This window comes from Lucilia cuprina, chromosome 4 (assembly GCF_022045245.1).
Source record: "Lucilia cuprina isolate Lc7/37 chromosome 4, ASM2204524v1, whole genome shotgun sequence".
NCBI classification, from domain to species: Eukaryota; Metazoa; Arthropoda; class Insecta; order Diptera; family Calliphoridae; genus Lucilia; species Lucilia cuprina.
Window position 1 is genome coordinate 90,965,339 of NC_060952.1, and position 60,731 is coordinate 91,026,069.

General features: G+C 31.1%; 13 protein-coding genes across 17 annotated transcripts in view; 5 read left to right on the top strand and 8 right to left on the bottom strand.

Annotated features, from left to right (window-relative positions):
* Window positions 1-1,614, bottom strand: part of LOC111679107 (signal peptide peptidase-like 3) — a 12,109-nt gene extending 10,495 nt beyond the window's left edge. For both annotated transcript variants that reach the window (XM_046949372.1, XM_046949371.1), the window contains exon 1: window positions 1,108-1,614. The gene's annotated coding sequence lies outside the window, so the exon portion shown is untranslated. The remainder of the gene's footprint in view (window positions 1-1,107) is intronic.
* Window positions 1,615-4,388: 2,774 nt separating this feature from the next.
* Window positions 4,389-6,133, top strand: LOC111681801 (short-chain specific acyl-CoA dehydrogenase, mitochondrial). The gene is made up of 3 exons (XM_023443699.2): window positions 4,389-4,545; window positions 4,644-4,865; window positions 4,931-6,133. The coding sequence occupies exons 1-3, from the start codon at window positions 4,512-4,514 to the stop codon at window positions 5,902-5,904; spliced, it is 1,230 nt and encodes a 409-aa protein (XP_023299467.2). The 5' UTR covers window positions 4,389-4,511; the 3' UTR covers window positions 5,905-6,133.
* A 500-nt stretch (window positions 6,134-6,633) lies between these two features.
* Window positions 6,634-14,989, top strand: LOC111681790 (TBC1 domain family member whacked). Its single transcript, XM_046949132.1, has 4 exons — window positions 6,634-6,937; window positions 12,361-12,573; window positions 12,637-13,001; window positions 13,666-14,989. The coding sequence occupies exons 2-4, from the start codon at window positions 12,367-12,369 to the stop codon at window positions 14,420-14,422; spliced, it is 1,329 nt and encodes a 442-aa protein (XP_046805088.1). The 5' UTR covers window positions 6,634-6,937; window positions 12,361-12,366; the 3' UTR covers window positions 14,423-14,989.
* Window positions 14,990-17,070: 2,081 nt separating this feature from the next.
* On the bottom strand, window positions 17,071-18,977 carry LOC111681789 (WD repeat-containing protein 55 homolog). Its single transcript, XM_023443682.2, has 2 exons — window positions 18,823-18,977; window positions 17,071-18,752 (listed from the first exon to the last, which is right to left on the bottom strand). Exons 1-2 carry the CDS (start codon window positions 18,828-18,830, stop codon window positions 17,276-17,278), a joined length of 1,485 nt encoding a protein of 494 aa, XP_023299450.2. The 5' UTR covers window positions 18,831-18,977; the 3' UTR covers window positions 17,071-17,275.
* A 6,234-nt stretch (window positions 18,978-25,211) lies between these two features.
* Window positions 25,212-26,144, bottom strand: LOC111681791 (cell cycle checkpoint protein RAD1). The gene has a single exon (XM_023443684.2). The coding sequence runs from the start codon at window positions 26,142-26,144 to the stop codon at window positions 25,272-25,274; it is 873 nt and encodes a 290-aa protein (XP_023299452.2). The 3' UTR covers window positions 25,212-25,271.
* A 44-nt stretch (window positions 26,145-26,188) lies between these two features.
* On the bottom strand, window positions 26,189-26,856 carry LOC111681792. The gene is made up of 2 exons (XM_023443686.2): window positions 26,636-26,856; window positions 26,189-26,571 (listed from the first exon to the last, which is right to left on the bottom strand). The coding sequence occupies exons 1-2, from the start codon at window positions 26,733-26,735 to the stop codon at window positions 26,189-26,191; spliced, it is 483 nt and encodes a 160-aa protein (XP_023299454.2). The 5' UTR covers window positions 26,736-26,856.
* A 43-nt stretch (window positions 26,857-26,899) lies between these two features.
* On the top strand, window positions 26,900-29,212 carry LOC111681796 (kelch-like protein 18). The gene is made up of 6 exons (XM_023443693.2): window positions 26,900-27,168; window positions 27,228-27,928; window positions 27,993-28,136; window positions 28,193-28,336; window positions 28,398-28,512; window positions 28,574-29,212. The coding sequence occupies exons 1-6, from the start codon at window positions 27,037-27,039 to the stop codon at window positions 29,054-29,056; spliced, it is 1,719 nt and encodes a 572-aa protein (XP_023299461.2). The 5' UTR covers window positions 26,900-27,036; the 3' UTR covers window positions 29,057-29,212.
* A 1,232-nt stretch (window positions 29,213-30,444) lies between these two features.
* On the top strand, window positions 30,445-41,656 carry LOC111681812 (Bloom syndrome protein homolog). 2 transcript variants are annotated; one of them, XM_046948733.1, is made up of 10 exons: window positions 30,445-30,696; window positions 35,652-35,781; window positions 35,836-36,815; window positions 36,943-37,893; window positions 38,057-38,608; window positions 38,671-39,493; window positions 39,566-39,762; window positions 39,830-39,920; window positions 40,376-41,377; window positions 41,439-41,656. In XM_046948733.1, exons 1-10 carry the CDS (start codon window positions 30,685-30,687, stop codon window positions 41,483-41,485), a joined length of 4,785 nt encoding a protein of 1,594 aa, XP_046804689.1. In that variant the 5' UTR covers window positions 30,445-30,684; the 3' UTR covers window positions 41,486-41,656. The 2 variants fall into 2 exon arrangements, with proteins under 2 accessions (XP_046804689.1, XP_046804690.1); XM_046948734.1 differs by having other exon boundaries at window positions 30,445-30,640.
* Window positions 31,247-32,542, bottom strand: LOC111681805 (thiamin pyrophosphokinase 1). Its single transcript, XM_023443703.2, has 3 exons — window positions 32,258-32,542; window positions 31,668-32,177; window positions 31,247-31,609 (listed from the first exon to the last, which is right to left on the bottom strand). Exons 1-3 carry the CDS (start codon window positions 32,499-32,501, stop codon window positions 31,482-31,484), a joined length of 882 nt encoding a protein of 293 aa, XP_023299471.2. The 5' UTR covers window positions 32,502-32,542; the 3' UTR covers window positions 31,247-31,481.
* On the bottom strand, window positions 34,057-35,272 carry LOC111681804 (methylglutaconyl-CoA hydratase, mitochondrial). The gene is made up of 2 exons (XM_023443702.2): window positions 35,132-35,272; window positions 34,057-35,069 (listed from the first exon to the last, which is right to left on the bottom strand). Exon 2 carries the CDS (start codon window positions 35,056-35,058, stop codon window positions 34,150-34,152), a length of 909 nt encoding a protein of 302 aa, XP_023299470.2. The 5' UTR covers window positions 35,059-35,069; window positions 35,132-35,272; the 3' UTR covers window positions 34,057-34,149.
* Window positions 41,657-42,028: 372 nt separating the features above from the next.
* Window positions 42,029-47,585, top strand: LOC111681798. 2 transcript variants are annotated; one of them, XM_046950200.1, is made up of 3 exons: window positions 42,029-42,328; window positions 42,394-43,726; window positions 44,172-47,585. In XM_046950200.1, exons 2-3 carry the CDS (start codon window positions 42,443-42,445, stop codon window positions 47,037-47,039), a joined length of 4,152 nt encoding a protein of 1,383 aa, XP_046806156.1. In that variant the 5' UTR covers window positions 42,029-42,328; window positions 42,394-42,442; the 3' UTR covers window positions 47,040-47,585. The 2 variants fall into 2 exon arrangements, with proteins under 2 accessions (XP_046806156.1, XP_023299463.2); XM_023443695.2 differs by having other exon boundaries at window positions 42,414-43,726.
* Window positions 47,586-47,992: 407 nt separating this feature from the next.
* Window positions 47,993-57,401, bottom strand: LOC111681787 (importin-5). 2 transcript variants are annotated; one of them, XM_023443681.2, is made up of 6 exons: window positions 57,110-57,401; window positions 55,941-56,090; window positions 51,513-52,073; window positions 49,568-51,452; window positions 49,124-49,436; window positions 47,993-49,058 (listed from the first exon to the last, which is right to left on the bottom strand). In XM_023443681.2, exons 1-6 carry the CDS (start codon window positions 57,182-57,184, stop codon window positions 48,728-48,730), a joined length of 3,315 nt encoding a protein of 1,104 aa, XP_023299449.1. In that variant the 5' UTR covers window positions 57,185-57,401; the 3' UTR covers window positions 47,993-48,727. The 2 variants fall into 2 exon arrangements, with proteins under 2 accessions (XP_023299449.1, XP_046806157.1); XM_046950201.1 differs by lacking the exon at window positions 57,110-57,401 and adding an exon at window positions 56,250-56,467.
* Window positions 57,402-58,586: 1,185 nt separating this feature from the next.
* LOC111681802 (pickpocket protein 28) lies at window positions 58,587-60,519 on the bottom strand. The gene is made up of 2 exons (XM_023443700.2): window positions 60,000-60,519; window positions 58,587-59,936 (listed from the first exon to the last, which is right to left on the bottom strand). The coding sequence occupies exons 1-2, from the start codon at window positions 60,406-60,408 to the stop codon at window positions 58,639-58,641; spliced, it is 1,707 nt and encodes a 568-aa protein (XP_023299468.2). The 5' UTR covers window positions 60,409-60,519; the 3' UTR covers window positions 58,587-58,638.
* Between the last annotated feature and the right edge of the window lie 212 nt (window positions 60,520-60,731).

Sequence of the window (60,731 nt, forward strand, 5' to 3'; positions counted from 1 at the left end):
CTATCTATCTATCTATCTATCTATCTATCTATCTATCTATCTAACTATCTATCTATCTATCTATCTATCTATCTATCTATCTATCTATCTATCTATCTATCTATCTTTTTTAGTAAAATTACCTTCTACTTCTTTTCTAATGCTGTAGTAAAAGCCTTCTATTTACTTACATACATTTTTAAAGTTAATACATTTGACTTGAACGCAAAAAAGTTTTTAAAATACACTTATAAAACCACATATATAATTATTAAATATATAAAATTGTGTACTGAGTATACATATGTTTTTAAGTATTTAATGAAAAGAAACGAAATATGACTTATCTTGAGGGCGTACTTTCTTTTAGTCTACAACAATAAGATAGGGTAGGTCAAGGGTTAATCAAATAAAGCCATCTATTAACTTCAAAAAACACTATATACACATAACAACAACCAAATACAAAATCATTTATATATAAGTATGTAGGTATGTACAAATATGTATATTTTCTTGCATTTCACTTGACATTTTTATGATTGTTCTTTAGATTTTCTTCCATAATGCTCTCTCAAAACTTTTATATAAAAAAAAAACAAACACACATACTCTCATACACCTCCTACTTACAAATACAAAACGTTTATAATAAAACCAATAAAAACTTTAATAAAAGGATTACAAAATACAAGTAATTAAGAAATATTTTAACACATAATAAAAGAAAAAATGATATAATTGTGGAAAATCAAGTTTAAAAAAAACTAACCAAATATGTATGTAGAAAAAAGAGCTTTACATAAAAAACAAACACACAATAAACTAAAGCAACAAGAGTAACAAAAATGTTCATACAATGGACGACGGTGCGGTTGGTTAACTTAGAAAATTATCGTAATCCTCCAATGGTTCATGGAATTAACCAAAAACAACAATCAACTTGTAAGTTAAAGAAGAAAATTTGTTTTAAAGAAAATACCAATAGAAAAAGAAATATTACACTCAGGTTTATTAAACTTTTCCAACATCTACTAATAAAGCTGTCCGTCTTTCTTTAACCATTTGTTTATAATAAAAAAAAACTTAAAATAGTATGAAAATTTTTCTTATTTTTTTATAGTTTACCTTTTTCCTAAGTTAAGTTTAAGTTGTTGTTGTTGCCTTTCTTCATTTGCCGCTCTATTAGTAAAAAATAAAAACACTTTTAAACACTATTAAACCAAACAACAAAATAAAACTTTTTTACTAATGTTGTTATTTCTACACTGTTATTTTACTTTATTTTTTTATATTTCTCTTCTTTCATTCATATTCTTTGCCTATACACTTCTTTACAATACTTTTATTTGATAGGTTGTTTTTTATTTTATTTTCCTGTATTTGCTTTTGTTGTCTTTCTTTTTTTTGGTTTTTTTCTTATGAGAAAATTTTTTTCCCAACCATTTTTAATGGTTTATTTTGTGTTAATTAATAGAATTATCATAAAACCACAATTGAATTTAAGTTAAACTTTAACTTATTTATATATTTATCACATTTTCGTTGATATTTTCTTTGTTTTTAATAGTATTAAATTAAAATTTGATTTTTTTATATGAAAGGACAATTAACTTTTGATGTTTATTTGATGGAGTACGAAAATTCAATGATATATTCGCTACATATGGCAATGCTGTTAAAATAATAAAGAAAAGAAAATAATAATAAAAAGAAATGCAAAAATATTGACAGGGTTGTATTTGTTACATATATAATTGGTGTTGGAATAAAATGAAAATGAAACATATTGGTATTTATTGGAAATGGTAAAAGAAAAGTATACAGAGATTTGAAAAAGTCTAAAATCAGCTTTTGTTTGATTTTGAAATTGTTTGATGAGATGATGATCATTGAAATCGTTTTGTGCGAAAGAGAGGGAAGTTGCATTTTGATTGTAACGACTATGTATACCCTGTGATTATAGGCTATTTTAGATTTTACGTAGTTACGTTAATATTTTGCTGATTAGGGTGATTAACTGAACTAAAATTCTATCTATCTATCTATCTATCTTTCTATCTATCTATCTATCTATCTATCTATCTGTCTATCTATCTATCTATCTATCTATCTATCTATCTATCTATCTATCTATCTATCTATCTATCTATCTATCTATCTATCTATCTATCTATCTATCTATCTATCTATCTATCTATCTATATATCTATTTACCTATCTACCTATCTATTTATCTTGTTTTCATTCATATGTTTCATTATGTTTCAAAATGTATGGCAAAATGAACGTAGCATACTACCCCTAATAAATCATATAGGCAACAAAAGCCAAGAGAGGAAATAAATAAAACTAATAGTAAACAACAACAATTACCAATAATAATAATAAAAACAATCAATATCTCTTGTTATTGATGAATAACAATTTTTGTTTTTTTTTTCCTATGTACCTATCAAGGAATTTCATATTACAAACTTATACAGATTGCCAACAAAATGATTTAAAACAAAACACTTAAAATAATGATAAAAATACAAAATATGTAATAAAAACATGCATGAAATAAAACAAAAAAATAAACCTGCATTTAAAAACAAAATTAAAACTTAAAGAAAATTTAAATAAAAAAGGTGTTTCTCTGTGTGGGGGAGCAACTTGTTTTGTTGTTGTAGATATATTCCAGTAGTTGTTATTTGTCAATATTGTTGTTGTTGTCGTTGTACTGTTAAGGTATTGTTGATTGTTTTTAAAATGAACCCACACACAAACTCTCAATCACGTATGAAGTTACAAAATTGAAATAAATTTAACAGAAAAAGAAATCTAAATATTTTATCTACTCAACACATTATCAGCATTATAATCATTATCATCATCACTAATCTTACTTACCTATTATTTTGTGCAAAATATGTAGAAAGAAATAAAATACAATTTTGTATTTAATTTAAGCAATTTTAATAATTACTATTGTTGTTTTCTCAACACGATTTCAAATGATTTTCGACAGTATCCATCCATTAGTTGAATTTATTTTTGCCAAAAAAAAAACACTAAAATTCTTTTTCTTTTTATTCTGTATTTTTTGTTTTTTTCTTTTTGGAAATGAAAAAAATACTAACTGGATTTCATATTTTTGTTTTAATTCTCATTTAAATCACTATTTCTTTTTCACTCACACCCCTATAGGTTTTTTTCTTCTTTTTGTGACTTATTGGGTTTGGTGGACACTTTCTAATTGTAATTTTTTTCAGGCCTTGTTTTTGTTAATATTTCAGTTTGGAAATATTTTTTTATTTTTTTCTTCAATATTTACAATAATATTTATTAAGAGCTTAGTTTTTTGATTTTTATTATTAATCGTGAAATTTTATTATTTTGGCAACAAATGTTTTGCAGACGAATGAAAAAAAAAAACGACGTAGTTCGCAGAGCCCAGCGCCGACAAATATTAAAGTTGGCGTTGTTTGACACTATAAATATCGACGGCGGCTTAAAATCGATTATAAGCCGGCTATGTTTTCAACTACGTTTAGTTTTTAGTTTTCAACGATTTTAAATAAAAATGGAATCCGAGAGATGAGAAAGTGGAATCTTAAAAAATAATATATATTTTAACAAATTTAAGATTAAGATTAAAACAAGAGTTCTATATACGAATAGGCTACAATTTTCTCAGATATTTTATATTGATGCAGTTTGTTTGGTGTTGAAAAATCGTTCCAGGATTTTGCTTAGCCCTTATATAAGGTCCCTTCAGAAAATTACTTTAACGCTCATAACTGGCTAAATAAAGCATCTATATCTGTAATATTATAAATACAGGAACATCATTTACTTATGAAGCTGTATATTGTTGTTGTTTTTGTGTTATTTGTCAAAGTATGCACAAAAATGCTGATCTATTAAGAAATTTTCAGAGGTTGTCTCTGATTTTGGCTTATAGCTCCGTTATTTACGAACTGATTTCTCTGATTTTATATAAATATCTTCTCAAAAGCATCTAACTGAATTATTGAAGATTCGGATCACGCAGATATCGGTTATTTTATCCATTATCCCATTGGGTGAGCACAACAAGCCTTAGAATGAATAAGTCCATATTTAGTATGATGGCAATTATATTCAGTGGAACATTTTATTTTCAAAATTAATAAATTATTATTTTGGAAGATAACTGAACTTTAACTTTTCTAAATTATTAAGCAGCACTAAATCTGACCTCAGAATTTAACAAGGTTTTCCGATATCGTGATCTTAATAGAAAAATATATCAGGATTCCTCAGTTCTCTGGAAAAAAGTTGAAATTTAAAATCAAATTTGAATTAAGTTAAAAGATGTAACGTACGAAACACTTAAACTGTTATATGCAAATATTGCCATACCAAAGATTTAATAGAGTTTTTAGCACAACGACCATCTGGCAACTATAAATAATGTGTTTTTAATTCTTTTCATTTGCAATTATTTTTTTTAATTTCTTCAGTTCGGCAGCAACTTTACCACCAGACTGATCAAACTTTACAAAATGTTGAATGTATTAAGGAACTCTTTAAAATTGGGTAAGTTATTCAATTAATACATAAAATTAATTAAACTTTTTACTTGGTATAAATTTATGTTAAATTGTGCATTTTCTTTTGTACATTTTTACAACAAGGTCATACTCGTGGACCCCTGCAACAGGTTAAACGTAACATTGCCTGTTTGTCGGCTTTACCTGAAACGCATCAAATGTTGCAAAAAACTTGCAGGGATTTTGCCGATAATGAATTGGTGCCCAATGCAGCCAAATGTGATCGTGAGCATTTGTATCCTGAGCAGCAGATTAAAAAAATGGGTGAATTAGGTCTGATGGCTGTAGCGGTACCCGAAGAGTTAGGTAAAAACTAACAATTGCAGTTTAAAGATAATGATTTTATATAACATATATGACAAATTTTCTAGGTGGCACTGGTTTGGATTATTTGGCATATTCCATTGCCATGGAAGAAATATCCAGAGGATGTGCATCGGCTGGTGTTATTATGTCTGTTAATAATTCCCTGTATTTGGGTCCTATTTTGGGTTTTGGCAATGAGGCTCAAAAACAAAAATTTATTACTCCCTTTACGTCGGGTGATCAAGTGGGATGTTTTGCCTTATCCGAACCTGGCAATGGCTCAGATGCTGGTGCTGCCTCTACAACAGCTGTGGATAAAGGTGATCATTATCTATTGAATGGCACCAAGGCCTGGATCACTAATGGTTATGAAGCCAAGTCAGCTGTAGTTTTTGCCACCACCGATAAATCTCTCAAACACAAAGGTATTTCTGCCTTTATAGTACCCAAAGATACGAAAGGTTTTTCTTTAGGCAAAAAAGAAGATAAATTGGGTATACGTGGCTCTTCCACCTGTCAGTTGATCTTTGAAGATTGCATCATACCTAAAGAGAACATTTTAGGTCAACCTGGTTATGGTTTTAAAATTGCCATGAAAACTTTGGATGCCGGTCGTATTGGTATTGCCAGCCAGGCTTTGGGTATTGCTCAAGCATCTTTGGAATTGGCAGTGGATTATGCTCAAAAACGTATTGCTTTTGGTAAACCTATCTCCAAACTTCAAGCTATTCAAGAAAAAATTGCCGATATGGCAGTTAAAGTAGAATCTGCACGCCTCTTGACCTGGCGTTCGGCCTGGTTAAAGGACAACGATAAACCCTATACCAAAGAGGCTGCTATGGCTAAATTAGCTGCTTCAGAAGCAGCCACCTTTTGCAGTCATCAGTGTATACAGGTGTTGGGTGGCATGGGTTACGTAAGTGATATGCCAGCCGAACGTTATTATAGAGATGCCCGTATTACGGAAATCTATGAGGGTACATCGGAAATTCAACGCTTGGTAACAGCTGGTTCTGTTATTAAGGAATTGAGTGCCTAAAAAGGAAGGAAGAATTAAAAAATCGAATGTTTTGCAAAGTTGTTTTTTTAAAACAAAATATTTTTTAAGTGCATTTAATATTATACAGAACACACAGACATATCTGCCAACACTATTATTGTTAAAAATAAGTTTAAAATATACAAAATTGTTTTATTTTGATAAAAAAGTGATACATTTTTAACTCTTTAAGGGTTTTCTTTAAATAAATTTATGGAAAAAAAACTTACTTGATTAGTTGTATTATCTTTTCATCTTTTATTGACTTTGATTATGTATATCAAAGTCAATGACTTGCAAAATTTTGGAAAATTTTATATACAACATACATACAAATTAATGTATCTAAATAGTATATGTAGGTATGTACAATAGTCTAAAAATAAATTAAGTTTTTAAATTAATTCATAATTTGTTGTGTAGTGTGTTGGACAGTTGGACTTATCTGTTAACAATTGGAAAAACTTTTAAGTCTCGCTATTTGTATCTAATCTAAAAATCTTTATCGTTTGCCAATAAACTTTTCCGTTAGAACACAATGATAATTTAAATCACCGAACCGATAAATCTTTTAAGAATTTTAAACAACCTATAAACAATTAGATAGATAGATAGATGGATAGATATATAGATGGATAGATGGATAGATAGATAGATAGATAGATAGATAGATAGATAGATAGATAGATAGATAGATAGATAGATAGATAGATAGATAGATAGATAGAAAAAAACCTATAGGGGTGTGAGTGAAAAAGAAATAGTGATTTAAATGAGAATTAAAACAAAAATATGAAATCCAGTTAGTATTTTTTTCATTTCCAAAAAGAAAAAAACAAAAAATACAGAATAAAAAGAAAAAGAATTTTAGTGTTTTTTTTTTTGGCAAAAATAAATTCAACTAATGGATGGATACTGTCGAAAATCATTTGAAATCGTGTTGAGAAAACAACAATAGTAATTATTAAAATTGCTTAAATTAAATACAAAATTGTATTTTATTTCTTTCTACATATTTTGCACAAAATAATAGGTAAGTAAGATTAGTGATGATGATAATGATTATAATGCTGATAATGTGTTGAGTAGATAAAATATTTAGATTTCTTTTTCTGTTAAATTTATTTCAATTTTGTAACTTCATACGTGATTGAGAGTTTGTGTGTGGGTTCATTTTAAAAACAATCAACAATACCTTAACAGTACAACGACAACAACAACAATATTGACAAATAACAACTACTGGAATATATCTACAACAACAAAACAAGTTGCTCCCCCACACAGAGAAACACCTTTTTTATTTAAATTTTCTTTAAGTTTTAATTTTGTTTTTAAATGCAGGTTTATTTTTTTGTTTTATTTCATGCATGTTTTTATTACATATTTTGTATTTTTATCATTATTTTAAGTGTTTTGTTTTAAATCATTTTGTTGGCAATCTGTATAAGTTTGTAATATGAAATTCCTTGATAGGTACATAGGAAAAAAAAAACAAAAATTGTTATTCATCAATAACAAGAGATATTGATTGTTTTTATTATTATTATTGGTAATTGTTGTTGTTTACTATTAGTTTTATTTATTTCCTCTCTTGGCTTTTGTTGCCTATATGATTTATTAGGGGTAGTATGCTACGTTCATTTTGCCATACATTTTGAAACATAATGAAACATATGAATGAAAACAAGATAAATAGATAGGTAGATAGGTAAATAGATATATAGATAGATAGATAGATAGATAGATAGATAGATAGATAGATAGATAGATAGATAGATAGATAGATAGATAGATAGATAGATAGATAGATAGATAGATAGATAGATAGATAAATAGATAAATAGATAAATAGATAGATAGATAGATAGATAGATAGATAGATAGATAGATAGATAGATAGATAGATAGATAGATAGATAGATAGATAGATAGATAGATAGATAGATAGATAGATAGATAGATAAATAGATAGATAAATAGATAGATAGATAGATAGATAGATAGATAGATAGATAGATAGATAGATAGATAGATAGATAGATAGATAGATAGATATGTAGATAGATAGATAGATAGATAGATAGATAGATAGATAGATAGATAGATAGATAGATATAGATAGATAGATAGATAGATAGATAGATAGATAGATAGATAGATAGATAGATAGATAGATAGATAGATAGATAGATAGATAGATAGATAGATACATACATACATACATACATACATACATACATACATACATCAATATATTAAGTTTCCGTAAATGTTCTCTTCGATAATTGATATAAATCAAAATATTTTAAAGATATCGTTAAAAAATTAATAAAGCATTTAACTAAAGGGCACATGACTACATGGTTCTAATTCCAGCAACCCTATAAACATAATAATGTATAAAAATAAACTCCTGACATTTTGTCGCATAATGGCTTTGTGTGTAAAACATTTGTTACCACATTGTGTTTTATTTAAAAATATGTTGTTTAATTAATTTATATGTATATAAACAATAACAACCCCATTATTTAATATCATTTAAATAATATTTATTACTAAGAATCTTTTTAAAAAAAAGAAATTGTTTTATATTTATTTTCAAAATAAAAATAACAATAATTATAAACAAAAAATTACCATCAGATGATTGCGTTAAGAAAATGTATGTTATTAGTGATACATACTTTATATACATACAATGTTTATAAAAAGTCCCTTTTTGTTTGTGAAATTAAATCAAATTAATTTGATTTATTAAAAATCTAAATATCTTATACCTTTTTAGAATTAAAATTACCTAGGCTGTTTAAAAATCTTATTCCACGTAGAAAATTGACTTTCTTCAATATAGTATATTTACAAAATTTATAATTAAAAGATAAAGAATTTATAGAAAATAGAAAAAATGTATTATCACGCTTATGGTATAATATTTATTTAGAAAATAAACAATATTTACTTTTTTAGAACATAATGCTGTTTTAGGTGTTTAATATATATACAACCAATAATTTTTTCATAGAATTTAACTAGAACTGAACATGAACTGAACTGAACTGAACTAGAACTGAACTAGAACTGAACTAGAACTGAACTAGAACTGAACTAGAACTGAACTAGAACTGAACTAGAACTGAACTAGAACTGAACTAGAACTGAACTAGAACTGAACTAGAACTGAACTAGAACTGAACTAGAACTGAACTAGAACTGAACTAGAACTGAACTAGAACTGAACTAGAACTGAACTAGAACTGAACTAGAACTGAACTAGAACTGAACTAGAACTGAACTAGAACTGAACTAGAACTGAACTAGAACTGAACTAGAACTGAACTAGAACTGAACTAAAACTGAACTAGAACTGAACTAGAACTGAACTAGAACTGAACTAGAACTGAACTAGAACTGAACTAGAACTGAACTAGAACTGAACTAGAACTGAATTGGAACTGAACTAGAACTGCACTAAAACTGAACTAGAACTGAACTAGAACAGAACTAGAACTGAACAAGAACTGAACTAGACAGAACTAGAACTTAACCAGAACTTAACTAAAATATATAATTATGAAAATCTTTTTAGAATTCGTACCTTGATACAGTCATGTAAGAAATTTAAAATCCAAAAAAATCGTAAATGAAAAAGCTAGAAGTAACAAAAGGGTCAATGGACAATGGAAATGAACAATTTCAAAAAAAAGCTATAAAATAATAATTTTTTAAGTTAAATTAAACTTTTAACCTGCTCTTTTTTAATAAAAAAATAAAAAAACTTTTTTTCCTAAATTGAAAAATTAAATCATCCATTGCAAAATCATTTTTTCTTTTTATTATGAAAATATTAAACAAACTACATACATACATATATTTTTCTCATTACTTCTGATTGTACGCAATATACAATCAAACAAATCTATTGAACTAACAAGTGAAAATTACTAAATACACATACAAAATGACAACAAATATTGTCATTGTTATGGACAAAAAAATAATTGAATACCAACCCTTCCTTTTAAGTTTCAACCAATAATAACAATTAATACATACAAACATGACCATACAAGGGAGTTTAATAAATACGTGAATTTGAATTTATATATTTAACACATGCAGTTTTCTAATAAAATGTTAGTTTGTTTATGTTATATATAGATGAGGCTCTAACTATTGCAAAGACAATATTTTGTGGTTAAATAAATAAAAATATTAATAATGTACATAAAATGTATGTGTAAATATTTTATCTAATATTAATTGAATGACCTTAACCGGCTTTAAACTATTATAAAATTACGCATTGCTCAGACTACATACAAACATACTTGCAATATATTTAAGGGAATCTTATCTTTTTTCTTTTGCTTTTGACAATGTTGATATAAATAAACTTTTTGTTGTTTGTCTAGCTTATGAACAGTTTTGTTAATTATAGCTAACATACATACATACATTCATTAAAGAATTTAAGAGATACATACATGTTTTTTTCTGAATTAATTTTTCATAAAAAGTGAGATAAACTTGTCAACAAAGTTACGTGTCATAATTTTATACTATTTTCAAATTAGAACTGAAGTGAAAAACTCAAAAAGAACTGAATTAAAATTGAACAAGAACTGAATTAAAACTGAACTAGAACTGAACTAGAATAGCAATTGAACTGAAATAGAACTGAACTAGAACTGAACTAGAACTGAACTAGAACTGAACTAGAACTGAACTAGAACTGAACTAGAACTGAACTAGAACTGAACTAGAACTGAACTAGAACTGAACTAGAACTGAACTAGAACTGAATTAGAACTGAACTAGAACTGAACTAGAACTGAACTAGAACTGAACTAGACTGAACTAGAACTGAACTAGAACTGAACTAGAACTGAACTAGAACTGAACTAGAACTGAACTAGAACTGAACTAGAACTGAACTAGAACTGAACTAGAACTGAACTAGAACTGAACTAGAACTGAACTAGAACTGAACTAGAACTGAACTAGAACTGAACTAGAACTGAACTAGAACTGAACTAGAACTGAACTAGAACTGAACTAGAACTGAACTAGAACTGAACTAGAACTAAACTGGAACTAGAACTGAACTAGAACTGAACTAGAACTGAACTAGAACTGAACTAGAACTGAACTAGAACTAGAACTGAACTAGAACTAGAACTAGAACTGAACTAGAACTAGAACTGAACTAGAACTGAACTAGAACTGAACTAGAACTGAACTAGAACTGAACTAGAACTGAACTAGAACTGAACTAGAACTGAACTAGAACTGAACTAGAACTGAACTAGAACTGAACTAGAACTGAACTAGAACTGAACTAGAACTGAACTAGAACTGAACTAGAATTGAACTAGAATTGAACTAGAACTGAACTAGAACTGAACTAGAATTGAACTAGAACTGAACTAGAACTGAACTAGAACTAAACTAGAACTGAACTAGAACTGAACTAGAACTGAACTAGAACTGAACTAGAACTGAACTAGAACTGAACTAGAACTGAACTAGAACTGAACTAGAACTGAACTAGAACTGAACTAGAACTGAACTAGAACTGAACTAGAACTGAACTAGAACTGAACTAGAACTGAAGTAGAACTGAACTAGTACTAAACTAGAACTGAACTAGAACTAGATCTGAACTAGAACTGAACTAGAACTGAACTAGAACTGAACTAGAACTGAACTAGAACTGAACTAGAACTGAACTAGAACTGAACTAGAACTGAACTAGAACTGAACTAGAACTGAACTAGAACTGAACTAGAACTGAACTAGAACTGAACTAGAACTGAACTAGAACTGAACTAGAACTGAACTAGAACTGAACTAGAACCGAACTAGAACTGAACTAGAACTGAACTAGAACTGAACTAGAACTGAACTAAAACTGAACTAGAACTGAACTAAAACTGAAATAGAACGGAACTAGAACTGAACAAGAATTGAACTAGAACTGAACTGATCTGACACTGGAACTGAAGAAATATTGTAAATATTTTATTTTGTTTAGTAAACATCCTTTTTTATTTGCTTAAAAATGTTTATTGTAAAAATTTTACAAAATGCGCATATTACATTTCTAAAAATTATTGTATGTACCTAGTTGTATTCATTCTCTTACCCCTTTGACTGAGTTTTTGTTAATTGATCAATATGTAGTCATTTAATTGTATGCGAAAAGAATTTAAATTAACATACTGAACTTTTTTCATTTCTATTCAAGATGAGATGAGCACACACATTCAAAAATAAATAAATACTTATTGTTTAATTAGCTTATAAACTATAACAGTATTGTGTTTGGTTTTTTTGTTTCTACAAATTAGTGGGTGTATTTTGTTAATAAAATTAAAAAAAAAATTATCATTTTTTACTTTTTAAGATGAATGACCTATAATATTGACTATTTTTCAATTTAAATTACAGTTTACGATGGCAACATCACCACGTTCGGTGGACACCATATCTCTGTGTTCCACCGTCTCTAGTTGTCCCGATCGTAATGGCTTTTATGGTGGTTTTCAACGTACCGACAAACCAAAAGAACCCTTATCAAAAGCACAAATTATAGCTAGAGAAAAGAAATGGTTATATATGATAGATAATTGGTCTCTATACATGTCCAAGAATTATAAAAAGGTGAGATTTTTACTTTTGTATTTAATTCAAATTCAAATTTTAATTTGATTTTATTATTTACAGATTCGTGATCGTTGCCGCAAAGGTATACCAAAATCAATCAGACCTCGCGCTTGGTTCTTTTTATCTGGTGCCTATTTGCTTAAAAAGAAAAATCCCAATTTATACAAAGAGCTTTTAGAGAAACCGGGAAATCCACATGTCATTGAAGAGATCAAAAAAGATAAACATCGTCAGTTTCCGTTTCATGAAATGTTTTTGGATGAGGATAAAGTTGGCCAAATTGAATTGTTTAATGTCCTGAAAGCCTATTCGATATATAATCCAAAAGTGGGATTTTGTCAGGCTCAAGCACCAATAGCAGCTTTCCTCTTAATGCATTTACCAGCTGAAGATGCATTTTGGGTTTTTGTTAGCGTATGTGATGTGTAAGTAAATAAAAATGTTATTTATTTATTTAACGTTTTCAACCGTTCAGATCTTGTTAAGTTCAGCTCTAGTTCAGTTTTAATTCAGTTCTAATTCAATTCTTGTTCAGTTTTATATCTGCTCCTGTTGAGTTCTAGTTCAATTCTAGTTTAGTTCTAGCTTAGTTCTAGTTTAGTTCTAGTTCAGTTCTAGTTCAGTTCTAGTTCAGTTCTAGTTCAGTTCTAGTTCAGTTCTAGTTCAGTTCTAGTTCAGTTCTAGTTCAGTTCTAGTTCAGTTCTAGTTCAGTTCTAGTTCAGTTCTAGTTCAGTTCTAGTTCAGTTCTAGTTCAGTTCTAGTTCAGTTCTAGTTCAGTTCTAGTTCAGTTCTAGTTCAGTTCTAGTTCAGTTCTAGTTCAGTTCTAGTTCAGTTCTAGTTCAGTTCTAGTTCAGTTCTAGTTCAGTTCTAGTTCAGTTCTAGTTCAGTTCTAGTTCAGTTCTAGTTCAGTTCTAGTTCAGTTCTAGTTCAGTTCTAGTTCAGATCTAGTTCAGTTCTAGTTCAGTTTTAGTTATGCTCTAGTTCAGTTGCACTTCAATTCTACTTCAGTTTTAGTTATGCTCTAGTTCTGTTAACAGATAATTTTATTCCTTTTTTCACATATGTTTGTGTTCAATAATTTTTTTGCAGCTACTTGGAAGACTATTTCATAAGCGGCCTAGAAGTTCTACAAAACGATGCTGGTATCTTAGAAGGCCTTCTAAAGAAAACCTGTCCACCTGTCTTTCGACACTTACAAAAGCACAAAGTAGAACCTTTACTCTATATGACCGATTGGTTTCTATGTGCCATGACCCGGACATTACCCTGGGAAACATTACTACGAGTTTGGGATTGTTTTCTAGCCGAGGGTATACGTGTCATTTTCAAGGTAGCTTTAGTTATACTGGGAGCCTCTCTCAATAGTCACAAAATACGCAAACAATGTAATGGCCTTTGTGAAACACTAGAAGTGTTAAGGAATCCTCCCGACAATGTACTCGATGAGGATTTTATTATTAATCATATGCAACGTTTGAATTTACGCGTCGAAGACTTTCAAATCGAACATACACGTCAAAAGACACGACGAGCCAAACAGAAGGCTTTACAGGAGGCAGCAGCGGCACAACATTCAAATACTAGCACATTTACACGCAGCCGCACAACTAGTCCAACCAATATGTCAACCACAAATATATCGACGACGGCTACGACAACAACTACAGCACAAACAGCCAGTGGTAATGTAACGGTTGTAAATATATCAAGTGATCATTCGTATGCCTCCTCAAATGGTGGCACAAGTGCTGTAGGTGCCACTAGTAATGGTGGTGGTGCTGAGGGTGGTATTAGTTGTAGCAGTGCTAATGGTATTGTTAGTATTTCTACAAATAATCATCATTGATAATTTTTATATATAAATAATATTTTTTAGTTACGATACGAATATTTAAGTTATGCACACCTCCCTCTGGTAAAACGCTGAGCGTTTAAAATTTATTCCGTTTAATGTTTTAAATTAATAATTGTTTTAGTTTTTTTTCCTTTCTTTCTTTTCTTTTCTCTTTGTTTAAAATATTATAGTTGAAAATAAAACCATGTTTGTCTATAAATATATTTTGAGATTTGAATATGAGATTTAAAACCCTCTCTATCTGTTGCTTAAGGAATTTTTATGGTTTTATTGATTTTGGCCAAGTTTAGTTACATTTAACTAAACATCTTTGTACATTGAATTATTATTTTTTATTTAAACTTTATCTTATATAAATATGTATTTAACTATACTCCTTCTTCCCTACTAAATAATTATAAATAAATAAATAAATAATTGAAGTAACAACAACAATCAAGCACTTTTAGTATAGAAATTTAACAATTTACTCTTTTTGTATATAAATCGAATATTTTTTTTAAAGCAAACGATATATAAACATCTATTAACAGAAACCTTGCAAACAAGTGCACAACTTAATAAAAAAACATAATAAAAAAATACTAATATTAATTAAGTCAATTAGTTTTAATTTCATTTATTTCAAAATTTTAAACGAATTAAAAAAAATAATTTTATAAAATTTATTTCGTTTTCAATCGAAACAACAAACAAATTTTTTGTCATTCCATTCAAACAATAAATTTGCAATAATTTTTGGCTTTTATTTATTGTTATTATTTAAAATTTTATAAATATTTGTGCTCTTTCATTATATTGTGCAATTTATACTCTTTTTCTCTGTTTTTTTCTCTGAGAAAAAAAATTAACCTAAAAAAGAGAGTAAATTAAAAGTATTTTTTTTATAATAATTTATTTATTTTTTTATAAGATTTTGCTTTTTTTCTTAAAAACAGCACAAATTAATAAAAAAAACATATTTTGTTTATATCAAACTCTATCACATATCGTATATTTAATACATATATATTTATAATTATATAATAACAAATTATTTATTAAAAAAATTAAAAAATATATATAAAATTATTTACTGTTATGTATTTATTTTTTTATTATTATTATTATTATTTAATTTTAAACTGTATTATTATGTTTATTATTAATTTATAAAAATTTGCAATATTTATAACCCACTCTGAATGAAACTATCTTTTTAATTATTTTCAAAACAGTCATTTTATTATATTATTATGAAATCTATTAATAAAATAAATTATTCTAAACAAAAGTTTATATGGTTGATAAATGATACACAAAAATAATTAACATATTTATGACTGTGAGTTTAATGTTGAAGGTGTAACGGTACTTGTTTGCTGCAAGAAAAAAAAATTTTAAATAAAATTATTACAAAACAACAAAAAAAAAATTGAATAAAATTTATAGTTAAAAATAAATTGAAAACTAATTTTTTTAATTTTTAACTTGGATCAGTATTTCTAAATCAATTTGGGTTTCTAGTTTAGTTTTAGTTTATTTCAAGATCAGTTCTAGTTCAGTTTCAGTTCTGTTCTTGTTCAGTTCTAGTTCAGTTCTTGTTCAGTTCTAGTTCAGTTCTAGTTCAGTTCTAGTTCAGTTCTAGTTCAGTTCTAGTTCAGTTCTAGTTCAGTTCTAGTTCAGTTCTAGTTCAGTTCTAGTTCAGTTCTAGTTCAGTTCTAGTTCAGTTCTAGTTCAGTTCTAGTTCAGTTCTAGTTCAGTTCTAGTTCAGTTTTAGTTCAGTTCTAGTTCAGTTCTAGTTCAGTTTTAGTTCAGTTCTAGTTCAGTTCTAGTTCAGTTCTAGTTCAGTTCTAGTTTAGTTCTAGTTCAGTTCTAGTTCAGTTCTAGTTCAGTTCTAGTTCATTTCTAGTTCAGTTCTAGTTCTGTTCTAGTTGAGTTCATGGACAGTTCTGGTTCAGTTTCAGTTCAGTCCTTGTTCAGTTTTTTTTTGGTTCTAGTTCAGTTCTTGTTTAGTTCTTGTTCAGTTGTTGTTCAGTTCTAGTTCAAGTTCAGTTATAGTTCAGTTCTTTTTTAGTTCTTGTTCAGTTGTTGTTCAGTTCTAATTTAGTTCTTGTTTGGTTCTAGTTCAGTTCTTGTTTAGTTCTTGTTTAGTTGTTGTTCAGTTTTAGTTCTAGTTCAGTTCAAGTTGAGGTATAGTTTATTTCTAGTTGAGTTCCAGTTTAGTTCTTGTTCAGTTCTTGTTTAGTTCTTTTTCAGTTGTTGTTCAGTTTAAGTTCAGTCCTTGTTCAGTTCTTGTTTGGTTCTAGTTCAGTTCTAGTTTAGTTCTTGTTTAGTTCTTGTTCAGTTGTTGTTCAGTTCTAGTTTAGTCCATGTTTAGTTATAGTTTAGTTCATGTTGAGTTCTAGTTTAGTTCAAGTTCAGTTATAGTTTAGTTCAAGTTGAATTCCAGTTTAGTACTTGTTCCATTCATGTTTTCTTGCACTAGAAGAACAATTTTTACTAAAGTTCAGTTCTTTTTCAGTTTTAACCTGTTGTAGTTTAGTTCTAGTCAAATTCTAACTATAGTACAGTTCTAGTTTAATTCAGTCAAGTTTATCTGTCTGTAATTAAAAAAAATGTATTTTTTGAAACTTGTTGTTGGTTTTAAAATAGACTCATTTTTTAATTTTAATAACTTTTATTTAATAAAATCCTTTATTTATTAATGCTTAGAACTACACATTTATTTGTTGGTATCCATACAAAATGAAAAAAAAACTGCCCGAAAAATATTTATATTTCTCAACAATTTCTTAACGTTTTTCTTTTATTTATTTTTTAACTTTATAAATAAGTTTACAAAAGAATACAAAAAAATTAAATTTACTCTTCATCACCACTACCCTTTGCTAAATCAGAAAAGAAATCTGAAGCATTAGAAACTTTCGAAGATGGTAAATTGTGACGTTTCTCTTTATAACTATTGTGTTTTTCATTGTATTTGATATCGCCAAATTCCTCAAAGTATTTAACATTCCAGAAACGTACATCATTGTTGTGTGATGATGAGGCTATTAACTCTCCCGAATGATTGATATCCAAAGATTCGATGGGCATACTGTGTTGGCCCACAACACCCAGATTACGAAACGGTGCTATGTGAACGGCACGTATGATGCCCTCTTCACCAGCCACACATGCTATACGATCCGTAATGGGTATCATTTCGGACATGGGAGACTTGACACCGGGAAATTTGTCACAATGATAGCCAAACTGACCCCAATTATATGTATACAGATTACCCTTGGAGGAACCCACTACCAGTTTTGAGTCACCGCGATAGATGCCCATGCAGGTCAACTCCTCTTCGTAAGGTTCCGATTGTACATACAGTTTTCTAGCTGCAATATTAATCGTGGTCAAATAGCCATCACCACTTGTTACTAACAGCAATTTGCCAGCATCATTGGTTATCATTTGAGTGATATAGTCTTCGACTTCTTTTAAGGAGAAAATTTCATTTTTTGTTCTCAAGTCCCAGAGTTTAACGGTACCACTATCATCGCCAGTGGCAAAGATGTTCTCATCTAAAACATGCAATTTATTGATGGCTTCTTCATGAGCACTTTCATAGAATTTTTTCAGCTTTTCAGTTTCCATATCAGTGACCATTATTGACTTGTCTTTAGAGCATGTCAATATGTTGCGACCATCTTGAGTAAATTCCACATCTCTACAGGCTTTGGCATGCACCTCAATGGTTCTTAGAAGTTTATTACCTTCATTGGAATACTCATATAAAGACACATCACCGGTAATGGTAGCCAAGGCGATAATATCACGTTCAGGATGAAAACAGATATCGGTAACAAAATCTTCTATTTTAATTTCTGGTGGTGAGGTTTTAGGTTTTTTAATGGCAGCTATAATAGCTTTAACGGTCTCATCATCTTCCTCATTTTCATCTAATTCCAAAACTGATCTGGCACCTTCATCTTCACCGCCACCACCGTCACCTTCATCACCCTTTTGGGATTTGTCCTTGCTGGAGGAGGCCTGTGCATTATTGGTGGTTGATTTTTTTTGTGTTTCTTTCTCATCGCCATACATGGATTCATCTGAATCTGTGGCCATTTCGTCAAATTCCGAACTATCATCACCATCGGTATCTTCACTGCCAATATCATATTCTGCATCGACGCCTTCCGGCTCGTCTTCAATGTCCTCATCACTCCATGGTTCCACTAGGCGCACATTGTCTATTATAATTTCTTCATCTTCTTCTAGCTCTGCATCCGCCAATTCGTCTATATCATCCGAATCCGAGGGTTCCTCAGGGTTTTTAAAATGTTGACGCCTAATGTTGTAACAATTTATTTAATTTATTAATTATCTATAGGTATTTTTATTTAGATTTATTAACTTACATCTGCATTTCTATTTGTTTATTTATAAATCTAATACCAATATCAGTTTAAAACACGCTTTTTCTTCATCAACACACACACACAAAAAACACAATTCCGCACTTTTTTTAGGAGAATCAAAACAGAAAATGTGACAGAAAGAGAATGAAAGATAATTTGTCATGTAGTAACAGTTTGATTACAATTGGAACCTCTGTCGACAAACCACATAAAATTTGAGAATTAGCTTTTATAATTTTAGGAGAATGTCAAATTTAGACCCTCAAATTTTTTGACGTTAAAAAAACCAATGTAAGCATAAAATTATAAATTTATAAGATAAAAACAAGATAATATTAAGATGTTCGCTGGAAATAGCTATAAAAATAGAATATAATATATCCCAAACATAGCGGTTGTGGTTTTAATTGTAATCATCCTATTTAGAAACGGTTATATAAGTAATTCACAAGAGTTTGATAGCACAAGTTGGAAAAATGTTCAAACAATAAAACGGAAACGTTAAAAACTTTTAATTTTTTCTAAATTATTGTTAACAATTTTACGTACAAGAAGAAAACAAACAGGGGGATTTTTGGCAAACTTTTTTCAGAGTTGCACGGAAAGTACTTTTTTGTGTATACACGTGGATAAGAACATAAAAAATATAAACAAAGAAGAAAATACATAAAAAACGTAAACAAAAAGATAACAAACCATAACAAACTCATTGATATATTTGTGAAATATTTAAATATCCAAATAAACATTAAAATCCTCTTTGAGCACTAAATCTGAAATGTGTTATTAATAGCGAATCGAAAAACGAATCATTCTAAGTATTAAGTGTTCTTCAAAGTACTTTCTATGAAATGCTGTGATGTAACAAACTTTGAAGATTTTACAAATTTAACAAAGGTGTTTATGCTTAAAAAATTAAAAATGTTCGTTGAGCAGGAAAACTATAATATGTGATCGATAGGGTATTAATAGACAAATCGAACCGTAAAAAGATGTTTTTCCTGAGTACTTGCTATTAGCTGGTATACCGTAACAAACTTTGACAAATTTGCAAAATTTAATGAAAAAGTTTTTATACTCAAAAATTTTAAAATATTCGTTGAGCAGCAATACCAAAATTTGTGATCGATAGGGTATTAATAGACAAATCGAACCGTATAAAGATTTTTTTCCTGAGTACTTGCTATTAGCCGGTATAACGTAACAAACTTTGACAAATTTGCAAAATTTAATGAAAAAGTTTTTATACTCAAAAATTTTAAAATATTCGTTGAGCAGCAAAACCAAAATATGTCATCGATAGGGGATCAATAGACAAATCGAACCGTATATAGATTTTTTTCCAGAGTACTTACCATAAGACGGTATAACGTAACAAACTTTGACAAATTTTCAAAATTTAATGAAAAAGTTTTTATACCCAAAAATTTTAAAATATTCGTTGAACAGCAAAAGCAAAATATGTCATCGATAGAGGATCAATAGACAAATCGAACCGTATATAGATTTTTTTTCTGAGTACTTGCCATCAGACGGTATAACGTAACAAACTTTGGAAAATTGGCAAATTGCCAAATTTAATGAAAAAGTTTTTATACTAAAAAATTTTTAAATATTCGTTGAGCAGCAAAACCAAAATATGGCATCCATAGGGGATCAATAGACAAATCGAACCATATATAGATTTTTTTCCTGAGTACTTGCCATAAGACGGTATAACGTAACAAACTTTGACAAATTTTCAAAATTTAATGAAAAAGTTTTTATACTCAAAAATTTTAAAATATTCGTTGAGCAGCAAAACCAAAATATGGCATCGATAGAGGATCAATAGACAAATCGAACCGTATATAGATTTTTTTCCTGAGTACTTGCCATAAGGCGGTATAACGTAACAAACTTTGGAAAATTGTCAAATTGACAAATTTAATGAAAAAGTTTTTATACTAAAAAATTTTTAAATATTCGTTGAGCAGCAAAACCAAAATATGGCATCGATAGGGGATCAATAGACAAATCGAACCATATATAGATTTTTTCCTGAGTACTTGCCATAAGACGGTATAACGTAACAAACTTTGACAAATTTTCAAAATTTAATGAAAAAGTTTTTATACTCAAAAATTTTAAAATATTCGTTGAGCAGCAAAACCAAAATATGGCATCGATAGAGGATCAATAGACAAATCGAACCGTATATAGATTTTTTTCCTGAGTACTTGCCATAAGGCGGTATAACGTAACAAACTTTGGAAAATTGTCAAATTGACAAATTTAATGAAAAAGTTTTTATACTAAAAAATTTTTAAATATTCGTTGAGCAGCAAAACCAAAATATGGCATCGATAGAGGATCAATAGACAAATCGAACCGTATATAGATTTTTTTCCTGAGTACTTGCCATAAGGCGGTATAACGTAACAAACTTTGGAAAATTGTCAAATTGACAAATTTAATGAAAAAGTTTTTATACTAAAAAATTTTTAAATATTCGTTGAGCAGCAAAACCAAAATATGTCATCGATAGAGGATCAATAGACAAATCGAACCGTATATAGATTTTTTTCCTGAGTACTTGCCATAAGACGGTATAACGTAACAAACTTTGACAAATTTTCAAAATTTAATGAAAAAGTTTTTATACTCAAAAATTTTAAAATATTCGTTGAGCAGCAAAACCAAAATATGGCATCGATAGAGGATCAATAGACAAATCGAACCGTATATAGATTTTTTTCCTGAGTACTTGCCATAAGGCGGTATAACGTAACAAACTTTGGAAAATTGTCAAATTGACAAATTTAATGAAAAAGTTTTTATACTAAAAAATTTTTAAATATTCGTTGAGCAGCAAAACCAAAATATGTCATCGATAGAGGATCAATAGACAAATCGAACCGTATATAGATTTTTTTCCTGACTACTTGCCATAAGGCGGTATAACGTAACAAACTTTGACAAATTTTCAAAATTTAATGAAAAAGTTTTTATACTCAAAAATTTTAAAATATTCGTTGAGCAGCAAAACCAAAATATGTCATCGATAGAGGATCAATAGACAAATCGAACCGTATATAGATTTTTTTCCTGAGTACTTGTCATAAGACGGTATAACGTAACAAACTTTGACAAAATTGTAAAATTTAAGGAAAAAGTTTTTATACTTAAAAATTTCAAAATATTCGTTGAGCAGCAAAACCAAAATATGTCATCGATAGAGGATCAATAGGCAAATCGAACCATGTATAGATTTTTTTCCTGAGTACTTGCTATTAGCCGGTATACCGTAACAAACTTTGGAAAATTGGCTAATTGACAAATTTAATGAAAAAGTTTTTATACTAAAAAATTTTTAAATATTCGTTGAGCAGCAAAACCAAAATATGGCATCGATAGGGGATCAATAGACAAATCGAACCATATATAGATTTTTTTCCTGAGTACTTGCCATAAGACGGTATAACGTAACAAACTTTGACAAATTGGCAAATTTACTGAAAAAGTTTTTATACTCAAAAATTTTAAAATATTTGTTGAGCAGCAAAACCAAAATATGTCATCGACAGGGAATCAATAGACAAATTGATTCGTATATAGATTTTATCCCTGAGTACTTTCCATAAGATGGTATAACGTAACAAACTTTAGAAAATTGGCAAATTGCAAAATTTAATGAAAAAGTTTTTAGACTAAAAAATTTTAAAATATTCGTTGAGCAGCAAAACTAAAATATGTCATCAATAGGGGATCAATATACAAATCGAACTGTGTATAGATTTTATCCCCGAGTACTTTCCATTAGCCGGTGTACTGTAACAAACTTAGAAAAATTCCCAAATTTGATGAAAAAGTTGTTATAGTACAAAATTTTTAAATATTCGTTGAGCAGCAAAACTAAAATATGTCATCGATAGTGGATCAATAGACAAATCGAATCGTATATAGATTTTTTTCCTGAGTACTTGCTATTAGCCGGTATACCGTAACAAACTTTGACAAATTTGCAAAATTTAATGAAAAAGTATTTATACTAAAAAATTTTAAAATATTCGTTGAGCAGCAAAACTAAAATATGTCATCAATAGGGGATCAATATACAAATCGAACTGTATATAGATTTTTTTCCTGAGTACTTTAAGACGGTATAACGTAAAAAAATGTGAAAAATTCGCAAATTTAATGAAAAAGTTTTTATACTCAAAAATTTTAAAATATTCGTTGAGCAGCAAAAGTACAATATGTGATCGATAGGAAATCAATAGACAAATCGAACCGTGTATAGATTTTATCCCCTAGTACTTTCCATTAGCCGGTGTACCGCAACAAACTTTGAAAAATTTGCAAACTTAATGAAAAACTTTTTATACTAAAAACTTTTAAAATATTTGTTGAGCCACAAAACTAAAATATGTCATCGATAAGGGATCAATAGACAAATCGAACTGTATATAGATTTTTTTCCTGAGTACTTGCCATAAGACGGTATAATGTAAAATAATTTGAAAAATTCACAAATTTAATGAAAAAGTTGTTGTAGTACAAAATTTTAAAATATTCGTTGAGCAGCAAAACTATAATATGTAATCGAAAGGGTATTAATAAACAAATCGAACCGTATATAAATTTTGTTCCTGAGTACTTGCCATAAGATGACATAGTTTAGTTTTGCTGCTCAACGAATATTTAAAAAAAATTTAGTATAAAAACTTTTTCATTAAATTTGCCAATTTTCAAAAGTTTGTTACATTATACCGTCTTATGGTAAGTACTCTGGAAAAAAATCTATATACGGTTCGATTTGTCTATTGATCCCCTATCGATCACATATTTTAGTTTTGCTGCTCAACAAATATTTTAAAATTTCTTAGTATAAAAACTTTTTCACTTAGTTTGCAAAATTTTCAAAGTTTGTTACGGTACACCGGCTAATGGAAAGTACTCAGGGATAAAATCTATACATGATTCGATTTGTCTATTGATTCCCTATCGATCGCATGTTGTAGTTTTGCTGCTCAACGAATATTTTAAAATTTTGTGGTATAACAACTTTTTCATCAAATTTGCGAATTTTTCTAAGTTTGTTACGGTACACCGGCTAATGGAAAGTACTCGGGGATAAAATCTATACACGGTTCGATTTGTGTATTGATCCCCTATTGATGACATATTTTAGTTTTGCTGCTCAACGAATATTTTAAAATTTTTTAGTCTAAAAACTTTTTCATTAAATTTGTCAATTAGCCAATTTTCTAAAGTTTGTTACATTATACCGTCTTATGGAAAGTACTCAGGTATAAAGTCTATATACGGTTCGATTTGTCTATTGATCCTCTATCGATGACATATTTTGGTTTTGCTGCTCAACGAATATTTTAAAATTTTTGAGTATAAAAACTTTTTCATTAAATTTTGAAAATTTGTCAAAGTTTGTTACGTTATACCGTCTTATGGCAAGTACTCAGGAAAATAATCTATATACGGTTCGATTTGTCTATTGATCCCCTATCGATGACATATTTTGGTTTTGCTGCTCAACGAATATTTTAAAATTTTTGAGTATAAAAACTTTTTCATTAAATTTTGCAAATTTGTCAAAGTTTGTTACGTTATACCGGCTAATAGCAAGTACTCAGGAAAAAAATCTTTATACGGTTTGATTTATCTATTAATACCCTATCGATCACATATTATAGTTTTCCTGCTCAACGAACATTTTTAATTTTTTAAGCATAAACACCTTTGTTAAATTTGTAAAATCTTCAGAGTTTGTTACATCACAGCATTTCATAGAAAGTACTTTGAAGAACACTTAATACTTAGATTGATTCGTTTTTCGATTCACTATTAATAACACATTTCAGATTTAGTGCTCAAACAGGATTTTAATTTTTATTTGGATATTTAAATATTTCACAAATATATCAATGAGTTTGTTATGGTTTGTTATCTTTTTGTTTACGTTTTTTATGTATTTTCTTCTTTGTTTATATTTTTTTATTTACTTATCCACGTGTATACACAAAAAAGTACCTTTCCATGCAACTCTGAAAAAAGTTTGATAAAGTTGAAAAAAGTTTGTTAAAAAGTTTGTTTTCTTCATAGAGATAACAATTTTTAATAAAAAATTAAATATACCGTATATTTGTTAAAAATTAAGATTTGCAATAAATTCAATTTTATCTTATATTTCTATAAAAATCACTTTGTGAACTTATTTCGTTGCCTTTTAGTGACAAAATTATTACTCCAGTTAACATGAAATTATTTATACCTATAGTTCCTGTACGGAACCAGTTTTTGAAATTGCTTTAAATATACATGTGTAGGAAAAACAATAAACATCTGTGATTAAATTATATTCTTCTCTACTAAATAAAACATGTCCTAGATCCAATTTTCAATACATTATTATTAAACAACCGACTTATATATAACATTAGCAATTTTCTTTAAAGATCAACATCTGCCAAAGGTGTTATGAAAAATATTATATAAACTTCAGCCTCTGTAGGATCTACCATCATAAAATGCATTTCCAAAAGACCACTTAAATCTGTCTTTAAAGCCACCTTAGTTGCAACACCCAATGCCTTTTGCGTCATACGTATTAGGGTAGTTTTATAACGTGCCTTTGTTGTTTCGCGGCAATTGAATAAAAGTATCATATCACTGGTTTTCGCCACTTCAACACTTGACTCCGACTGCATAACACCCAAAGTGTCAATCTTAAAATGTGGCCTACGTGGTGAAATTGTTATTTCCAATTCTTCAGCAGATTTATCAAATTCCTGGAAAATACTAGCCAAATCGGGACCTCTAATGAATAAACGATTTAGACTGGTACTTTCATCATTCAAATTGAAATCCATGGGTTCTTCATAATGTGTTGTTTTAATAGAACACTCGGTGCTGATGTCCGTTTCATCATTTGGCTCTAGCACCAAAACCAAGGGGGCCTCCGGACCTTTGTAGTACATTTTCATGCTGCAATCGATGCCCGCAAATATACTTAAACATTCTGCCAAAATATTCATATTGATGCTAAACTTTACTATGCCGTCTACATAGAATTCCGAAAAACAACGTGGCATTATAAACAGAGAAGCCTGTATACATTTGCCTTGTTCCACGGCACACTTGAAGCCGTCCTCGCTTATCATAAAAGAACCATTTTCGCCAAAGCTTAAAGCTTTAATACCAGCTGTAAATGTTTTAATTTGATTTAAGGATCCTACAAATTTAAAATTTGAATATTGCGACTGTGTCAACATCTTCCAATTGTGTAGAATACCCTTCTCAAATAAGTATTTAGAATGTTGCATGAAACTTTGCAGGAGACAATCCTGTAGACTTAATGTTAATCCAATTAATCTGCTGCCGTGTAGTCGGGTAGGAAATATTTTAATAACAAATCCAGTTTTTGGTTAGGAACTTTTTTAAATTGCAAACATTTATGCTGTAAAGTAAATGCCAAACGTAAGGCCAATACGTGTTGACAAGTATAGGATCCGGAGTAAGGAATCTGCTTGTTTAATACCTTTTCTTGAAAATATTCACATGAACAATAATTTAAATGTCGAAAAAGACGCACCAAACGAAAAGAGGGGCCACCTTCAGAAATCTCTGCTAGTTCTAATGTTTTGGTTTCATTGGCGATGTAAATAATATTATTACAATTATCTAGTATATGTAAAGCAGACGGCACAAGGCGATTTCCCAATAATTTGTGTAAATCCAGAAGTAGATTTTCTATTAATTTCATTTACATAATTAAATAATTTTGCAAACTCAATTTACTTATATGTATAACTACCTATAGCTTCTTGATCTTGTGGTGAGCAATTGGAAAATCTCTGGAAAATTTCATCCAAAAAGATAGGAAGTACAACTGATGAAATTCCCGCTGCAAGCATATTAATCAAACTTCTGTGTCGAACGATAGAAACTATACGCCGTTGACTTATTTATTGTTTACACTTTTCTTCTTGTTTAAACAAGACAGCCTCCGTAAAATATTAACATTTCAAGTATTAAAACGCCTTTCTCCCTATGGACAACTTTGTACTTTGTCATTAAAAACAAAACAAGTACACAAAAAAAATTAGTCAATATTTTTCAGTTTTCTTTTCCTTTAGAAAGTGATTTAGACAAATTTATCAATATACTAGAATAAATCTAACTAAAATCTGCTGTTTTAACCATATTCTTTGCAAAATGGATTTGGGAGAAACCGTTGAGGATGATCAAAAGTTTGTTATATACAAACATGAAGATTTGTTTAGCGAAAGTTTTCCTTTAATGAAGGAAATACGACGTATGGGCAAATTATGTGATGTGACCTTAAAGGTAATACGAATAAAGATGAAAAGATTTAATATGTATTTAAATAATATTTACAATGCTAGGTGGAAGATCAAACATTCTCCGCCCATCGTATTGTTTTGGCTGCCACCATACCCTATTTCTATGCCATGTTCACCAATAATATGGCCGAAAGTCGCATCAAGGAGATAACCATGAAAGAAATCGAACCCACAGCTTTGGAAAGTTTGATCAACTTTGCGTACAGCGGTCAAGTGCGTATTGATAATCAAAATGTCCAAAGTCTTATGATGGGTGCCTCATTTCTGCAATTGCTTAAAGTACGAAATGCCTGTGCGGATTTTCTAATATCACGCTTTCATCCTCATAATGTATTGGGCATTAAACATTTTGCCGATTCCATGAGTTGTACGCATTTAATACGGGCCGCCGATAAATATATTGATTCAAATTTCACTAAAGTCTCTCAGTCGGAAGAGTTTTTAGGACTCGACTTTGAGGAGTTAATTGAACTTATAAAGAGTGATTTTCTTAATGTTAAATCAGAAGAGATTGTTTTCGAAGCCTGTATGAAATGGGTAAAATACTCCGAAGATAAACGTTCGTCCTTGTTTCCACAAGTTCTGGCACAAGTTCGTTTGCCATTGTTGTCGCCACAATTTCTGGCCGATCGAGTTGCACGAGAGGAAATGATACGATCGTCGCATCAGTGTCGTGATTTATTGGACGAAGCTAAAGATTTCCATTTGATGCCGGAACGTAGGGGTCTTTTGCAAAGTTTTAGGTAAGAGATTATGCAGGATTTTTCTTACGATTTAATAGGGAATCATAATTGTTTTAATTTAAAGGACTCGACAAAGAGGTGAATTTATTTCGGGACAAATTTATGCTGTTGGCGGTTTGGCCAGTAATGGAGAATCGGTTAGTACTGTTGAAATTTATGACCCATTAACACAGAAATGGCGTATGGGCGAACAAATGTCTATGATGAGGTAAATTAATTATGAATTAAATGAGATATTAGTTAACAAAAATCTCTTTGTAAAAGATCACGCGTTGGCGTAGCTGTTATGGATGGTAAATTATATGCATTTGGTGGTTTTAATGGTTCCGAACGTTTATCTACCGTGGAGGTATATGATCCCAAGAAGAATGTATGGTCTCAGGGTAGTGCTATGAACTGTAAAAGAAGGTGATTATAATATATTAGTTTTAAGTTTTAGAAAGTTATTTGCTATTTTAACTATAAATAGTGCTGTGGGTGTAGCCGCTTTAAATGATTGCATATATGTTTGTGGTGGTTATGATGGGGTTACCTCCCTCAACACTGTTGAGTGCTATTGTCCCAATACGGATATTTGGAAAACTGTAAGTAAAATGAGGAAGCTTTGGAATGTCTTTAATAATAACTTTATTATTTACTTATTAGGTAGCACCCATGATGAAATATCGTTCAGCTGGTGGTGTAGCCGCCTTAGATAGTTTTGTTTACGCCTTGGGTGGTCATGATGGTCTCTCCATTTTCGATTCTGTAGAACGTTACGATCCCATTAATGATGTTTGGCATAAAATGAAACCCATGTTAAATCGTCGTTGTCGTCTGGGTGTGGCAGCATTAAATGGCAGACTTTATGCCTGTGGTGGTTACGATGGCAATTCATTTTTACGCTCAGTAGAGGTTTATGATCCCATTAAAGATTCCTGGTCCTTGGTAACTCCCATGAATTGTAAACGTAGTCGTGTGGCTTTGGCAGCCAATATGGGTAAACTATGGGCTATTGGTGGTTATGATGGTGAGACAAATCTTTCTACCGTTGAAGTTTATGATCCGGAAACAGATACTTGGACTTTTGTACCCTCAATGTGTGCTCATAGTGGCGGTGTGGGTGCTGGTGTTATACGTAATGAATAAAATATAGATATTTTGCTTTTTTATGACACTCTTTATCTTCAGGTTAGTTTTAATTAGTTATTATTTAGTTTTAATCATGTTTACTTTCTCATTTTTTTTCTATTCTACAAATTTTTATATTTTTTAATGTGTTCTATATACAAACATCATGAAAATAGAAAATTTTTTAAAGAAAACTTAGCAAAGTCTCATTATCTAAAAATTTACTTTTCTATATTTTAATAGACTTTGTTAATTCAAAATTTTTTATGTGATAAAAAATTATTAACATCATTTTTTTCCATTTTCGCTATTTATAAAATATCATTCCAAATTTTCAATATATATGTATATGTTCTTTTACAAACAAGTGTCAGTTTTATGTGCTTTTAAGACTGTGTTTAGATCATTTTTAAACAAATAAAAAAATACATAAAAATATTTACGAAATAAAAAATCGTTTAAATTTAATGAAGTTTGACTTGAATAAAATCAAAATTTTTATTTAGAATTTTTTTTCAATACTAATGTTTAACAGAAATAATAATTGCTAGCAAACTAATGAAAATTACACAAAACACACAAAACTGATCTTGTTATTTAGCATCAAATATTGACTAATACTTTCGACTTTAATTTATATTTAATATATTTTTCTTTTTTTAACTTCGCTTGTAAGTAGTTTGTTTATGAAATCTTTAATAAAATTAAATTTAACTAAATAAAATTCAAAATGTTTAAAAATTTAAAAAATACTTTTTCGAAAGCTGTTTTTGAATATTAATTTAGTTAATTTTATTTGCTAGTTTAAACGCCCAATGGAGGTGGTTTAAACTTGAGCTAGAAATGCAAACAGCTGATGCAAAATAATTAATATAATTTTTACTAAAATAAACTTTAAAAAGATTGATTTATCGATTATTATAAATTATAGGGATTTTACAATATATTTTATTGTTTTAAATTTAAGTTTACATTAATTTTCATATTATATTTTTAATTGTCTTCTTCTTTTTTTATAAAAAATGCATTGTTTTGTTAACAAACAGTTACGTTTTCTGTTGTTTTGTATGGCAACACTGCGAAATTTAATCTTGTACTCAAAAACCTTAGAAGGAATAAACATCAGATTGAATTTATTTTTAGATTAACTAATCAGACTTTTAATTGGCATTTGATTGCCAACTCGAAAAAAAGCTCCTAATCTGCTAGATTTGATTTAAAACATATCGAAAATGTATTTTTTTCGAACAAGATTTGCTTATGCAACACTGCGTTGTGTCTAGGATAAGAAAATACGACAATAGGTTATCAATTCAAATTGAATGTTTTGATCAAAAAAGTGACATTTTATTTTGAAAATTAAAAAAAACAAATTATAATTTTAAAATTAATGGTATTTAATAAATAAATTAAAATAAATGGAAACACCTCCAAGAGGTTTACGCAAATGTAGTAGATTTGAAGCCAGTGAAAACATAGCATAAGCTCTTTAACATGTTCGAAAAATATTCAAAAATTTAGATCCTGTTCTGCACTTCGATTGCGTTTTCGCATTAAGTTTAGCTACGATGGAAAATTGGTATTCCGAGAAACAACGGAATCGTAAGTAAGCAAGTATAAATGTATAGTCGGGCATAGCCGACCACATGTTAAAAATGGTATGTATGTCTGTATGTTTTTTTAACTTTCTTCCAGAATATTTTTATTTATTTTTGGCAAAAAAAGAGATTTTTTACAAAAGGGCTTAAAGGGAAGTAGGGAATAATATGGTAATATCCATACAAAGTCACTTATGTAGAATTTAAAAGAGTAATTAGTGTTTATAGATAAATTTTGACTTTCAAGTCATTTTCTGAAAGGAGTTATTATGGGGGCCGATCATTAAAAAAAATCGGTAATGTCATTAAAATTTCTATAGAACTTTCCCCAAATTTCATCCACCTTGTGCACAAGATTTACATGGACAGCCAGCCAGACGGACGGATGTAGCTTAATTGACTCAGGAAACGATTCCAAGCCGATTGGTGTTACAAGTATTTAAGGATGTTACAAACATCAGCACCCTCGTAGTTAATCTTCTTGAATAATTTCAATGAACTTGTTTAGAAAAATTTCAATAGAATTAGAAATTTCATATTTTACTCAAAAACAAACAGTGTCCATCCTATCACAGTCATTCCTATGAAAACAATTGAAAAAAATTCTATGTGCAACATGAATTTTTATATTTATATTGTGTAATGGATTTCATTTGTACGTACATATTTTCAATTTACAAACAAGCAATTTACAAGCAAAATAATATACAGTGTATAATTAAAAATTAAAAAAAAAATAGTAATATAAAATAAAATTCAACTAATAAAATGCATAACCACAGTTAAAATAACAAATTGAAGCTAGAAATCATGTATGTATAAGTATAATACGCCTTTTATAGATGTTAATCGTCACTAAAATTAAATATACCCATTGACCATATCAAAGGTGTATTGGTTTCTACTTCCACCGAACATAAGGCATAAGTATTTGAAGTACTAACCATGCCGCCAAATTTTAAACAACTATTAGCTGAAATTAGAAGGTAATTAATAATATACGAATATAGTATTGTATTAAGAAGACATACTTAAGTTCCATTTTAAACCTTTGGTTGTAACATTTGTAGCCTCTTGACCCACTGGTATTAAAGCACACCATCTCTGCGCTTGCACTAATTCCGAGGGTATTGTTATGGAATGTTTGCCTGGCTTTAGAAGCCATGTCAATGAATTGCCGCTTAATAAATAAATATTGAAAAAATCTTGTTCGAATTTATATATGGTATTAATGTTAGCCATTATCTGATCAAAACGTCCAGAAGTGTCATGGTATACTATAATGTCTTGTATTTGTTGCTCCTGTAAAATGGGTCTAACGGTTTTAATGGCCTTCGTAAAATCGGTAGCACTTTGATCGGGCGTATGAATGTATTGAGTGTCTTGGCTATTAAAATATTGTCTTGTTTCTTCGGTTATAGAATCAAAGTCTCCCGATATTATATCTGGTGATTTTAATACGCACTCCCCGGTGGTCTCGTACAACTTAAGAAACTGTCGCCAACGATTGGCGCCTCCATCAATGCAATAGCGTGTAGTGGCTAATTTATGTTTTTATTGGTATAAAGAAATATTAATTGTTATGACTAATATAATTGTCTAATATAATTGATGCATTTACCATTTTGCCATAACTCTGTTACCACATGTTGAGGTATTCGTATCTCCCGATTAAGTACTAAGCAGACATGACCTTTGCCGACTTTATATGGTGGTTCTATTATATCTGCTGGTTGCCATTGAAATCTTTTGCTAAGTCCTCCATTCGCCTTTGACCCCAAATCATTGGACATTATAAATTTCCTATATTTGCTATAGTTTTTATAGTTACACCAAAAAAATAAAATTGTTGTTGTTGTACGCATCAAATTAAATGGTACCGCAAGACAGCTGTTCGTCAGTGTTGCCATTGTTGTAATTTTCGTGCGTGAGTATTATGTATATATTGGGAATATTATTTATTTTCTGATAGACTACAAAAATATTATCATCCTTTCGCTATTTAGGATTGGAATCATATGATTTATATTCGGAAATAACTTTAACCAGGTTAGATCTTTCAAAAATATTAAAAATTCCAGAAATTAATTAACATACACCCAATTTACACGATGATTTTTTTTCATGTTTGCCCAGACGTCTGTTTTCATGTTTGTCGGTGATTGTTGGTGAGCGGGGAAGAGGAGAATGGGGGGTAAGAAAACAAACATGATTTGGGATTTTCATGATTGTTTTTGACATTCCTCTTTAAACTGATTCGTACTGTTGATATTATGCTCATGTAAAATAATTAATTATGTCTTTTTTTACATGAAAACATTAAAATTTGCATTAAAAAAAATACTATAGCGTGTAATTAAATTTTTTTAAATTACGAATAAGTAATTAAAAAGGATTATACAATTAAACATCAAAAAAAGACATGCATTGTTGCATGTAAAAAATCACCGTATAAATGTTCATGATTTTTTTGAAGATTCTCAAAAAAGAATTGGAAAAAACAGACGTCTGAAAAGTCTTCATGTAAATTGCGCCATAGCAGTGTACAACAAATACAACAATACAAAAAAACAGGCGATTTGTTATTGTAGAATAATCCCATCTGTCAAAAAAAGCTGTGTGTGTAGAATGAAAAAGCAACAAATAAACACAATAAAAATATGAGTTTTTAGCAATTATTTAAATTTTTAACTATTAATATTAATATATTATATTAATTAAACGTGGAATGTCTGAAAATCATAACTATATCTATTGGGAAGACCAATTTTCCGAATTAAACGTGTTTTTTGTGAAAAGTGATTGGTCGTGTTAAAAATAGTTGAAACTGATTTGGAACGTATGCCGGAGCTAAAGATTTTCTGTTTTTATCAAGAGAGAAGGATATCAAAGACATTTAATCACGATTGACCTAGAAAAATCCTTTAAAGACATAATTTTCTTCACTTTTTAAAATTTTTACACCTTTTGCGATTTTTTTCTATGTAAACAAACAGGAATTTTGACAGATAAGATTGTAAAAGCTGATGATCAGCTGTGCGGACGAGGCTACCTTATTAAGTGTACACTGCGCCATAGTTTGTTTACTTTTTTGTTTTATTTAAATTTGATACGGCAACGTTGTAAAAATGCTAGATTGCCATAGTATGAAATTTTTTCTTTTTTTAACCCATTAGGGTGGTCAATTATTAAGCCTTTTCCATAACCGGATTAAGAATAGTTATTTAACTTCCTGACATTAATATACTTCTATACACAATTTTAATAAATTTTCTTTATTTTCTCTTCGAAATTTAACATTATAACAGTTTAAACCTTAATATAACCTCCCATTTTACAAATAATTTCTAATGTTTTTCTTTTCATTTCTCTTCAATTCATGTGTATATATTTTTCTCTACCACAAATAACGACTTAATGTTTTCAAAATTACAAAATGTATAATAGGACTTAAAAAATTAATAAATGCACATTTCCGATATAAAAAATTACAGTTTAAAATTCTTGATAATTTTATTCTCCCTTATATACAGGCTTACGCTTTTCGGCAAATGCTTGCAAACCTTCCAATCTATCTTTTGTAGGTATAACCTGAGCATAGCATACCTCTTCAATGGAATAACCGCTATTAAGATCAACTTGTATACCCTTATCAATAGCTAATTTAGCCATACGAACACCAATTGGACCATTTGGTAAAATTTCTTCAGCCAAAGCTACCGCCTTTTGGTAAGCAGCATCTTTAGTTTCATTTTGTGGCACTACATGGTTAACAATACCCATTTCTTTGGCATCTTTACCGTTGAAAACGCGGGCAGTAAATATCAATTCCTTTGCTAAGGAAGGTGATAAAATCCTAGGCAAACGTTGGGTACCACCAGCGCCGGGTATAATTGCCAATTTGGTCTCTACCAAACCCATTTTTGTTGTGTCTGCTGCGGTACGCATATCACAAGCCAAAGCCATTTCCAGGCCACCGCCTAAAGCGGCACCATCCAGAGCCGCTATGACTGGCATGGGTAATTGTTCAATTGTCACCAAAAGTTCACGTAAACTGCTGACAAATGCACTAACATCTTCTTGTTTCATGCTCTTGCGTTCTTTCAAATCGGCACCGGCACAGAAAATACCGGGAGTAAGACTTCTCAAAATAACCACACGAGATTGATTATCTCGTTTTAGTTCTGACAATATGTCCGAGAAGGTTTCCACCAAACCACGACTGAAGGCATTTTTAGCTTCTGGACGATTCAGACCCAAAACTGTGATGCCAGTTTGACTGCCCTCCAAACGTTGGACAACAACCTCGTTACCCGTAGCAGCTTGTACAGAATATTTATATTTTGTTGTTATGCTAGGGACAACAAGGCTGCGTAGGCTTAAACGAGCGGTTTTTAATAAATTTGTAGTGATAATTGACATATTTCTGGTGGCTGAAAGGTGAAAATTTAAAAAAATTTAATAAAATTGGCAAATGATTATAAAACAACCGTACCAATTGCGAAAAAAAACAAACAGCTGTTCGAGTCTTTTTATCAATGATGTTTTATGCTGCCACTTTTTTCCCAAAAATAGTCAAATTTTAAACTATGGTAGCACTTTTCGGTTTGTACATTATTGCCAGATTTGTTATTTTATCAGCAAATTTTGAAGAATTTGAAGATTTGAATTTATGTTATTTACATAAATTATTTATTTTTAAACGTTCAGTTGTTGTTGTAACAGCTCGACTGTGGTTGATACGTTCAGTTCGATACCTTTGGTTTTAACTTATAAAAAGTCTATTGCTTTCTTAATGAAAAAATGAAATATTTTAATTATTGTAAATTCCTTTTTTTGTGATTATTCATAATCTGGCAGCTTTATATGTCTGTTTATTATTATTTGCGCGGATTTTGGTTGATAATTCTGTTTAACTATTTTGTTTTGTGTTTACAACCTTATGGATTGCAGAAATATTTATTTTGATTAAAAAACTTAATAAATAAATTTACAAATATTCATATACATAACAGTTAAAGTTAGAAACTCTGAAAATTAGCAGAAAAATGTCAAAGAAAATAACATCATCACAGAGATCTGGAACAACCAAAACAAAGCAAATGTCTTTGAGTTCATTTTTGGGTTGTAGTCAAAATAAAAAAGGTAAAAATAGTTTAACATTTTCTGGTGATTAAATCTAATGAATAATTATTTTAGATACTGCACTAGCAGCAGCAAGAAAACCTATGAATCCTATTTATTTAGACTCTGATACAGATGAAGAACAGGAAGATGATGCGAAAAGTACCACTAGTTCACAGAAATCCAAAGAACTTCCAGCCAAAAAGGAAAACAATAATAACAATATATTAATTAAAAAATATGTTTTTGAAGATGTTGATAAATCACCTTTAGCGCCTATAAAAACTAAAACCAATATTGGCACAGACTTAAAACAGGACACGTTATCCAGTTCAATACTTAACTCCCCTATGAAAATTAATTTTGATGACATCGAAAATACCTATCAAACGTCTATGAAATCTCTTAATGAAAGTATAGAAAAAATGACTAGAGAGCGCAATAAATTTACGCTTACACCAATTAAAAATTCTTCCTCAACAGCAGCATCAACTGAATCGTCTAAAGTCTTAAATATATCATGTGAAGATGATCAAGACGATAGTTTTGATGATCTGGTCAATCAAACTAATCGATACAAAAACAATAACCCTATCTCAGCTGCCACTAATAGAACTGTAATTGATTTAAATAGTAAATTTGGTAAAACAAATGATGATTACTCACCGAAGGATGAAGAAGAGAAGTCACTGAAATTAACACAATTAACACCGCCCACAAAAATTGAGATGAAACCAAATAGATCCACAATACAGCTAGAACCTGAGCCCGTTTTTGATATCGATGATATGGAGGAAGAGGAAAGGCAAATAAAAGCCGAACAAAATGAAATGAAGAAATGGAATAAGCCTGCCACTATCGAAAGCAACAATAAACAAAATTTGGTGAATGCCTCGGAATCTGCAGCAACAAAAACAAAAACCACAACAGATGATAATTTGAGCTGCTCTAAAAAAGTGGAAAAACCCAATATAAATATAGTTTTTGAAAGTGGCCTTAATGATTATTTATGTGATTTAATGCAAAGTCATCATTTCAAAACGGGCGTTAACGAAGTAAGTACAATATTGAATACAAACAATTTGAATTTTCCAGTTTTAGTTAGATTTGCATGTATTATTTAAAAGTAATTCTATCATCTTTTGATACCTACTATTGCTTTTATCGTATTTCCATTTAAAGGAAAATATTCATGTACTCAAATCAAGCTTATCGTTTTTCAAAACGAAATACTCCGAATTGATGGAAAAATATTGCAATATAATTGATCAAATACCAGCCGATTATTTTAATTCTATTGGAGGCTTTGAGCCGGGTACATTTCTGAAATTAAAAATAATACGACAAAAATTCAAAGCTAAAACTAAACTACTTAATACTACATTGGAAAAAAAGGAGCATCAACAAAGCACATATTTAAATATAGATGATGTAGAGACAGAGGATGAAGATGAAAAGTCACACAATTTAAAACAATTAATACCTCCCACAAAAATTGAGGTAAAACCAAATAGACCCACAATACAACTGGAACCTGAACCCGATTTTGATATCGATGATATGGAAGAAGAGGAAAGACAAATAAAAGCCGAACAAAATATAATAAACAAATGTAATAAGCCTACCACCAGCGGAAGCAACTATTGTAATGGAGCACCTGAGGATGAAGATGATTTAATAGAAATAAAGCCCAGCAATAGCAAAGAAAAAATCTCTACAGTTAATGTAGAAAAAATGTCAGAGTTAACGCGTTTTAGGGAAGAATTAGTACATGATCTATGTGAAGATGAGGAGGAGGAAGATGAGGAACAAACTTATTTAAAAGAAACCATATGTTTGGATGACTATGACGATGACGTTAAAAACTATAACAATACAAAATCAACTAATGGAGATAATTTGGGAGCAGATATTGAAGAAGATGATTGCGAATTGGATGATTTATTAAATGATATTAAAGAACAAGATAATGAGCTAAAGGGACGTCAATCCCTGTTCAATGGTTATGCCTATAGAGATTTTGATGAGGATAAACAGCCGATTAAGGAACAGCCACCAGCACAACGTATCACATTTCCGGTGGAAACTAATCAAAAAGCTAAAACACCTGAAATTGATGAAGATGGATTTCCAGTAAGTGAAAAATTAACTTTTTTAAACTATCCAGCATAAGTTATGTTAATTTTCTTTGATTTCTTGAAATTTCTCAATTCGAATTAAAAAATTTAAAAATATTAGCTCAAAGAATATACTTTTTAAAATCCAAATTAAGAAAACTAATTAAACTCTCTTTAAGATATATGATCCGGAACAATTTGAATTGGCCTATTCACAAGCAGCGGCAAAATATTCTTCCAACTATAATAAACCGTCAATCAGCACCTCTGCTACCACCACTATAACTATAGATGATGATGAAGATTTCGATAATCGACCCAGTACTAGCCACCGTTCATCTTTAGCAAATGATTTGCTAAAAACGCCCACAACAAAAACGGATATACGGCCGACTTTAACAAAATCTGCTCAAAAAATAGCTGGTAATTTTCATTCGAATGTTCATAATGATGGTATAACCGGTGAATTTGATGGTTGTAATTATCCACATTCAGAGCGTATGATGCAAGCTTTACGCTTTAATTTTGGTCTTAAAAGTTTTCGTCCCAATCAATTGCAGGTGATAAATGCTGCTCTATTGGGATATGATTGTTTTGTTCTAATGCCAACGGGTGGTGGCAAATCATTGTGTTATCAATTACCCGCCATACTTACAGAGGGAGTTACAATTGTTATAAGTCCTTTAAAATCTCTTATTTCCGATCAAGTAAATAAATTGTCTTCACTGGATGTAAGTGGTTTTGTCTAACAATTAGGGTGAAATTTAAATAATATTGATATTTTCTCCCTTAGATCTATGCCAAAAACTTTTCTGGTGATCAATCTATACAGGAACAACGTGCTATATACTGTGATTTAGAGACCACACCGCCACGGATAAAAATTTTATATGTGACGCCTGAAAAGATATCAAGTTCGGCTAAATTTCAAGATCTTTTAGATACTTTATATAAGAACAACTCTATTAGTCGTTTTGTCATAGACGAGGCTCATTGTGTATCACAGTGGGGTCATGATTTTCGTCCCGACTACAAACGTTTGGGCATATTAAGAAAACGTTTCCCAAAAGTCAATACCATGGCTTTGACCGCAACTGCTACGCCACGTGTAAGACTGGATATATTAAAACAGTTAAACTTAACAAAACCCAAATGGTTTTTATCTAGTTTTAATCGCAGCAATCTCAAATACACGGTACTGCCGAAAAAAGGCGCTGCCACATTGGAAGATATCAAAACATTTATACGTTCTCGTCCTTCTACCGATAGCGGTATTATTTATTGTTTATCACGCAAAGAATGTGATGATGTAGCGAAAGGTATGTGTTCGGCGGGCATAAGAGCATGTGCTTATCATGCTGGCCTAAGTGATAGTGTACGAGAGTCCCGACAAAAGGATTGGATAACTAATAAAGTACGTGTAATATGTGCTACCATAGCATTTGGTATGGGCATTGATAAACCTGATGTACGTTTTGTTTTACATTATTCGTTGCCCAAGTCTATAGAGGGCTATTATCAAGAGGCCGGTCGTGCTGGACGCGATGGTGAATTAGCCCATTGTATTTTGTACTATAACTATGGTGATATGTTACGTTATCGCAAAATGATGGATAGTAAGTTTAACAAGGAGTTTGTTTTCCAATGCCTATCGACGAAAACCGTTTCTTTTCTGTTTTTCTTTACAGTGGACAAATCTGTAAACTATGATGTTAAAAGAATTCATGTGGAAAATTTAAATCGTATTGTGGGTTATTGTGAAAATGTTGCCGATTGTCGTCGAGCTCAGCAGTTGGATTATTTCGGTGAACATTTTACTCGTGAGGATTGTTTGAAAACTAAAGAAACTGCTTGTGATAATTGTTTAAAGCAGAAACGTTATCAGGTAAAATGAAGTTAAAAAGGAAATCTTAAGAGCTTGGTATAATTCCCATATCCATTTTTTTTTTTAGAAAATTGATGCTTTGGAACATTGTCGAAAGATTGTGCGCTGTGTAAAGGACTTATGTAGTGGGCGTTCTCGATTTACTCTACTGCATATTGGTAATATAATTAATTTGGTTGTCATAAAGACTAGAGACTACAGACTATAGCCTTAATTGTAGACAGGAATTTGGACTGTAGTCGTGACTATAAACTGGAATTTAAGTTTGGGTATAGGCTAGGCTATAGTGTTGACTATAGACTGGACTTTATATTGTCTTGACTATCGACTGGACTTGACTGGTATTGCATTGACTTTAGATTGGACTAAATACGTGATTGAATACAGTAAATGCTTGACTATAGTGATAATAGTCTAGAGACTGAACTATAGTCTTGACTATAGACTGGACTGTAGTATTCATTATAGACTGGACAACAGTCCTCACTATAGACTGGAGTATAAGCTTGACCATAACCTGGATTATAGTATTCTATAGAATGGACTAGAGTTAAGGCTTGTCTAGAAACATGAGAGTTCAAAAAATATTAAAATTACAATACTTTCTTTACAGCTGATGTTCTTAAAGGTTCAAATATAAAGAAAATCATCGATAATGGTCACAATAAAACACCTCATCATGGTATTCTTAAAGATTGGGATAAAGCCGATATTCAAAGGCTATTACGCATAATGGTAACACAGGAATATTTACGTGAAGATCTTATTTTTGCCAATGATATACCGCAGGCGTATATCTATTTAGGAGCTAAAGTTGAAATAATAATGAAAGAAAAACTCACTATGGAATTCCCATTGACGCGCAAAGAAGGTAAAGCTCAGGCCCTTAGTCTTAGTAATGAAATGGTCGAGAGTGAGAATAAAGCATCATCGAAAAGTAGTCAACAACTTAAAGATATCTATGAACGTTGTTATTCCGATCTACTTGATCTTTGTCGTACAATTGCGGCTGCACGAAATGTTACTATGGCTAGTATTATGAACATACAGGCGATTAAGGCTATGGCAGAGCTACTGCCCGAAACTGAAGCGGATATGTGTTCAATACCTCATGTAACAAAGGCAAATTTCGATAAATATGGTGAAAAGTTATTAGAAATAACAAGGAATTATGCTGCCGAAAAATTATGTCTGCTAATGGATCTGGAGGAGTTGGAGGAAGTAGAAAAGGAAAAGGCGCCGTCCAAAAGTTCAACACTAAAACGTGTACGTGCGGATAGTAGCGATGACATGGAAGATGATGATGGTGAAGATTGGGGTAGAGCTGCGGCTTCACAAGGTAGTTCTAATGCAAGTGGTAGTGGTAGTTATCGTGGCGGTAAGAGAAAACGCAGTTGGCGAGGTGGAGGCGCCAAGAAATATCGTAAATCTGGAGGTGCGGCAGCTTCTTCATCGTGGGGTGCAGCCGCAACATCTTCCCCTAGACGTAAGTATACCAGCAAAAAGAGTTTTGGTTCGCCAGGACGTAAGAAAGCAGCGCGTGGTGGTCGGGGAGCATCAAGTGCTGCAGCACGTAATAGTGGCGGTGGTGGCACATGGATTGCAAAGAGAACAGGTAAATAAAATTTCTTGTCTTTTTTAATTGAATTGTATATAGGACTTTTAAAATATTTCAGGTACAAGTGGCGGTTTTCAATTGATGCCTTTACCAACATCAAAATAGTTTGTTAATTATTTTTTTATTAAAGTGTTTTTTAATACTTTTCGTTACTATACATATAAATTCATATAGTTTTTTGTATTTTATCACTTAATTAGATTTCTTAAGAGCATTAATAAGCATTTATAAAAATAGCCGTTAATTTAATAAATAAATTTTTTTTTTTTAATTTAATTGAAATTCTAATTGTTACATAGCCAAAGGAATAATATGTTGAGATACATATAAATTCAATGGTATTGGTTAAAATGGACATTACGATGGGCGGGTACGTTAATGATTCGATTGAATATTAAAGATTTCATTTAACAGTTGTGGGACGACTTGAATTCCATCCAATCTGTGAAATACTGTTATATTCAATATAATATATTAACTGAAATTAGTCATCAACATTATACAGAGTTGTATTAAAACTGTTTCACATAAAAATAGTAATACAGTGCACACAGGTCGATAACACTGTGTTTATTGGCAAAAAACTGGCAACACTATAGCCGATAAAACGGCTTGGGCTTGTACGAATATGAATGCGAAAGCAGAATTACAGAAATAATTGCAAGTATATTTTGAAGTATTCTTTTTTTGAAGAGCTCCGTAAAAATGCCGTAAACAATAAAAATATTTAGAAAATTGATAAATAAATAATTTAATTTATTAATTTAACTATTAAACACTTCCTAACTGTTTGAAGTTTTAAATCCACCACCAAATTGTACATGGTTAGGATAAAAATAAAAAGTGGAACAATCTAAAGTAACTCATTGAAAAATAGAAAAAAAAAACAGCAGACAAGCAGGCAGGCACAAAAAGCGAAAGCGAACAAAAAGCAAATGTAATAAAAAGGTAAGAGAATTTAACACAAAAAAACTGGATTTTAAACTAAAAAAGGGAAATAGTAAATGGCATAGTTTATATATTTTTTCTCCAGTCTATTTTTTTGGGAAAATAACACAAAAAATGGACAATTTAGAACCCTGGAATATGTTTACCAATGATTTTGAGCCAGATGAGAGCAATATGGATGATGCGACTGTGGAAAATGAAGATGAGGAAGGTGACGGTGGTGAAGATGTGCCATTTAGTATACCCTCACCAGTACAGAATATGCAGGTTAAAGAAGAGCCTCAAGAGGCTGCCGAAGAAATGTTCGATGATGATAATGACAACAATATTCCATTACACTTTCTCTCTGACGCTGCCAATAACAATGAAAACAATAACGAAGACGACAGTCGTATTCGTAATCGCGAAGAGGATGATGCCCTCTTTGATTTCGGTTTAGAATCATCAAATTCTCAAAATCGTTCTTTATTCAATAAATTCTCAGTAAACGACAAAGATTATCCGAATTTAACGCCAGAAGACCAATACTACAATGCTATGGTCAAATTCGAAGATGCAGTCATTTATATATGCCCGGCCTGCGGTCATGAATTCAGTTCCCAAGATGCCTGGAAAAATCACTTGAATGTTATACATCTTTTTAATACACGTCGTGGCTTAAATTTCATACAACTCGATAAACTCTATCATGAATGCATGGAATGCCATAAACGTATTGCTATGCACAGTATGGAGAATTTACTCAAGCATAAATTCACCCATTTACCGTTTAGATGTAGCAAATGTATGGTATGCAAGCGTCAGTATAAATATCGTCAAGATCTTATGGTGCATTTGCGAATGACCCACCGTGACGATTTGATTGCTCTGCTTAAAAAGGAACATACGAAAACTAAGAATGCCAATACACAGCCGCAAACAATACGCTCAATATTGAGTCGCTCAGATGGCAGCGGAGGACCTCAAAATAGTGCCAGACCTAAAATATCGATTGGTATGGTTAAAGAGAATGCTACAGATTTATTTGATAACATTGAAGTGAAAAATGAAGTACTCAATGAAGATGAGGAGGATGATATGATGGGCGATGATAGTCAACCACCGCCAGCCAAAAGGCCAGCTATGGAATTGCCCGCATTTCTGGATGACGGTTCTACAAATGGTTCAGCTCCCGATCAAACGTTAACAAGTCGTCCAACTAAATCTTCTGCAACAGATGAAATAGATGCTTCATTGGAAGAGTATGTTCTATTCACTTGTCCCCAATGTGGTACCGAGTGTGAGACACAAGCTCAGTGGCGTCAACATATTGAATATGTACATGAATTTGGTACAAGAAGGGGTCTGAATTTTCGTGAACTTCTTAATCAACAGGCTCAGTGTATGAGTTGTAATGTGGTAAGTAATAGTTTTGTTTAATTTTTATATCCTACACCGACCTCTGTATTGGATTTTGTGCTAATGCATGTAACACATACAAATATTGTTCACAAAACCCACCTTAAAGTTTCAAATTTCTTCAGAGTCTATCTGTGTGACTGGCTATCCATATAAAGTTTGTGGACAAAGTCTGATGAATATAGTTAGAATCGGCCCTCATACAACTCGTAATGATCGGGGCCCATTTGACCCTCACAAAAAGCCACCTTTAGAATAAAAAGAATGTTCCGTAGTTAATTTAAAACCCTAATATTATGATAAAATTCACCATACATATTTTAAATTTAAACATAAACCCATCTATCGATTTGGGAATCGGTCCTTTTTGGTCCCTAGATCTCTAATAATACCTATTTATTTAAATACGCCGATAAATTATTTATAAAAATATTCCTTTTTTCAGATCATCTCAAACTCTTCTATGCGCAGTCTACAAGTACATAAATTCAGTCATTTACCCTACAAAAAATGGATGAGTTGTAAACTTTGCTTTGATTCTTTTAATGCAAATCGGGATATTGTCAAACATTTGGCCGCTAAACATCATTTGGTTTCGGAAAATAATACACCAGCAGCTGCTGCACAAAATAACGATGACGATAGTCAAGAAGCATTTGGGTTTGGTGGTGGCGGCGGAGGTGGCTTTGCGGATGATTATGAAGATGGCGGAGGTGGTGGTGGGGGTGGTTTTGGAACGTCAGATAGTAAAAATATATCAGCAGGACCGGATGTCTATACTACGAGATTAGAGGAACGTGATGTATTCGAACAGCATATAACGTATATTTGTCCAGCATGTGGTAAGGAATATAATGATAAGAAAGTATGGCGTAAACATATTGTAGAGATACATAAGTTGGGTGAATTGGAAAATTTAAATTTTGAAAATATAAACGATCGTCAATTGAAGTGTAGGGAATGTGATAAGATTATAACGAATGCCTATGGCATACAGAATGCTCAACAGCATCGTATGACTCACATGCAGTATAAATCGTTTGCCAAGTGTCGTTTATGTCGTAAAACCTATACCGATCGTAAAGGTTTAATCAAGCACTTGAGAAACTCTCATAAATTGGGAGCAAGAGGCCCAGGCTATGGACAAATTAATCCAGTACCATCGGCAGCAGCCACAAATTACGGCAGTAGCAGCGGTGGCGGTGGCACTGGCAGTGGGGCTAATACCTTCAAACCATTCGTCAAAAAACCCTATAAAATAGCTCACTATCCTCCTAAGGAAATTGTAAGACTTTCAAATTATACCTATGAAATTGTACATTTAATTGAAGACGATGATGATGATGACGATGTAACCGTAGTGGGTGGCTATGATTTCGCCAAAGGTGATGCTCATTTATATCAAAATAATAATTCCCCATATAATACACCGCCAAAAAGAAGTAGTAATAGTAATGTGGAACAAATTACCCGACATAAATGTGTCGACTGTGGTTCCATTTTTCCCACACCGCAAGCTTTACAATATCACATTAAACAGGAACATGATTTTGTTGATTATCAAAATTCTTCCTCGAATCAGGGCACTCAGCAAAATGAGGAGAAATCTAATGATACGGATGATTTATTAGTGCCCAGTCGGGATGTTGATGTTCAGCCAGACGATCACACAACCATGGACTGTAATTTTATTTATTTATGTCCTCAATGTGGCTTAGAATTTCGCTCACAAATCCAGTGGCGTCGTCATATTAATGTTGAACATAACTTTGATAAACGTGAATATTTGGGCTTTCGTGCTTTGGATAAATTTCGTTATCAGTGTAGACAATGCAAGGATACCGTGACTAGTTCAAAACTTAAGGGTCTGCAGGATCATAAATTTCGTCATTGTCCTTATAAACTTTATTTGAAGTGTCTGCTGTGCGGCCAATCGTACAATCACAAACCCAATATGATTGCCCATTTGCGACAAAGACACAACATAGTAGAACTTGCGGATGGATCGGGGGGAGCAGCAGGAAGTGGTGGTGGTGGCGGTTCCTCTATGGAATCAAAACAGCAAAGATATTCCTCAAATTTACATACAAACAGCTCTACTTCTAAGGAATTTAATGATGCCCCCGCTAGACCTATACGACATACCGATCCTTCTACTAACAACACAAATCGACCACCGGGTTTGAAAACTGTCGAAGATGTTATATCTTTTCACAATGCTGTAGATCATGAAACTATAACGTATCATTGTCCCTCATGCAATCAAAGTTTCGATTCTCATGTCTTTTGGCGTAAACACATTGTAGAAGAGCACAATTTGAATAGTCGCGAAGGTTTGAATTTCCGACAATTGGATGAACATCATTACATTTGTTTGCAGTGCTATAAAAGAGTCACGGTCACGCACACCAAGGGCGCTATAGGACAATTGCAATCGCATAAATTTAGACATTTGCCATATAAATCATTCAGCTGTACCGCCTGCCAGGGAGAGTTTGTACGTAAGCAAATGTTTTTCAAACACTTGGATAAAAACACCAACAAATGTTCGGGCATTAATCCGGAAGCTAGTTTTATGGATGGTGGCGAAACTAGCAGCGCCTTTAATAATGACGAAGAAAGTGGTGTTGATTTTAATACTACAACTACGGAAACTGGCACTAGTGGTGGCAGTTCAGCTAAATTCTCTTGGCCTACACGCGCCTCACTGCCAGCCCAATCAACTAATGCGGCGAATTCCAGTGAATCAACTACCGAAAATCAGGGCTGTTTTACTTTGAATTGTCCCCAATGTGGAGCTGATTTCGATACTACACGCGGTTGGCGTGAACACATAAATATCGAACATAATCTCAATAATCGTACAGTTTTAAATTTCAAAAAGATCAGTGCCAAACTACACCTCTGTTTGGAATGCAATGAAACGGTAAATGGACGCAAATTACGCGATCTACAGGTGCATAAATTCAAGCACTTACCCTATGGCGCCTATTTACATTGTCGCTATTGTTCTATGAAATATTTCCATATTAGCAATATGCAAGAGCATTTAAAGAATAAACATCCCAATATGGTGCAAAAAATGAAAAACTATGAAGACGATTGTGTTACACTCGATGAGGATGACGAGGGTAATGGCGAGGGAGTAATAAACAACAATGATTTAGAGGCGTCAGGCCTAGATGCTGAGGCGGATGATAGTAGTGCTGGTTTGGAAGATGTAGTCGATATAGATTTATTAGAGGCAGAGGCCGAAATTGAAGAAGTTGATCCCGATAATGTTGAATCTGATGAACAATATCTTTTAGGTTAAGATTTCCTAATTACACAAAACAAAATAATGAAAAGTAATAACTACAACAAATACAAGTTATTTATATTATATATACATATAACTGAAATAATTATTACATTATTTTTTATTTTATTTCTTACAACACACTCTCTTACATTTAACTAGTTTAACATTTGTCTGAAACTATTTAAAAATGTTTTTCTTTTAATTTCTTTGGAATGCATTATTTTATTATGTTTTATCATATTTATAAGTATTTATCTTTTTTTTATTATATACAATTGTAAATTCACCTTTATATATATACCTTTTATTAAGCCCTTTCCAGCTAAAGTTTTTTTTTTCATTTAATTACATTATTTTTCTACTTTATTTCTCACAAGTCTCTTATCATCTAGTTTTTAACACATGTCCCCCCTTCCCCTTTATTAAATTAAACATAATTTATAGTTTAATAACAAGAAATCTATTATTAAGAGAAAAAAAGCATCAATAACAATAACAAAACAAAAACGTAATAAAGTTTCAGTTGAAAAAGAAGAAAAAACTTAATTTTCTAATTTTCATTTTAAATCGAGTTTTAATTGTCAAACAATCATGCTGCCTGGTTTGGCAGTATGAATTTAGCACTGCTTTATCTACCGTTTAAAGCACAAACAGTGTTGCATACTTTAGGGATTAAAATTAAAGTAAATTTCAAAACAGCCTTAAGATATGTTTTGCTATTTGCATTAAAACTTTATTTTTTAAAAAAATACAACTTGCTGCTGAATTCTGATATCCTGGTATTTCACACAAATTTTAAAATTGCATTTTGATGAGAAAAAAAGCTACAACAACAACAAAGCGATTGAATGCAAAACAAATCAAAGTTTCTTCCTTAAATTATATAAAAAAACACAATTTTTTATTAATTTTTTTTTTTAATTTTTATTTAATGAAATTTTTTATATTTTCTTTCTTTTTATGTTTAAATCTCAGTTGAATAATAAAGTTTTTTTTTGTTTGTAAATAATAATAAAATAAGAAAAGGGCATAATAGTTACAAGTTTAAGAGTCCAAAATACATGTTTTTCTTTTCTTTTTTTTTATAAAATTTGAATTTCAGTTAAATTAAAACATATTTTTTCAATATATAATATTTAGTTTAAAAAAAAAAACATAACGATTTGTTTTTTAAATAAAACAAAAAATGTTTTATCGTAAATTTTAAAGCGTTACAAAAAAAAACATAATGGAATTAAATACAAGTTTTTAAATAATGTTTAAAAAATGTCAAAACTTATACATTATCAAAATCGTTAGAAAGGGGGGGGGAAATGGTTTGTTTTGGTTTTAATAAGAAAGAAAACTTGATTTTTGTTTTTAAAAGACAAAGAAGTAAGTAATCTTTCCATTAGTTCGTTAAAACATACAGCATATAATAATTGTTATATATGTGTGTGAGTTGTGTTACTATGTATTATTATTTTGTTTTTCTTTTTATAATTAATATGTATATTTTATATAAGTTAGTATATTGTATATACCATATATATAATTATTATTATTTTTTTTTAATATAATAATGCAATTTAGAGAAAGAAAGCAATATTCTTTTTATATATATATTTTTTTCATTTTTTTGTTGTTGTCTGCGGTTTGTTGGGTGGTTGGTTGGTTGTGTAGTGTTGTAATGTTTTGAGTGTTTTATCTAATTTTACATTTTAACCTTGAGCTGAATTAGCATTGGCCAATTCCCGATAGGCTTCTTGCAGAGCATGTTGCATTTCAGGTGTTAATTGGCTAGCACAGACTTGGAAGACCTCGGGATTCGTTTCGACTTGTTTAACAATGGCCAACATACGTGAACCCACCTCACTAACTACAGCTACCACTTTGTTAGCAAATGCTTGAGCGATTATAGAAACAATACGTGGTAAATTACAATTGTTGGCACCCAAAATGACGGGATGATTGGCTTGTATTAAATCACACAAATAACCATAAATATGTGGAGCCTCATCGCTGTCTTCGGTAACGGGCAACCAGGAGAACCTATACACATATACAAAAAATGTGTTAGTTTGTTATAGAAAAAACATTTTCTTGTTAACACTTACCAAACATTAATGATTTCATCGACATTTTGTAAAGCAGATTTGTTGTACATTAAAATTTTCGATACAGCAGAAATGGCATTCTCTGTGGGATTTATATTTTCGGGTTCACGACTCTTGGGATCGTTGACAACTTGTACCAACAATGGAATGATTTGTGCACAGGTTACAGCAAATTGTTCACCACCAAATTGACCTAAAACACCGCAACCATAAGCGGCTGCTTGACGTACTTCGGGTGATTTATCGCAAACGTATTGCAACAAGGCAGGTGTAAAGAACTGTTGATAGGGAGCACTAGCTGGGCCGCAGAATTCTGTGAAAAGCATTAAATATTATGGATTGTTTATTAAGAACTTGTAAATGTACTTTTTCATTAAACTTTGTTAAAAAAAAAGTTTTTTTCTTCGAAATGTATATTTCAAAAATTATCACATCCACACTTACCAATAACATCATCGAATGCACACAATCCCCACTGTCTGTCCGACCATGAACGTGCTGGATCCAAAAGTTTAACAAAATGTTTAACAACATGTTCAAAGTGTGGCAAAAATTGTGCCTTATTGGTCACGAATAGAGAATGCAAAATGTCAATAACTTTAGATAATATATAAGTATCGGTATCATCTTGTTCGGCCAATTCCTCTTCAACACCATCATCGTAATCCTCTTCGTTGCGAGCAGCCAAACGTTTGTCGGCACGTTCAAAGTGTTCATCCATATATTTGGTGATAATTTCCAAGACTTGTTTCATGGCTTCGTCGTTGAGGCAGTTGGGTCCCAGAGTTTCGATACATTTGGCCAATGAATTCAAGAGTTCAGCCTGTACATCGGCTTCGGGTTCGGTGCCAATGACCTTTAAGAGTTCGGGACAAATGTAAAGCCACATACCTTCCAAATATTGAGGTCCCTTGATTTTAGCACAATCTAAAAGATAGGGCAATGATTCAGCAGCAGCAGTACGTACACCATCATGGAAATAGAATTTCAACATGGGCACCATTAGACGTACAACTTCTTCGGCATAATCAGCGAAACCGTCCTTAAGCTCACGAGCATAGCATACTAACATTTCACAGGCCGAAGCTTTGTCTTCCATGCCGGCTGTGCGTATGGCAAAGTTTTGTTGTTCTCCCAAATTAATGAAAGACCAATCGACATCGCCTTCAATATCCTCAACCTCATCGTTGTCCAAGAGAGCAACTTCTGGTTTCATGGCAGCTGTGCGCATAACGGGACCCATAACCAAGGGTAAATATTGTTCAAATTGTTTGCCCAAAATTTTGCACATACGTGCCCAGGCTGTAATCAAATACGAAGTCTGAGGATCATCATCAGGCAAATCGCCTTCGGTGTGGGTCTTCAACAACATGTCCATGACTTCACCGGCATCAGTGATGAATTTCTCACGGCCTACAGCCAAACCAATAAGACTGACACATTCAATAGTCTTGCCACGCAACATGCGTAAATCTTCCGAGTTGGCGTTTTGTATAATGAACTTCAAACAGGGCATCAAACGATCGTAGTATGCAACAAATTCTTTTTCACAGGTATCGGCCACCGAAGCAATAGTAGTAACTACTTGTTCCAATACGAATTTATTACCCTTCTCAACCAATTCTTTGAATTTAGAGTTGAGTACAGCTTCCAATTTAGCCATGATGCCATCCAAATAACGGGTCAAAATGTTTTTGGGACAATCTTCAGAGAAGTTGACCAAGGCAGCACCAGCATGAGCCTGCACGCGTGGATTCTGCACATCATCCAACAAGGAGAGTAGACCGGGTACAACTTGGGCGTGGAATTTCTTTTCAAATGTGGGAGCAAAATCTGTAGACATTTGACCGATGGCATTACAGGCAGCATAACGTACACGAGGATGAGGATCGCTCAAGAAGTTCAAAACACCAGACATAACCTGCTCCAACATGGCTTCCATTTGTTTGTGGCAACCTTCTCCAATGGCAGAGATGGCCATAAGGGCGGCATAACGTTGCTTCCAATCGGCATGACCCAACATAGCTGGCAAAGAGTTCATGACTTGGGGCAAAACAGTTTTACCTCCTAATCCGCAAGCCAAACGATCCAAGGAGGACTCGGCAATAACATTGTTGTCACTGTTATCATCGTCGGTGACAACATCCGAAGTGGCCCAGTCTTCATCATCATCCATATCGGTCATCATTTGCAAAACCAATGGAATCAAAGCATTAACATACTTTTCAGCACGTTTACGTACCATAGCGGGAGCATTTTCAGCCAAGGAAACCATAACTTCCAAAACCAAATGGCGCCAGCTGTCTTCGATATCTTGAGAGCTGAAAACCTAAAACAAAAGTATATGTTCAACATTGTTCTATCTTATTCGGCTTTCGTTTCTGCTTACCTTCATGCAAATTTCGAAAATAACTTCCAATTGTGGACGCAAGAATTTTGGACAAGTTTCGGTCATATCAATCAATAGTTTCACCAACGATTGATCATCTTGTGCCTCAATACTTTCAGCTGTGATCATAATCATACGTGGCAATAAATCACCAAATTGCTTATAGATAACAGCCTCCTTTTCCTTGTCGTGTTGCAAGATGAAAGCACCAATAGCACGTACAGCCTGGAAACGCACTTCAGCATCAGCTGTGGGTTCCATACTCTTGGCCAACATCTGTTTAATCAAGTCCAAATATTGAGTCTCTTGATTACCAAAAATCGATGGTACACTAGCGAAAATACGCAAGGCTGATTCTTGCAATGGTGGCGAGGGTGAGTTGGCGCATTGGAACAGAAATTGCAAGAAATCAGGCCATTGATTGTTGCCATCATCATCGATAAGATTGCGTGCTGCTTCGGCTACTACTTCACAAATTTTACGACGTAAATTGGGTGTTACATCTTGTTGGACGGCGAGTAAAATTTGTTGTAGTAATTGACCTTGAGCTTCTTGCGGTAACTAAACGCAAAGAAGAAGAATGTAAAACATAGAATAAAAGAAATGAATAATAAAAACAAACATTGCGTGTAAATTAAACACAAAAACACATGTAATAGATGGCTTATAAAAATATATATTTTAAATTTATTTCCAAATCTTTATAAAACCACATAAACTAATAACACGCATAAAATTTCCTTGATTTACACAATTTATCGCTTGCAACTAGTGTTAGTAGTTTAAACTCTTTGCATATACATTTGATTTTATTACTGATTACCACTATTTTATATGTAAATTAATAAATAAAACAAAACTAGACTAGAATTAAATTAGAACTGAACAGATCTAGAGCTTTACTAAAATTAAACTGGAACTAAACTCGAACTGAAATATCACCAAACTATAACATAAGTAGATCTGAACTGGGTTAGAACTGAACCAAAACTGAACTAGAACTGAACTAAAAATGAACTAGAACTGAACTAAAACTGAACTAGAACTGAACTAGAATTGAACTAGAACTGAACTAGAACTGAACTAGAACTGAACTAGAACTGAACTAGAAATGAACTAGAACTGAACTAGAACTGAACGAGAACTGAACTAGAACTGAACTAGAACTGAACTAGAACTGAACTAGAACTGAACTAGAACTGAACTAGAACTGAACTAGAACTGAACTAGAACTGAATTAGAACTGAACTAGAACTGAACTTGTACTGGAGCTGAACTTTAACTGAACTAGAACTGAAATAGAACTAGAACTGAACTTTAACTGAACTAGAAGTGCACTGAACTGAACTAAAACTTAACTAGAACTGAACTAGAGCTGAACTAGAGCTGAACTAGAACTGAACTAGAACTGAACTTGTACTGGAGCTGAACTTTAACTGAAATAGAACTAGAACTGCACTTGAATTAGAACTGAACTAGAAGTGCACTGGAACTGAACTAAAACTAAACTAGAACTGAATTAGAGCTGAACTAGAACTGAACTAGAACTGAACTAGAACTGAACTAGAACTGAACTAGAACTGAACTAGAACTGAACTAGAACTGAACTAGAACTGAACTAGAACTAGAACTGAACTAGAACTGAACTAGAACTAAACTAGAACTGAACTAGAACTGAACTAGAACTGAACCAAAACTGAACTAGAACTCAACTAGACCTTAACTAGAACTGAACTAGAACTAAACTAGAACTGAAGTAGAACTGAACTGAACTGGACTAGAACTAAACTAGACATAAACTAGACCTTGGGGGTTACTCTGTAACTCGAAATACATTGTGTTTTGAAAACATCTACTTTTGAATTAAAATACGGATCTAGAATTAAAACAAATCTAAATTGGAAAAGATAACCTAAAATAAAACGGAAATAGAACAAACCTAGAACTGAATTTGATCAGAATTAGAAATGTCTTATAAATAAATTAGTATGACAATTTTCCATGTAATATTACTACATTAACTTCATAGGTGTTAAATGCTTTAAGAGGTCACAGTATGATATTCAGTACTATACCATTAAGGGAACAATAAGAAGTAAAGAACATTATCAATAATAAGTTTATGCATATAACAAAAGTTGATTGCATCTGGAGAATCTAAAACGTCTTTTTTAATCTTATAAAATTGTTAGAGTTTCAAATTGAAACTTTCAATGTAATTATTTGAAATAAATAGGTTTAAAACATATCTCAAGTTGAGAATACCAAATGTATAAAAACTAAAATACTGCATTTAAATGGCTCTGTGAACTCGTATCAGAATAATGAATATTAATTGACTTTTTCAGTTTGAATTTTAAGTTTTATCTGTTTCTATGAGTTAGCTTTTGTGCAAAAAATTCTCTAATCTATATTTCTAACATATTTTTGAATGATTCTTTTTTTTAGATTTTGAAAGAAACAATAAATATACTTTGACTTTAAAGATGACCTAATTTCTTGAACACAATGGTAATCAAAATAAACGTGTCTTAATTAGTAGGGAAATTAGATAACAGATATATGTATGTATGTACTATGCACAATTTCCTACAAAAAAAAAAATTGTTTTATGTCGAGAGTAAGTATAATAGACTGACTCATAAAGGCAGCAGAAAGTTATTTGATTAATGTGCTAATAATAATTACATATACAAACATATAGTATATTTAATGATGTCCATCTCTTTAAGTGATTTCTAAATTTAATAAATTAATTTAATGAATATAATGTTAAAGACCAGTCTAAAATTCCAAATTTTTAAAAGCAATTTAAATTGCTAGCTTGCAAAGTCACCATTAGTTTGAAAATATTTTGAATAAATGGTATATTTTGTAACAACTTCTGTGAGTCTTTGTAATGAAACTGTGAAAGTCCTAGTAATTACTATATATTAAATATAAAAACCTCAACATTAATTTATTTATAATTGTTTTTGTTTTCATTTCTCTAGCACCGTATTACATGAAATTTTTCCTAGTTTTATTACTTTATTAACTATAAATTGACCTGACCTTAGAGTGTCAAACTATCAACAATAAAGTGGAGCAATATATAGAATGCTAAATATACTCTATTGAATATAAAATGGCAAAACAGAAATTAGCCCTGACATAACCTATTTTTTTTTTTCGTACACACAATACAAAAACACATTTCTTTCTTTTTCATATAATATAATGAAAAATAAAATAAATATAAAATATTAACAACAACAACATATGTACGTACGTATGTGTATAAAGGCAGAGGGATTGGAGTGTGTTATTAGTGGGAAAGGTTGTTGGATAGATAGAATGGCAGCAGTCTGACAGACTACCTGCTTGATTTTTAAGTTTTTTTCTTTTTTTTTTTGCACAAGTTGTTTTTGTTTGTTTGTGTGTGTGTTTATTTTGGCAAACCGAAAGATAAGAGAAAAGAAAAATGAATAAAATGGCAATGCCATAAACAACAAATACACACCAAGAAGATGATAAACAAAGTAAAAACAAAAAATCAAGTACATTTTAAAGAAAAAAAAATTATTAAATTAAATAAAGATTATTAAAAAGGTATACAATATACCATGTACAACGTGTGCATTTTCATAAATAATTAAGAAATTTAAGTAGGACGGACATAGACGATGTTGTTACGCGCTATACCAGTGAACACTGTAAAAATGTTAAACTCGGAAATAAAACGCTATAGAATAAAATGTACAGAATTTGATAGACAATTACAAAAGCTATAAACTAATACATATTCTCCATATGAAGGGAGGCATGATCTTCTAGATCTTCAAATCTAGGTTTAGATCATTTTATAGTTATGGTACACTTGAAGTTTATTATTGGTTTCAGTTTAAATACAGTTCTAGCTCAATTTTTGTACGGCTTTAGTTTAGTTTTATATCAGTTCTAGTTGAGATCTATTTCAGTCCAAATATAGTTCAATTCTATTACAGTTCTTGCTTGGTTCTAGTTCAACTGTAACTAATATCTATTTTTAGAGATTAATATCTAATCTCTAATCCTGTTTTAGTTTGATTCTATTTCAGTAGTAGTTCAACTATAATCCAGTCCTATTTAATGTTTAATTTGGTTCTAATTTAGTTATTTTTAGTTCTAGTTTAGTTTTACAGTTCAATTCATATTAGTCAAGTTCTGTCCAGTTCCAGTTCATTTCTTTATATGTACATCAATTCCAGTATAGTTCAAGAATTATTAATCCGATCGTTTATTTAGAAATTTTCATTTTTATCTGTTTCATTTTTACCAGTAATTGAAACTGATTCTAACCGATTGCTATACTTTAATACGTTTGTAGCAACATCACAAAAAGGTTGTAAGGACTATGTAGGTATATCTTAAATCTAAACATTTGATTAATATTAGTATAACACTCACCTCTTTATAAAATTCTAAAAATTCCGAAGTAAAAAGACGACGCAATAGAACGGCAGCCATTTGACGGGCCTCTTCGGATTGTTGGCCATTATGAATGGTGGCCAATAGATGAGTTACCTTAAGTTCACGGGACACACTGTTGTAAGTATCCTGTAGGGATATAAAGAAAAAAAGAAATTCAATTTAAAATATTCAATTCTATATAAAAACTAAAAGATGTAGGTATGTAGTTAAAAGTTAATAATAATTTCAGAATGTTTTTATATTATGTACAAACATATGACAACATTCCATTGCAAGGTCACTTACATATAGTACCTATGATGGTACTGTTATACACCACAAAGAATAGGGGTAGAGGAGGTTTTTGTAAATGACAGGGAGTACTTTTATATGCATGTAAATATACAACTAGTGGTGGTGGTGACAATAAATCAATAGGCACCATAAGAGAATAAAAAAACACAAAAAAAATTGCATGTATTTTGAGATTTATTTCTGCAAACTCATGCAATTTTAATTTGATTTTTTATTAGATTTTACAAAATGCGTCATTATATATTAGGATCACATTTTGGGGTCTTCAACAAATAGCAACCACCCGCCACCACCCTACATATAAACAAAACCAAAAAAATTCTTTACTAACAGAGTGACAGTTGTTGTCAATGTGATGTTTTTCTGTGTTTTTTTCTTAATTATTTTTGCTATTGTTGGCTTTGTTTTGCTTCCGTTCCATGAATCATTTTTCTTAGAAAAATGAATATAACATCTTCTATACTATATTAAAGCAGTAAGAAATTGTTAATGGTTTAGTTTATTAATATTTAATTTAGCTCATCAATATCAAATGTTATTTTTAGACTAAATCCAGAGAATTCTTTAAAAATTAGTTAATTTCTTAGCATTTTTATTAAGCGTAGAAGCAAAAGAAAAAAAAAAACACGTTTCGCGCTATAAAAGAAATCCACCACAGCATTTTTGCCATGTTCCCCCTATGATGTGGGAAAATATACGAAATGGGGGCTGAACCTTCACACCAACATGGTTAATAGAACACCCCCTTGAAATTGTTCCAGAAAACTTTATGCCTGCTATTTTTTTCACTTTTTTTGCTTTTCGTTATAAAAATAGAAAATACTAAATGTTTTTTAATTATTTTTACACACCTCAGCTTGTTGTCTCACTTCATTGTCGGTAGATAACAAAGAATTTAAGATTTGTTGAAACTGATCAGCTGCCATTGTGTTTTTGTTGTGAAATTGTTGCTGTTTTTCCACAATAAACTTTCAAATTCCTTTTATTTGGTTGATGACAAATTTATTTTGATTTTTTTCTCTGCTCTTTGTTTCAACTACAATATATTCTTTTTTTTTTCTTTTCCTTTTTTTTATGTTTCAAATATATTATCCGCCTCGCGAACCGCACGCAAGCACGATGCAAAAAAAAGAACCAACAAAATTCTTCGTTAGTGATGGTATGCAATGTAACGAGTTAAGTGTGTTGAAAATTGTGCAAAGAAAGTAGTTGGTAGTAGTGTGGTGTAGCCAGGTGAAGTAATTATCGCTGCAAAATTTAGCGTTTTGTTTTTTCTGGTAGCACTTTAAACACAAGATACGAAAAATACATTGTTGTTTGACAAACCAGAATATGCTAGATCGTCAAACATATGTTTTTTATATGCTACATCAAACAAAATCTGTTTGAAGTAAAAATTCACCGATTTTTGGTCGGCTAGTGGTGATGTGGTATATTGTTTTTTGCAGGATTAAATGAAAATCCATTAGTGGACTTTTTGGTAACACAGGCAAACGATGATAAAAATTTTCAAATAATTTTCGCTAATCCTAGTGTTATTTGATGTGCTAAATCCGAATATGAAAATAAAAAAGTCCTTCTGTGTAGTTGAGTTCTAAATGTAAAATTCTCTAATATATCATTTAATTTCTATTTTTGGATTTTAACAGCAAATAATTGGAATATATATTCAATATACGTTCTAACAAGATAAAAAACACAAACGTCCGTTAAAAATTAATTTTAAATAAAATGTTGGAATTAAGGTGATAATGCAAAGATGTGTTGTAGTTAGATGTACCATAGATTACTTGTATAGGATGGACAAGAGGGATGATTCTGAGTTTTTTTGTCGAGATGGAAGGAAGAATGGAGTGATTATTGAAGTGCCATTTGAAGCTGGCTGAGTTGTAATATCGTAATCTTTAATTTATCAGCGATTTTGGTAGTATGTTGGAGTTTACTCTAAACACGATTAACTTATCACAGTGGCCACTGGAAAAAGGCTTGTCAATTAAATTCAGAATCAAGAGAAGCCATCTTAATAGTGTGGTTGGACGACTTTAAGAGATATAGGAATGCACAAAAGTTAAATTCTAGTAGGATTCTGAAATATAATTTTGTCAATTTTAAAATTCAATTAAAAATTTCTAACGATTGAAATACAATCACAATAGTTCCGAAATACGTTCAATAAGACATTTCGAAAATTCGATTTGAAATTTTTAATTGTTTTAATAAACAAAATTAAAAAATAAATAAAACCAAAAGATATTTAAAAAGAAATTTACAAATGTACAAATTTAACAAATAAAAAATAAATAAATGTACAAGGTTATAAAAAAACAAAAATTACAAAGAATACTATACAAACAAACGAATAAAACTTATAAATAAATTTTTATAAATTCCTTGACATATTCGACCATAAACGCAGCGAAAAATGATACATCATTTCGACCATACTTAGTATGGAAAAACCCATAAATAAACCAAAAATGCCACCACAATTGGCTAAAAAATCAGTAACACCATAAAGTTCAGAACGTTTGGAGGTTATAAATTGACTCTCCTTGAAATATATCGCCAAACGTGTCATTTGTGAACCAGGAAATTCTTCAAAAAAATCCATATCACCTGCTGCCTTTAGCATATCTTCCAAATCGAAATTAGCTTGGGAAATTTCAGTATTATAGACTAGAGATGTACAGGCAGGCATACAATTACACTCCGTTTCACCTCTATAATTGAAATCAGTATTTTTAAGACCTTCACTAAACTCCTTGAATAAAAGATCATCTTCGGCACGATTGTAACAATGAATTTTATCCTCACCGCACACCGGCATATCAAGAGTACGAGGCATTGAGAATTTAACACAACCGCATTTGCTATAAGTAAAATTAGTTAAACACTCCAATTCGCAATTGTTTTGTGTGTAAATTTTGAAAAATTTTAAATGACGTTCACTATTTAAAAAGCATTGACGCCGATGTGGATGATACTCAGATATACCGGACGATGTTGTAATCATATTTGGCCTAACTGCTATAGAAACTTCTTTGCTCATGGGTATGCGCACAAATTGCTTGGACACCAAAGGTACATCATTGGGTGGGTGCAGGAGAACTTTAAAACCCTGTATAGGACCACGACAAGCATAGTCCACTTCTTGTTTGAAACTTTGTAACGCCACAAAAAGGCCAGCTCTGGTGCCAGCACCTAAAACTCTTGCCGGATAAGTGCGCACAGTGGAGTCCTCATTGTAGCCATCTTCTAAGGACCAGCTTAGAGTGCGATTAAGCGTAATACTGGATCTTGCTTCTATACCGGCTCTTTGATATTGATAAGTATTTTCACGATACAAATCAGAACTATTTAAACCATTGAAAGTAAAGCAAATGCCCTCTTCGGTATAAGTGGGGGTAAAAAGTTCATCACACTCGCCAAAATGACTAAACCACTTGCAATAAAAGAAATGTCTTTCGAAGCTTGGCAACATTCTACTCAATACTTGAAAGTAATCTATAGGTTCCGTAACTAAGCGTGGTATCCCTTCATCAATTGTTTCCGTTCTACAAATGTGTAGCAAAGTTAAAAATTCATGCAGCTCTTCGGTGGTGTTTAAATTCGGCTTAAAAGCATTTTTATCTTGAACACTTAACTTTAACATTTCCAGCATTTCACCAAAGTTTAAACCTGTAAAATAAATATGTTTAAAACTATTTTATTTCCCAAAATAATTTAACTTTCCCTTAATACCTTCTGTTTTTAAAACCCTTTTAGTTTCAGAACATATTGTTACCGCGGGAAATGGTATACTCCATACAGGTGTAGATTTTTCCGAAAAACTTACAATTACCGGAGTTTCATTCCATTTAATGTAAATATTTTCAATTAGATTTGAACAGCAGTATATAGACACAATAAAAACGCATAACCAGAAAAACTTTTCCTTCCATGGTCGTGCTTCTCCCAAATATTGCACACCATGTATAGAGGTATTGGAACAGTATTCAAAATATATTTGTTTGATACCCTGCCACAAAGATTTCTTTTTATGTTCACTTATCACTTCATTATTTAAACATTCGAGCGAGATGCTTTGAATGTCGCCTTTGATATTGTTGTTGCTGTTATTTGCACTGATATCATATTTTTTTGATTGCATTTTTTATTAAAAAAACAATTTACATTTATTTACAAGAAATTTAAAAACAATCCGAAACAAATTAAGAAAATTGTATTCATTTAGTTAGAAGCATCAGCCATGAGGTATTTGTTAATAGGATACCGTTATATTAATTAGAGTTGAAATTTTTAGTATGTAAAAGTCTACCAAAGACATTCAAATAAATCTTCTAAGTTTTGGGATTTTTAATAGGGCCAAAACAATGATAATCTGTGATCACTTTGATTTCTCACCAAAAATCGAATTTTTGAGTGAAAACATAAAAGTCCATTTATCTTGGAAACTTGAAGAGATAGGGCCAA

Excerpts from the sequence above, each read along its gene's own strand:
- LOC111681801 (XM_023443699.2), top strand. The coding sequence starts at position 4,512 with ATGTTGAATGTATTAAGGAACTCTTTAAAATTGG. Across the intron at positions 4,546-4,643 it reads AAGGAACTCTTTAAAATTGG|GTCATACTCGTGGACCCCTG; the intron begins GTAAGTTATTCA and ends TTTTACAACAAG. Across the intron at positions 4,866-4,930 it reads AGCGGTACCCGAAGAGTTAG|GTGGCACTGGTTTGGATTAT; the intron begins GTAAAAACTAAC and ends CAAATTTTCTAG.
- LOC111681790 (XM_046949132.1), top strand. The coding sequence starts at position 12,367 with ATGGCAACATCACCACGTTCGGTGGACACCATATCTCTGTGTTCCACC. Across the intron at positions 12,574-12,636 it reads TGTCCAAGAATTATAAAAAG|ATTCGTGATCGTTGCCGCAA; the intron begins GTGAGATTTTTA and ends TATTATTTACAG. Across the intron at positions 13,002-13,665 it reads TTTGTTAGCGTATGTGATGT|CTACTTGGAAGACTATTTCA; the intron begins GTAAGTAAATAA and ends ATTTTTTTGCAG.
- LOC111681791 (XM_023443684.2), bottom strand. The coding sequence starts at position 26,144 with ATGCAACATTCTAAATACTTATTTGAGAAGGGTATTCTACACAATTGG.
- LOC111681792 (XM_023443686.2), bottom strand. The coding sequence starts at position 26,735 with ATGCTTGCAGCGGGAATTTCATCAGTTGTACTTCCTATCTTTTTGGAT. Across the intron at positions 26,572-26,635 it reads ACAAGATCAAGAAGCTATAG|AAAATCTACTTCTGGATTTA; the intron begins GTAGTTATACAT and ends TGAAATTAATAG.
- LOC111681796 (XM_023443693.2), top strand. The coding sequence starts at position 27,037 with ATGGATTTGGGAGAAACCGTTGAGGATGATCAAAAGTTTGTTATATAC. Across the intron at positions 27,169-27,227 it reads TATGTGATGTGACCTTAAAG|GTGGAAGATCAAACATTCTC; the intron begins GTAATACGAATA and ends TTACAATGCTAG. Across the intron at positions 28,513-28,573 it reads ATACGGATATTTGGAAAACT|GTAGCACCCATGATGAAATA; the intron begins GTAAGTAAAATG and ends TTTACTTATTAG.
- LOC111681812 (XM_046948733.1), top strand. Across the intron at positions 39,763-39,829 it reads TAAAGCAGAAACGTTATCAG|AAAATTGATGCTTTGGAACA; the intron begins GTAAAATGAAGT and ends TTTTTTTTTTAG. Across the intron at positions 41,378-41,438 it reads ATGGATTGCAAAGAGAACAG|GTACAAGTGGCGGTTTTCAA; the intron begins GTAAATAAAATT and ends AAAATATTTCAG.
- LOC111681805 (XM_023443703.2), bottom strand. The coding sequence starts at position 32,501 with ATGCGTACAACAACAACAATTTTATTTTTTTGGTGTAACTATAAAAAC. Across the intron at positions 32,178-32,257 it reads AACAGAGTTATGGCAAAATG|CCACTACACGCTATTGCATT; the intron begins GTAAATGCATCA and ends AACATAAATTAG. Across the intron at positions 31,610-31,667 it reads AGGTTTAAAATGGAACTTAA|CTAATAGTTGTTTAAAATTT; the intron begins GTATGTCTTCTT and ends TTCTAATTTCAG.
- LOC111681804 (XM_023443702.2), bottom strand. The coding sequence starts at position 35,058 with ATGTCAATTATCACTACAAATTTATTAAAAACCGCTCGTTTAAGCCTA.
- LOC111681798 (XM_046950200.1), top strand. The coding sequence starts at position 42,443 with ATGGACAATTTAGAACCCTGGAATATGTTTACCAATGATTTTGAGCCA. Across the intron at positions 43,727-44,171 it reads AGTGTATGAGTTGTAATGTG|ATCATCTCAAACTCTTCTAT; the intron begins GTAAGTAATAGT and ends TCCTTTTTTCAG.
- LOC111681787 (XM_023443681.2), bottom strand. The coding sequence starts at position 57,184 with ATGGCAGCTGATCAGTTTCAACAAATCTTAAATTCTTTGTTATCTACC. Across the intron at positions 51,453-51,512 it reads TTTTCGAAATTTGCATGAAG|GTTTTCAGCTCTCAAGATAT; the intron begins GTAAGCAGAAAC and ends CTTTTGTTTTAG. Across the intron at positions 49,059-49,123 it reads GATGAAATCATTAATGTTTG|GTTCTCCTGGTTGCCCGTTA; the intron begins GTAAGTGTTAAC and ends ATATGTGTATAG.
- LOC111681802 (XM_023443700.2), bottom strand. The coding sequence starts at position 60,408 with ATGCAATCAAAAAAATATGATATCAGTGCAAATAACAGCAACAACAAT. Across the intron at positions 59,937-59,999 it reads AAGGGTTTTAAAAACAGAAG|GTTTAAACTTTGGTGAAATG; the intron begins GTATTAAGGGAA and ends TTTATTTTACAG.